This window comes from Psammomys obesus, unplaced genomic scaffold (assembly GCF_907164565.1).
Source record: "Psammomys obesus unplaced genomic scaffold, mPsaObe1.curated_primary_1811, whole genome shotgun sequence".
Taxonomy (NCBI): domain Eukaryota; kingdom Metazoa; phylum Chordata; class Mammalia; order Rodentia; family Muridae; genus Psammomys; species Psammomys obesus.
In genome coordinates this window covers 509,928-578,532 of record NW_026596176.1, presented here as the reverse complement: position 1 = coordinate 578,532, position 68,605 = coordinate 509,928, and the positions used below count along the sequence as shown (strand labels likewise).

The window sequence follows — 68,605 nt, the reverse complement described above, 5'->3', positions numbered from 1 at the left end:
GGTTGGCTGGGCACCCTTTGCCAAGGTTGAGGTTGTCAAGAAGAAAGCAATGCACGCTGGGTGCTGTCCCAGGTGCTGAGAGGATTCTCCCACAGGGTCCCCAGATTTCCTCAGGGCAGAAGCCTCAAGGCACCCAGTAAAAGTCTCTCTCAGTCCCCTCGCTTGTCTCTACCTCTCTCTCCATCTCTTACTCTCTCATCCACCTCCAGCACTTTTTTTGAAACAGTGCCTCTTGTAGCCCAGCCTTGCTCAGACTTTGTAGCTGAGGGATGACCCTGAACTCCTGATTCTCCTGCCCGCACCCCAAGGTCTAGAATTATGAGCTTACACCACCACACTTGGTTTGTACAGTGCTGGGGCTCCTGACTGAGCATCCCAAGGGAGGGAAACTTACCTATTTCACACAGTGCTGGGAATCAGAGTCAGGGCTTCATTCACACCTGCTACACTAGAACTCTACCAACTGAGCTACCTCCTCAGCCCCCAGAGTGGCCCTTGTTTGAAGCTACTGGATAATGGAGTCACAGGTCAGGGCCATAGCAAGTAAAAACAAGTATTCTGTTCATCAGTACACCTTGTTAGAATATGAGCAAACTCTGTCAGGCCCTGAAGGCCCTATGTTGACACTCCAGCCCCTTTCCCCTCACCACCATGGCCAAACTCAGTCTCCCACTATGGCCTGCATCTTGATAGCTGGGAAAGGCAGTTTCTAAAGAGAAAGCATCCTTGTCTGAACAAACAATTCCAGGAATTTCACACTTGCATGTAGCTCCCTGAAGCTTCATTAGCTTTTCCAACTCTCCTATATAAACTGCGAGTACCCCTTCCCCTTTTGGCAGACACTCCTTCCCTGCTGTGTTGACCCTCGCTGTTTTAAAATAAACAGTCCATACTGCTGAGGTCAGTCTCCGGTGTCTTTTCTGCCTCCCATCCCCTTCAGCTGCCTCAGAAGTTGAACATACCACACCCCATGCAGCCCACTCATATTCCAGTAACCAGAGAAAAGAAAGGGGAAAAGAGATGGAGGGACAGAGGCTGGGTGTGACAGGAGTGACAATGGAAAGAAGAAAGTAACAAAAGGAGAGTTGGTGATGGTGCCTGCCAGGACTGCAGAACCTGGGCAAAGACAGGCTGGGGGAAACCCTGAGGAGGGCAGAGGAGGCCTCTCCAGTGAGGCGAAGTACCCGGCCAGGAAGGGAGCTCCCAAATGTGAGAAGAGCTGGGCAAAAGGGATGCCTCTGAGGTGGGGAGGAGGGAGCAGCCTGATTTTGAGGTGAGGTTGCAAAATGGAAAAGATAAGGCTGTAGTCCTAGGAAAAGAACCAATTGTGGCTTAAAGGCCAGACTGTAAAGCTTGCCTGTGGCTCAGAGGGTACTGGGGAGCCAGGGAGGAGTTTTCAGCAATGAAAGGGCATAAGTAAGATGGTTGTTTTCATGAAAGGGGAGGTGTTTGTTCATTTCATTTCTGAGGGTTCACTTTGTTTTTTGTTTGTTTTGGTGTGAGGTGTGTGTGTGTGTGTGTGTGTGTGTGTGTGTGTGTGGTTTTGTTGTCACTGCTGTTTTCTGGCTCAGATTTAGAATATGGACTGAAGAGGGGCAAAAGAGCAGCTCTAGCGTCAGGTACTTCTCCATATGTCTAGCTGCACACCGGTATCCACTCCGCCCCTTGTTCATGGTACTGGGGCTGGCACCAGAGCAGTCCCCACCCATCTTCTTTCTTCCTCCTGGCTGGAAGACAGTTGTGGTGGCAGCCACTGGCACAACCATCTGGATTCCCAAGCTGGAAGCTATGCATTAGTCCATTGCTTACCCACGGATTTTCACGGTTTCAGATACACAATGTCAACTTTGGTTCAAAATATTAAATGGTAAATACATTGTAAGTTTTGAGTTGTGTCATTCTGAGTAGCATGATAAAATCTGGAGCCTTCTGAATGTGACTGTGCTGTGTCTGCTACCAGCATTGAGCTCCAGGACAGACACTCTGGGCTGTTTTGTTCATATCTCTATCCTGGAACATACCACAATACCTGGAATTTTAAAAAAAAGGGTGGGGCTTAATAAGCATTTTGTGAGGAAACATCTTGAATGAATAGCCAGAAAAAGTTCAGAGCAGATATGGAAACACAGAATGTATCTCTCAACTCTCAACAGAGAAGCTTCTATTTACAGTAGATGGGGATTCAAGGTACAGAGACTGAAAACCTGTCAAGGTGCAAAGAATAAGAGATTACAGAGTACTCAGTCCAAACCTGAATATCTACGTACACAACTCAGGGATCATTGTGGAAGAGGGGTGAGAAGAGTGTAAGACCCAGCGGCTGTCAGTGACCACAAAGATCAGTGTCTTCCGGACAGGGATGCTGAGTGTGTGAACTCACTGTGACTATGAGTGCATGAGCATGACCCGTGCAAGTTCAAGCTAGACCAAATACCACCATGAGGAGAATGGGTGGATGTAAAGTCTACTAGCGAGGAACTATTGGCTATTGATAGGTGGGGCAAAGACAGTCAGGCAGCCGCAGTCCAGTGGAAGGCCACACATCCAAGAATACCTGGTAGCGTAAAGTTGACTTGATAGGTGGGGGTGTTCTGCCCAGTTCACGAACCCCCAAAGACCAGGAATAAGCAGACTCCGCTGTAAATACATGAGGGTCTTTTTATTGTAAATTACAAGCTGCAGCTTGGGCCCACACACCCCCACTGCCGAAGTGGTGGGAGCCGAGCGCACCGTGCCCAGGTTAGTTGGGTGATTTAAAGATTCTGGTCCATCCCAGCATGCCCAAGGCAGGGGCGATTCCTGCCTGGCAAGCATCTATTGGTCAAAACTCTGCATTTTGAATCTATTGGCTATAGGAAGGTTTCCAGACCATTAATGACCAGGTGTCCCTCCCTAGGGGGATGGTCCAGTTTCCTAGCAACTGTATCTCTAGTGGGTGGGGAAAGAACGCAGTGAGGTGGCTCTTCCCCTCAGTGAATTACTAAACTTCTTTATGGTACCTACTTTAGGTCTTAATAATAGCTGCTAATTTATCTTTTGGTCTCTCAGGGGAAGAGAGGACACAAAGGTGGCTGGGTAGGGAAGGGTGGGTGGGTCTAGAAGGAATTGGTGGGGAGGTATATATGATCAAAACACGTATAAGATTATCAAAGAATTAATTTTAAAGGTTCTCAAAAGAAGTTCAGATCGAGTCTAGGATTCTAAAGTACCTCTCTGGCATGTGTGAGGTCCTAGGTGTGATTACCAGCGCTGTACAAGCCAGGCTTGGTAGGGTACCCGTGCGATTCAAGTGCCCAGACATAGAAATAGGAGGATCACAAGCTCAGTGTCATTCTCAGCTACACAGCAAATCTGAGGTCAATCTGGGCTTGAGACTCTGTCTCCCAAAAATTAAAGTAAGAAAGAAGAAAGACAGGAGGAAAAGGTGGGAAGGAAAGGGAAGGGAAACTGAGGCTGGAGCTATTAAAGCAGGTACAGGAATGAAGCAGTACCTATCCACAGAGCCTACCCATTTGTGTCACTTCATGTCATCTTGGTTCCTGAACTGTTTGTTCATTCCTCGGTTGGGCTCTTTGTCATTGGCTGACCCAGCACTTGCTTAACCACAGTCCAAGCTGTTGATCTGTCTTATCAATCACACAGGGAGGCCCTGCTAGCAGCTGTAGAGGCAGGTACTAGAAATTACACCCATTTTAGAGAGGAAGAAACTGAAAGCCAGGAGCTCAAAAAGAGAAGCTCACCCTTGCTGCAACCCACACCCACACTGGGGTCTGGCCACCCCAACTGCTACCGGCCTCCTTGAAAGGCCAACTCTTCCAGTTTCAGTCAGTGGCTGCTGGGACAGCCTCACCTTCTGTCCCTCCCACATAACAAACAGTCCCTGCCACCAACCTGCTCCTCCGCCTCCCTCTGCCAGCCAGGCCAGTTCTGGAGCTCCAGTCAAGCCTCCAGGGTGCAGCCCCCTCTCAGGCTGCTCCTGTCAGGAGCTAACTCTGGGGAATCCTGCTTGTCCTCAAAGCTTAATGGGGTACCCAGGCACCACACCCGGTTCGCTCTGTGGCCCAGACTGGCCTAGAACTCATTGTGCACCTGAGACTGTCCAGGCCTTGAGCATGCCCTGGGCCTCCTGCCTCTGCCTCCTCACACTATCACCTGGGCCTGCCTGCCTCTGCCTCCTCACGCTATCACCCGGGCCTGCCTGGTGCAAACAAGAGGTCCCACAACATGCACATGTGCTCAGCCGTAACTGAACTCCAGGGTTATTAACAATAAAGTAAGAAGACTTGAAGTCAGGAAGGAGACAAGTTGGCGGGTCTTGGGCAGAGTTGGAGGGATGGAGGGGCATGAATAAGATCAAAATAGAGCCAAGCATGGCAGTGGCCAACGTATGCATTCCAGAACACCCAAAGCAACTTAGTAAGAATTTATTTGAAAAATAAATAAAAGTATGCGTACACACATGAAATTCTCAAAGAATAGATAAAAATACTATTTTAGAAAAGAAGTCTTGCTGGGCCATAGTGGCACTAGCACTTGGGAGGCAGAGGTGGACAGACTGCCAAGGTCCAGGCCAGCCAAGTCTACAGAGTGAGTCCCAGAACAGCAAGAGCTCCACAGAGAAGCCCTGGAGAGAGAGAGAAAAAAAGAGAGAGAGAGAGGAAGTCTTTCCTTGTTTAGTACTAGCAATAGAACCCAGAGCCCTCCACGTGCAGGCAGACTTCTAAAGCTGAGCCTGTCTCACTGGTGGACTCTAAGCAGATGTTCAACCACTTCAGCACGGCCCCAGCCCCCGCTGTTAAGAGTCCAGACCAGTGTTTTATCACTGAACCAAACTCTCAGCCCCCAATTGAGCTACGTCCCCAGCCACAGGGGCCAAACCCACTTGAGCCCCTCAGTCACAGCTTGAGCACCCATCTTGACTGCCTTCGGCCACAGCTCCCTACTCATCCACTACTCACCCATCTCTCACAGCCATGGCCACGCCTCTTCGGATTTCATCCACCAGCCTCCTTAGGGACTGCCTTCCCCAGCTCGAAATCTCTGCACATTCCTCAAAATCCAGGTCAACACTGGGACACCACCCTGGGGAGCCTTTCCTATCCACCCCAGACAAACAACTGGCTCTGCTGCCTCTCTTCACACCATCACTTCACCGCTTCCCTGAGAGCTTTCCTTCAGCGTGGAGCTGTGTGCTCCGATGTGTGGTTTGCCGTTTAGTTTCTTAGTTTAATATCACTATGGATGTTTGTTTCTCACCAGGTTGTTGCTTTATTGTGTGTGTGCCTGTGTGCATGTGCATGCATACATGTGTGTGTGCTTGCAGGAGTGCCTGTGTGTATGTGTGGTTGTGTGTGCGCATGTCTGAATGAGTGCTTGTGTATGTGCTATGTATGTGGGTGTGGGTGTGCACTTGGGTGAGTGCCACACTGCGCATGTGAAGGTCAGAGCACAACTTTCAGAGATTGCTCCTCTCCTACTACCATGTTTTCTGGGGATCTGACTCAGGTCGCCAGTGTTGCGGCAGGCGCCTTGGCCCACTGAGCCATCTCACCAGGTCAGTTAACTTGTTAACTGTGCACAACTACATCTGTGTAGAAGCCAAAGGACTCTTTTCAGGAGTCAGTTCCCTCCTGCCACTGTGAGGACCCCAAGGACTAGACTCATGTGATCAGGCTTGGCAGCAGCTACCTTTACCCACTGGTCTCATGAAGCCCAGGCTGGCAGCAAACTTGGATATGAAGCTAAAGATGACTTTATATTTTTGATACACCTGCCTCTGCATTCTGTGATTACAGGTATGCTCACCATGCCTGGGTTAGGCAGTGCTGGGAATTGAACCTGGGGCTTTGTGAATGCTAGGCAAGTAATTGGCCAGCTAAGCTATAGCCTAGCTCCTGTTCTTCCTCTTCTTCTTTTCCTTCTCCTTCCCCTTCCCCTTCTTCTTCTTCTTCTTCTTCTTCTTCTTCTTCTTCTTCTTCTTCTTCTTCTTCTTCTTCTTCTTCTTCTCCTTCTTCTTCATCTTCTTCTTCTTCCTCTGCTGCTGCTGCTGTTGATGGTGATGAGTCAGGGACTCTCTAAGTAGCTCATACTGGCCTTCAATGTATGGCAATCTTCCTGTCTCAACCTCCAGTGCTGGGATGACAGACATGGACCACCAAGCACAACCTCAATTTAAAGTCCTACTACCACAAGCATCCTCTAGAGCATGTGAGCTGTCCTCGTATGCCCTCTACCCAGCCCGATGACCTGAGTTCAATGCTTGGAACCCACATAATGGAAAGACAGAACTCACTCTCACAAATTGTCCTCTGACCTTCACATGCATGCTGTGGTATTCATACCAGGACACACTCGCATGCTGGCACACGTGTGTACACACAAATAAGTAAGTAAAATATTTTAAAATGTTTGGTGTTTATCTTTTTTTCAAGATTCTTTTAAAGATCTGTCTATGCATGTGTTTGCATATGGGTTTGTACATGTGAAGGCAGAGCCCACTCTGGGCCTGACTTCACGTTCCTGCCATGACTCTCCTCATAGAAGGAGCTGTTTTGGGGATTTGCCATAGAACAGAAGAAAGCTAGAACAGAAAGCCATTCGGTTGATCAGAGAAGACATTTGATCCTCACATAAACCCCTCAAGCATCCATTAAGTGCTTTTTCTGGGGACAGACACGATGTCCCTGTCACCCACACTCATGCACACACACAGACTAAGACTATGTATGTAGATGGGGTGCATTTGTCAATAAAACCTTCCTGCTGAGGGAAAGGGTAAGGCAAAAATTAGCAGTCCGAACTGAGAATAGAGCCCAGGAGCTGGAGAGATGGCTCGGAGGTTAAGGGCATGTGAAAAGCTCTTCACAAGAACCAGAGTTCAGGTACTGAGAGACAGTTCAGTAGTTAAGAGCACTGGCTGCTCTTCCAGGGGTTCTAAGTACAATTCCCAGCACCCACATGGTGTTTCACAACCATCTATACTGGGCTCTGATGCCCTCTTCTGGCATGCAAATGACCAACAGATAGAGCACACATATATGTAAAATAAATAAGTAAATAAATAATTCTTTTTTAAATGTTTTGTTTAAAAAAAAAAGAAGAAGAAGAAGAAGAAGCCAGAGTTCAATTCCTAACATCCACTTTGGGAAATCTGATGGCTCTGGCTTCCTTGAGTGCCTGCACACACTCACACAGAGACACCAACACACACACATGATTAAAAGTAATGAAAATTAATCTTTTTAAAAGAGCCCAGTCCAGCATGCCTGTAATCCCAGGACTCAGGGAGGCAGAGTCAGGTGGATCTCTGTGTGCTCAAGGCCAGCCTGGTCTACAAAACAAGTCCAAGACAGTCAAGAATGCACAGAGAGAGAGATGTGTCACACACCTTTAATCCCAGCACTGAGGAGGTAGAGGTAGGTGAATCTCTGAATTCAAGGTCAGCCTAGTCTACAGAGCAAGTTCTGTGACCAGAGCTACACAGAGAGGCCCTTTCTTAAACACACACACACACACACACACACACACACACACACACACGAAAGAGAGAGAGAGAGAGAGAGAGAGAGAGAGAGAGAGAGAGAGAGAAAATAGAACCCAGGTCCCCCCAGCAGGCTCTACCACTGAACCACACTCCGATCCCTCACTGGGGGGTTCTAGGCAGGTGCTCTACCACTGAGCCACAACCCTAGTCGCTTACTGGGGAATTCTAGGAAAGTGCTCTTCTGCTAAATAATGCCCCTAACAACCCTTTTATATTTTATCTTAAGATAAGTTTTACTAAGTTGTCCAGGCTCTTGGCAGACATTGAATTTTCAGTCCCGCTGCCTCAGCCTCAGGATTTCAGGCCTAAGGCCAACTGGGAGCTAGTTTTCTGTGAGCTAAGTTTTCTGTGTCCAAGCAGACATATGCTTCTGATAAGCAGTCCCTGTTTCATGACTCCACCCACCCTGATAACCAGCCATAGTTCTCCTTACCTGTGAGTTTGATTTTTTTCTCCCATGGCAGGATTTCCTCATGAAGGGGGTATGAGGTAAGAGTGGAGAGGGTAGAGATAATGCAAGTTCAAGAGTCAATACACCAAGGCCTTACATTTGGTACTTGGAATGAATTCCAGTGCAAAAGGAAAATTCCACCTCTTGAACTACAGTGAACCAGGGTGGACATGAGGCAAGACACAGAGAGGGAGATTATCAGCTTCACCAGAGGCCTTCCTCGGCTGGATGAGCAGGCATGGGGGTGAAAAGGCTTCTTCAAGGAGAGACTCCTCTGGTGAGTTTCCCAGAGAGACATTTACAACCTCCACCCTGGACTGTCTGAGTCAGGCTAGCCATGGGTGGAAGCCTCACTTGAATTTGGGAGCCAAAGTTATAGTTTAGAGAGAGGGAAGGGTTTCCTTGCTGCCAAGAAAGAAGAAAAAAACTCTTTGCTCTGGAATGAGGGTGGGGAGTCAGGTTTCAGTGTTACGCATACTGCACACAATCAGAAGCAGTAGTGGGTAGAAGGAATGGAGGGTGGGGTGGACTGTGGGAAGGACTTCTCTGCTCCTCAAAGAGAAGCAAGGCTCAGCCCTCCACCCTCAGACACTGGAGTGCAGGCCCCAGTCCTCCTCCCTCAGACCTGGAGTCCAGACCCCAGCCTTCTCCCTCAGACCCTGGAATGCAGACCCCAGTCCTCCTCCCTCAGACCAGAAGTCCAGACCCCAGCCTCCTCCCTCAGACCAGAAGTCCAGACCCCAGTCCTCCTCCCTAAGACCCAGAGTCCAGACCCAGCCTCCTCCCTCAGACCCTGAGTCTAGACCCTAGTCTTCCTCCCTCAGACCCAGAGTCCAGACCCCAGCCTCCTCCCTCAGACCCTGAGTCCAGACCCTAGTCTTCCTCTCTCAGACCCAGAGTCCAGACCCCAGCCTCCTCCCTCAAACCCTGAGTCCAGACCCCAGCCTCCTCCCTTAGACCCAAGAGCACAGACCTCAGACCCTGGAATCAGAGTCCCTGGATCAAAACCAATAGCTTTCTCAGACAGTTTTGATCCCTACACATAAGAAAGGAGCCTGGGCTGAGCCAGGTCTGTGTTTGTGTCCCATGCTGGGTTCCTGAGCCCTTCTGATCTGGCCTGTCACTCTAAGCCTGGGTTGTTTCCTACACCCATGTGGTTCATACCTGTCTACATCTTCCTTCACACCCTTACACATACAAAAGAGCTCAGAAAAAAAAAAAAAGTGAGCTGATAAGAACACTAACAGGAACAAAAATAAATTAAAAAGAGCCATATGAGACCACCTATTCCTGTCTGTAGCATGAGACCCTTACAGCTGAGACTGCGTTCTGCCCTGAAGCTTTGCCCCCAGATCCTCTTCAGCCCCTATTCTGTGCTCCTAGCCACTCTGACCATCAAACTGGCCATCCAGGTGACTTACCCCCTCTTCTCACAGGAAGTCTACAGTGGCCAGGGTCCCCTTTGAAAAACACCCATAGAAAAACAGTCAGCGATCTTAGCACCCAGTCCTTGGCATGCCAAAGCTCACATTGTGAGGAGGAGAGACACAAAGTAAACCCAATGAACAGATAACAGCATTAAGGGGAGATGTCTCAGTGGGTAAAGTACTTATTGTGCAAGCATGAGGACCCGAGTTCGAATCCCCAGCACCCATGTAAAGTTGGGTGGGTATGATATCGTGATTCCAGAATCTCAGTGTTTCTGCAGTAAGATGGGAGACAGAGACAAGAGAATTCCCTGCAGGTTGTAGGCCAGCTACCCTGGTATACACAGTGGTGAACAACAAAAGAGACCCTGTCTCAAACAAGATGGAGGGAAGGGCGATACCTGAGGTTGTCCTCTGACCTCCATTTACACAGCGCGACAAATGTGCACTCCCATTTACAAGTGTGCATATAAGTGTGCCCATGAATGTGTGAACACATACAAGCAAGTAAATGCAAAAACCTTTTTATACAATCTCTAGTCTCAGTCATTTTTTCTACAAGAGACATGGTATCATCTCTCTGCTTTGTGGCTGAATAGCACTCCATTGTGTTCACATCCACATTTTCTTTATTCATTCAATCACTGACAGGAGCTTAAGCCAATGGCACAACTTGGTTTTCATAAATGGCGTTGGGCAAATATCTGAACACACCAGGCTTCGGTTTCCTCATCTTGGTAAAGACCAACACTCACCATGGGTTTGGAGAAGAAATGATACATGCAGGTTAGTCACAGAGGACCACGCTCCGGAGAAGTGTTTCAACAGGGCACCTCAGAAAGGTGTTTGTGCTCATTTATGCATGTGTCAGCTGTGCCGCACTTTCTGTGTGGGATTGGATTTTGTCGTCATTATCACTGTTGCTTGAGCTCATTGTAGCCCAGGCTGGTCTCAAACTCACTGTGTGTCTGGGGATGCCCTTGAACTCATGGTCCTCCTGCCTCCACCTTCTTAGTTCTGGGGTCACAGGTGTGTGCAGGCATGACCAGTTTATGTGGTGTGGGGACTGAACATGAACGGCCTTCACGTTTGCTAGGCAAGAGTGTGGCGGCTGCACTACATCTTAGGACAAGGTCTCACGCGTAGCCCAGGCTGGCCTTGAACTTACTTCATAGCTCATGCTGGCCTCAAACTCACTCACAGGAGTGAGCCAGCACATCCAGCTTTGTCAGAGGTTCTGAACCTGTAGGTCATGACCCCTTTGGGGATCACATTTCAGATATTCTGCATATCAGATACTTAGTCTGCAATTCATAACCATAGCAAAATTACAGTTATGAAGTAGCAACAAAATAATTTTATGTTGAGGTCACCCCAACATGAGGAACTGTATTAAAGAGTTTCAGCATTAAAGGCTGAGAACCACTGTGCTAGGTATTTAATGAGACAAGTCTTTTTTTTTCTCATTAACTTATTTATTTAATCATTTTATAGCCTAATCACAGCCCCCTTCTTTCTTCTCCCCCAGCCCTACGCTCACACCCCTCCCCAATTCCCCTCTCCCGTCTCTGAGAAGAGGGGCCCCCTGTGTACCAACCCGCCCTAGCGCATCCTAAGCACATTCCCTCCCACCGAGGCCAGAGACAAGTCTTAACCCTCAGGTCCACGGGGGATGATGGAGGCAAAGCTTCCAAAGGAGATGGAAAAGAGTAGACAGAGTCTAGAGCCAGGGAGAAGGCAATTGTGGATAGGCGTCCCAGGAGGCAGGATGCATGCCGGCCCTGGAGACACAGTCCGTGTTTCTTCTCTTTTTCCACACACACTTTTTTGGTGACCTACCTGTAAGAACAAGTGGCCCAACCACTCCACACCTTAACTTCCTCACCAGTCAAGAGGAAATCCACCCTGTGCCCCCACCCCCAGCGCGGAGGAGGACTCAAAAACGTTGTAAGGAGGAGCTTTTCACTCAGATGCCTGAACAAGTGTGACTGCAAGTTGTTGTTATGCTGTTGTTACAACAGACACACAGAATTTCCGGGATCCCCTACAGCCGACCCGCCCCCGCACTTGAGTCTGTGTGCCAGCCCCACCCCTGGGCCAGCCCCGCCCCCGAGCCACCTCAGCCCTGCAGTGCCAGGTGAGCGCTCAGGTATGCAGGAGCCGCAGGGCCTGGGAGGCCAGAGCACAAGGGAGGGCGAGCTGAAGGCTGACAGCCAGACAGAGCCAGCTGGCAGGTGAGGAGGCTGGAACGCCAGGAGGGGCCAGACCCCTGTGTGAGGGAGGGGAGAGCTGGGGCAATGATTTCAGGGAGGAAAGCTGGAGCCTGGACCCTTGGGTCTGAGGGAGGAGGGCTGAGGTCTAAACTCTTAGATATGAGACAAGGTGCCCCCTGAACCCCTGGGTCTGAGAAGGAGCGGAGGTCTAGACTCTAGATCTGAGAGATGAGGTCCACCCTGGACCTCTGGGTCTGAACAAGGAGGGCTACGGTCTAGACTTTTGGATCTGAGGAATAAACTTCTCACTGGCTCCTTGGGTCTGAGAAAAGAGGCTGGGACTTGGAAATCTGGGTGTGAGAAAGGACGACTGAAGTCTGGACGTCAGGGTCTGAAAGAGGTCTGGAGCCTGGACTCCTGAGTCTAAGGGAGGGGCGCTGGGGTCTAAGGGAAGGGCGCTGGGGTCTGGACCCCTAGGTCTGAGTTCTGGGTCTGAAGAAGGGATCCCTGTGGCTAAAGAAGCGGGGGTGCGGGGTGGGGGGCGGATACTTGGTTTGAGAGAAGAAGGTTGGATTAGGGTCATGTGCCTGAAGCCAAGTCAGTCACTCAAGTCTTTGCCGGCTCTCAAGGCATCTCCAAGTGGATAGAGCACCTCATTCTGCCACCATGAGCACCGCCACAGGGTAAGTGCCCCCTGCCCTGCCGCCCTAGCCCCTCCTCCCTTCCCCCACACCTGCAGATCCTGTTTCCACAGTCCAATCTCTAGAGCTTCGGGAGGAATGCTCCCCTGCCTGCCCAGCCTGCGCTTGGGCGCTTGGGCACGGACAAAGCAGTTCCGTTGTAAATGTGGATACTCTACCGTGCTGTGGCTCTGACAGGGGCATGCCACCTCCTGGAACCCAGCCTCTCCTCTCGATAAACGGGAAGGGGGACATGTTTTGAGAGTCGACAGAATCATTCAGGACTCGGCCAACTGTCCCGTAGCAGGCACTCCATCTTTAGGAAGCCACTGTTCTGGCCTTTACCTTAGTGTTAAATATCGACCTTCTGCTAGAAAAGCAAGGCCAAGGACAGTGAAGACTCAAATCTCCTGGAGGGAGCAGGTGGAAAGCCAAACAAAGAAGTAGTGAGCTCTCCAGCTCAACCGTGATAAAACGTAGGGATATTCGACAAGCAGGATCAGGATAAAAAACAAGAGTCTAACTAGACTTGACCGCCTAGCTCTGACCCGCTGTTTTTCTGGTAGAAAGGGGGATTTTAAAAAGCTACAGGGAGTGGGGATGTAGCTCAGCTAGTAGAGCTTGCCTACCATGTATGAAACACTAGGGTCTAATCCACAGCACAAGGGCACATTAAAGCCAGCACTCAGGAAACAGAGACGTGCTGGAGAAATGGCTCCGTGGTGAAGAGTGCTAGCTGCTGTTCCAGAGGACCCGGGTTCAATCTCCAGCATCCACATGACAGCTCTCAACTGTCTGTAAATCTAGTTCTAAGGGATATGAGACCTCACAGAGAGGTCTATACATACATATAGGCAAAACATCTATGCACAAAAAATAAATAAATCTTTTTAGAAAAGAAAACTGGCAGAGACACTGTTTCAAAAAACATATAAATAATAATTTGTTATTTCTTAAATTAATACTTTATTAAATATATGATAATGATTATACCTGTATTCCCAGTACTTGGAATGTAAAGGCAGGAGGATCAAGAGTTTAAAGTCATCCTCAGCTTTGGGGCTAGCCTGGGCTATATGTGCCTCTATCTCAACAACAACAACAACAAAGAATTATTGCAAGTGGTAATTTTGAGAGGAAACTGAGAACAGGAAGAGACCAGGAATGACTGCCTGGGATGATCTGAACCATAGTGGGAGGGGAAGGAGGTAATTCCATGCCTACTCTAGCTCCTGAAAGTTGTATCAGTTCCCATTGATTGAGCAACCACTGTGTGCTAAGCTCTGTGCAGCAACGTAATTAGAATGATACCTATTACTGAGACTGAAAAACACTTCACCTACTGTGTTGAATTTGTACAGCAGCCACACCAGGTAGATGTTGTGATATGTTACAGGAAGGGAAACTGAGGTAGGAAAGATTAGGTCCCCTTACCAGAGTCTGGTAGGGTCGTTTGTTTGTTGCAGGTTTATTTATGTGTGTGTCTGACTTTGGGTCTGTGCACATGTGTGCAGTGCCTGCAGAAGTCAGAAGAAAGTGTTGGATCTCCTGGGGCTGGAGTTCCAGGCGGCTGTGAACTGCCTGGCGGGGCTGTTGGGAGCTGCTCTTGAATCCTTTCAAAGAGTAGTGCTTGTGTGTAACTGCTCAGCCAGCCCTTCAGCCCGAGATTTTATTTGTCTGTGTTTTTTGTTTGTTGCTTGGTTGGTTTTTGTTTTGCTATTGTTTTGTTTACAGTGTCTTGCTCTTGTTTTCTGTTGTTTTGTGTTTTTTGTTTTGTTTTGTTTTTTGAGACAGGGTTTCACTATGTAGCCCTGGCTAGCCTCACACTTCTCTGTCTCCTGAGTTTTGGGATGATATGTGTGTACCAATCACTCCATTCTCTACCCTTCATCTTTGTATTACCCAGGATTACCCAAAGGAACAGAACTGATAAAATGAATATACACACTCACACAACTTATTAGAATGGCTTGCATGCTGTGGTCTGAGAGAAAAGTCGAAAACCTGGTATTTGTTTAGTACACCAGACTGGGCATGTGAGCAGTCCCAGTCTGGTGCTGGAGTCTCCAGGAATCACTAGAGAGCTGCTGGCCTTGGATCTACATTAGAATTCTGAAGAAATATCTTCTAACATGAGCAAAGGGTGCCTCAGATGAACAGAACAGATGAACTGGCCAGCGAGAGTGAGCGCAGGCAGGCAAAAAGGCATCTCCTTCTTCCATGTCCTTCTATGTGGCTGCCACCTCAAGTGTGGTCCAGACTTAGGATGGTTCTTCCCACATCAAACGTTCCAACCTAGAAAGTCCCTCATAGATGTGCGCAACACATTGAATTTTAGTTGATTCCAGATGTAGTCACATTGACAACCAAGCTTAGCCATCAGTCTTTTTAAAGTCATAAATGTATCTCTCTCTCTGATGTGTGTTGGGGAAGGGTGCTTCATAGGCTAAAAAGAAGGCATTGGTCTCCTGAAGCTGGATTTACAGGTAGTTGTGAGCAGCTTGGCCTGACTGCCCAGAACTAACCACTAAGCCAACTCTCCAGTGTCATCTGCTCCATGAATTTGAACCCAGAGCTGGATATTGTGGTGCATTCCTGTATTCCCAGCACACTGGCAGCAGAGGCAGTGAGAACAGAAGTTCAAGACCATCCTCAGCTACATAGTGATCTCAAGATCCTATCTCAAAAATGCAAAAAAGCATTTTTATTAAGAGGGAGAGAGAAAGAGAGATTCATAGTAGTACATGCCCTTAATTCAAGCAGAAGCAGGAGGATCTCTATGAGTCTGAGGCCTGGTCTACATAGTGATTTTCCAAACAGCCAGAGCTACATTGGGAGACCTCATTCAAGGTGAGAGGAAGAGAGAGAAATGAAGAGGCAGAGACAGAGAGAGGCAGACAAAATATTTGCATCCAGGTCTATGTGATATGGAGGTCTCTGCCCCACACATTATCACATCATACCATCTATTTACTTTATTTGGTTTTGGTTTTTTGAGACAAAGTTTCTCTGTGTAGCCTTAGCTGTCCTAGAACTCCCTTTGTAGACCAGGCTGGCCTCAGTACAGAACTCACAAAGATCCGCCTGCCTCTGCCTCCCAAGTGCTGGGATTACAGGCGTGCCTTATCAGGCCTGGCAGGCCTGGCTTCATACCATTCTCTTAAACACCAGCATTGCCCTGCTCTCACCTGACCAAACCTTCCATGGCTCTCCATTACACTCCCTGATGCTTTGCCTGTCATTCCTGCAGCATCTCTCACCAGCCTCAACATCCTGCTAACCCCTTGGTTTTTTTTTTTTTTTTCTTTGCTAGGCCTGAAGCTGCACCCAAACCAAATGCAAAGTCTATCTATGGTAAGCTTGTGGGTGAAGGAGACCAAGAATAAGGGTCTTGGGAGAAGAGAGAATATAGCCTGTGCTCTTGGGTCTGATGGAGGGGGGTATTGAATCTAGACTTTTGGATCTTAGGAAGAAGGGCTAGGGTCTGTATTCCTGAATCTGAGGGAGGAGGCTAGGGTCTGTGCTTTTGGGTCTAAGGGAGGAGGCTGGGGTTTAGACTCCTGGGTCTGAGAAAGGAGGGCTGGGGTCAGGATCTAAGGAACAAGACTAAAGTCTGACTCCTGTGTACACTTTGCTCTCCCCTCCCTTAGAACAGAGAAAACGTTACTCCACTGTGGTTATGGCCGACGTGTCCCAGTACCATGTCAATGTGAGTTTGGGGTCTGTGTTTCCCTAAGGTGTCTCTTGGGGAGAAGTGAGCCTGAAATGACAGGGCCTTTGAAAACAGATGGCCCATCAAGCAGAAAAGACTCTAGGAAAACTCAGACCTTCTCTCCCCACTGACATTGCCCTCATTGCCTGAGACCTCAGTTCCATCAGATCTTCCGCTGAGCCATCCCCAGTGCTGGACACGGGGCCAAACAATCTGGAGTCCTGTGTCTGAGGGACCAAGGAAAGCAACCTTGGGGAAGCAAGGCGAGGCTGAACTGCGAGTCTGCCTCGGGATTCCCTTAGCCACGCGGCACGAGCCTGGCGTTGCCTGGGACTCACTGCTTTCCTATCTCACTCCTGCTAGCACCTGGTCACCTTCTGCTTGGGGGAGGAAGATGGCGTACACACCGTGGAAGACGCTTCCAGAAAGCTGGCCGTCATGGACAGCCAGGGGCGCGTCTGGGCCCAGGAGATGCTACTGAGGGTGTCACCTGGCCATATCACTCTGCTAGATCCTGTCTCCAAGGTGCCAGGGAGTACGGGGGTGGAAAGAGCAACGGGGCTGGAATCAGAGCACGAATCTTGGCTCCTAAGCCTCCTTCCCTTGTGAACCTTGGCAAGCTGTCTTTAAGCAGGGTGTTATTTTAAACAAGCTGGCTTAAAACAGGCCCCTAAACTCTTGCAGTTGCCTTGCCCTAGCTCCCGCACAACTGTAGTGGTATCAGGAGTCCGTTTACCCTGCCGTCCTGTCCTGCAGGAGGAACTGGAGTCATATCCCCTTGACGCCATAGTACGCTGCGATGCGGTGATGCTCCGAGGCCGGAGCCGCTCGCTGCTGCTCCTGGTGTGCCAAGAGCCAGAGCGAGCACAGCCAGATGTCCATTTCTTCCAGGGCCTGCTCCTCGGGGTGAGTGGGCGTGGCTCCAGGTGGCCTTTGGTGGGGGGAGTCAAAGGCGTGGCTTCTGTTGGGGGCGGGGCCTATGACAAACAGGGTCTGGGAGGGAGCCGGGTTTGAGGGCATTTTGAAATCTGGACAAAGACTGAACGTAACGATAGGAAGAAGACTCAGGCGAAAGGCTAAGATACTCTCAGACCTTGTAAAACAGAAGAATGGTCTGAGGAACAGGCAGAACCAAGATGAGGGCCCATGGGTTTCGTCCAAGACAGCCACAGCCGGAGGCGGGGCGCTGAGAACAAGAGTGGCGGGAGCGGGCAAGGATGGGGCTTAAGAGGGGAGACCTTAAAGTATGATTGACAGGCGGAGCTGATCCGTGAGGACATCCAAGGGGCTCTGCAGAATTACCGCTCCGGACGCGGGGAACGCAGGGCGGCCGCGCTCAGGTGAGGAGAAGGAGAAAGCAGGTGCCGAGCGCTCTGGAAAACATTCTCCCGTCTATGGGTCTCCTTCTCCTCAGCTAAGAAATTGGCTTGATAGAGCAGCCTAGAGAGTTGAATGTGGTCACAAGTACCTGTAGCTCCTAGACCAGGTGACCTTCTCCAATCCTCTACTTTAGCCTGTCTTGGTTTTCTGTTTTCTCCATCTTCGTGTCCAATTTCTCACTACAGTATGCCCAGCCTACAGTTGACCCCCTGTCTCTGTCCCTGGCCCCATCGGTTGCCCCAGCCTCAGTTTCCCTCTTCTTACTCAGGGCGACGCAGGAGGAGTTGCAACGTGGCGCCTCCCCTGCTACGGAGACCCCGCCCTTACAGCGTCGCCCGTCAGTCCGCGCGGTGATCAGCTCGGTAGAGCCATCCGCCGGCCGCGGGCGACCCCAGGTGGAGCCAATTCCAGAGACCGAAGACGCGAGGAGACCCGACCCAGCTCGCACGAGAAGCGCGGAGCCTACCTCCCCGGACCTGGGCCCACGCGGTCCTGAGCTGGCGGGTCTGCAAGCGGAGCGGGACGTGGTAAGCTTGCGTGAGAGGCACCAGCTTGGGGGAAGGGATTCCCACGACAATCAAGTCGGAATAGGGTTGGGGGCGAAATTCAGGAACGTGCCTCCTCTAGGTGTGACATTCTGACAAGGCGCCGGCCTCGGGGCTGGGGTCTTTGGTATAGATCAGCCGCGGCTCCGGTTATGGGCGTGGCCTGACGTAGCGGGTGTGTCCAGTTAGGAGACCTGGACTTGACTGGACTTGACCAGTCTGAGACTCAGGGGCACCACTCTTGTCCGTCGTACCGCAGGATATCCTGAACCACGTGTTTGACGACGTGGAGAGTTTTGTATCCAGACTGCAAAAGTCAGCAGAGGCTGCCCGGGTTTTGGAGCACCGCGAGCGCGGCCGCAGGACACGACGCCGAGCTCCTGGAGGTAAAGGGCCTCCATGTAGAACCAGAACACACCTTCCTGGATGAGGTCCAGATATTCCCTCTCCCGGGGTCTCCCACCACTCACCAGGTCTGACTTCCTAAGGCCATATGTTTGAGCGTTTGCTCCTTTGGAGCTATTATCTAATGCTGTCCGGGTGTCCCCACCTACTCACCTGCTCCCCAACCACAGAGGGCTTGCTGACGCTGAGGGCCAAGCCTCCCACCGAGGCTGAATACACCGACGTGCTTCAGAAAATCAAATACGCCTTCAGTCTGCTGGTGAGGACACAACCATTTCTAGGCATCAATGGCATGTGGGCACTGTGACTCTGACCCGTCCATCTGTGCAATGACCTCCTTCCACTCCAGGCCCGGTTGAGAGGCAACATCGCCAATCCCTCCTCTGCAGAGCTGTTGCACTTTCTGTTCGGGCCTCTGCAGATGGTGAGACCCGTTCCCAGCCCTCGGATCCCCCACCCCTGCTTTGGAAGGCTTAGGATTAGACTTCAAGGTCTTGTTGGCATGCTCACTCCCGTTTGCCTGGCAGATCGTGAATACTTCAGGAGGCCCTGAGTTCGCGAGCAGCGTGCGACGACCACATCTGACATTGGAGGCTGTGGCGCTGCTCCGCGACAATGTCACTCCTCGTGAAAACACCTTGTGGACGTCGCTTGGGGACTCCTGGACCCGCCCAGGGTGAGAGGGGAAGCTTGAGGTAGAGGCCAGACTTGGCGTGCGGGATGCTGCTAAATAAATTGAGGAGGGATGTGATTTAAGGGAAATGCCAGGATTCATTTGGAGAAAAAGCCGGAAAGTAGCGTGAATGGAAGGTTTAAGATCTAATCAGAGTCAGATTGAAGCAAAAAGCAGAGGCCTCGAGAATTTAGAGACTACAAGGCAAGGAGGAGTGTCTAGGTGAGTATGGGACCCAGCCACATGGAAAAGGCAGGATGTATGGCCTGTGTCTCCTAAAGGCTTGGAGTGGAAGGGCGTCTGTGCTAGGAGGCCCTCTTCAGGGCAGAGTCGAGCCCAAGACTGGGAGTGTGTCGAAGGGCAAGATGGATTGATATAACTATTTAAAAAGTAGCTGGGGGATGGGAGGCTGGAGAGATGGCTCAGAAGTTAAGAGCACTGGGTGCTCTTCCAAACATCCTGAGTTCAATTCCCAGCAACCACATGGCTGTTCACAACCATCTATAATGAGGTCTGGTGTCCTCTTCTGATGGGAAGGCACACATGCAGACAGGAAAATAATTTTTTTTTAAAACAGTATGTTTTTTTTTTAACAATGTATTTATTTTTATTTTATGTACACTGGTATTTTGACTGCATGAATGTCTGTGTGAGGGTGTCGGATTCCCTGGAACTGGAGATACAGACAATTGTGAACTGCCATATGGGTGCTGGGAATTGAACCCAGGCCCTCTAGAACAGCAGTCAGTGCCATCTCTCCAACCCCAGGAAAATAAATCTTAAAAAAAAAAAAAAAAAGTAGCTTAGGCACTTGGGCTTAGTGGCACACACCTGTAATCCCAGCTCTTGGGAAGTGGGGAAGGACTGTCAGAAGTTGAAAATCACCTTTCAGTAGAGGAGACCCTGTCTGGAACTTACATAAATGTGAACACAGAGATTTGCCTCTACAAAATTCTCCTCTGACTCACATGTGCTCACCCACACCGTCACAATAATAAGTAAGTAGATAAATATTTTATGTAATCAAGTACTTAAGAAATAGTCAGGAGGATGTCTGGTAGTCAAGGGCAGCTACTCTAAATAAGCTAGTTTAGGCCAGCCAGGGTTGTCCATCAGGACTGCTCCAACCCTGTACCCTCTAAAACAGAAAAAGCTTTGGCCTCAGAGATTGGACGAGGCATAATAGGGCAATCAGTGTGGTTAGAAATATAATTAATGGGTGGTTAGGGCACATTCTGCGCTTCCAGAGGATCTGGGTTGAATTCCCAGCACCCACAGGGGGCTCACGACTGCTCATAACTCCAATTTCAGGGACTGTGATGCCCTCTTCTGCCCTCCATGAGCAGCGGGCACACACGAGGCACACATTTACGCGCATGCAAGCAGAGCATCATACACACAAGTGCTTTATTTATCTGTGTCTATTTGTAGGGTTATTTATATTTATCTATCTGTGTTTATTTATTTTTAATTTTTTCCTAGACAGGGTTTTTCTGTGTAGCCATGGCTGTCCCAGAACTCTGTTAACTAGACTAGCCTCAGAAATCCACCGCCTGCCTCTGCCTCTGCCTCAGAGCGCTGGGATTAAAGACGTACACCACCACCACCCGGGTTAATTTTTTAATAAAGAAATATAATGTCCTGAGTAGGGTTTAGAGGGTAGAAGCAGATAAAGAGAGATGAAGTTAAGAATTGTGAGGATAGCTTTTGGATCACTTTCCCCTAACTGGGCTGCCTTAGCTGGCCTCAGTGCAAGAGGCTGCACTTAGTCCTCATGCCACTTGATGTGGGTTTATGGCTCAAAGAAAGGCTCGCCTTATCTGAGAAGGGGAGGAGCGAAGGGGAAAAAGGGTTGGTAGGGTGGGACCAGGTGGAGAGAAGGGAGCAGCCTGCGATGGGGATGTAAAAGAGAGAGAGAGAGAGAGAGAGAGAGAGAGAGAGAGAGAAAGAAAGAAAGAAAGAAAGAAAGAAAGAAAGAAAGAAAGAAAGAAAGAAAGAAAGAAAGAAAGAAAGAAAGAAAAAGAAAAGGAAAGGAAAAGGAGGAAAAAAAGAATTGTGAGGATAGAGCCAGGTTTGCAGGAAAAGAGAATTTTTGTGAACTAGTGCCCGGCCTTCGTTTGACCTAACCTTCGAGTGTGTCCCTGACCACAGGGTGGAGCTGCCTCCGGAAGAAGGGTCTCAATACAATCCGGAATTCTACAGCGGCTGGGAGCCCCCGGCCACTGACCCGCAGGGCCGCGCCTGGGAGGACCCAGTGGAAAAACAGCTACAGCATGAGAAGCGGCGCAGGCAGGTGAGGCGGAGCTGCCAGGGAAGCACTAGGCTTCCCCTATCCGCACAACTGCGGTGAGCCAGGAACTCTGAGGTCTAACCTGCCTGACCCCAAACTCTCTTCCCACAGCAAAGCGCCCCCCAGGTCGCTGTCAATGGGTGAGTGTCCGCCTCAGGGCGGCCAGGGGCGGGGTTGGGAGGGCTGAGTCCCGGGGTCACCCCGGCGCTGACTCCGACCCTTCCCTTTTTTCTTGTCTTTTTTTTCTCCCCCTCTGCCTTCCCGGCTCTTTGCAGGTGGGTGAGGTGGTGAGGAGGCGGGGCCGGGGCGGGGTAGGGGGAGGAGGAAGGAGGGAGGGGGAGGAGCCCAGATCTCCGGGTCTAAGGGAAGAGGGAACGGAAGCTGTAAGAGTGGGTGTGTCTAAGGGCTTGAAGTCTGGTATTCTCAAAAGACTGAAAAAGTGCAGTTTGGTGTTCTGGAACCTAGGAAGGCACCACGCTGGGTCCCGAGAGCACAGAGCACTGGATATTAGGGAAAAGATGGAAACCTAAACACAGGGTTGGTACTTCTAGAGGCTGGGGAGCTTGAGGAAACGTTAGAGACCGCTGGCATCTCAGGGCTGCTAACGGAGGTGGGACTTTTGGCTTCTGAATGCTCTAAGGAACAGCGCCTACTGGGAGCAAACGGGAACGCTAGCGGGGTTGAAAGGACCCAGGGACTTGAAGGTTAAGACCTGGACTCCTGCCTACTTGGCTGGGAAGAAAAGAACTAGGGACCTAAATTTATGGTTCTACCAAAATGTGGAATCCAAAATGTAGGTCCAGGGGAGGAAGATGATGTAGAGGAGTCACAACTCTAGGGTTGCAGATAAGGGTCAGGAGTGGAGGAAGTGGATGATAGAGCTGGGGAAGATGAATGGGGTCTAAGTGGGGGCCCCAGCAGAGGGTCTCAGCAAGGACGGCACACTGGGACCTGTCAGCCCCACACAGGGGGTGCTGTGGCCCTGAAGAGCCCCCCTCTCCCTTGCACAGGTAGGCCTGATCCGGGATGAGGTCTCTCTTGTTGGGGGGCCAGAGCCAACTGTCCCCCAAGTTGCCTGGTGTTGCAGGACCCTCGCCTCTGTCTGCCTGCTTCTGAACCTTGGGCTCGGCACCTCCAGCTTTTTACTTACCTTCTCTGACTATAATTTCTTTGCCTGGAAATATGAGAACCTCTGATGTTGTGGCTCAGCTTGAGTTCAAACCCAGATGCATGCAGAGCAGTTTAGAGTGATGCAGAACAAGGACTGCCAGGAGCCAGCTAAGTCACACCCATAAAGCAGCTCACAACCATCTATAAATCCAATCCCAGGAGATCCAACACTCTCCTTAGTCTCTGTAGGCACCAGGCACAAGACTTAAATCCTGACAAACACATCTATATACATAAAATAGATGTAGTTCAGTGGCAGAGCATTTGCCTAGAATCCACCAGTAAAGGGTTGGGGGCACAGCTCAGGAGTAGAGTAACTGCCTGAGAATACAGAGGGGTTGGGAGTAGGGCTTAATGGTAGAATCATTGCCTAGAATCCAACCAATGAAGGGCTGTGGCCATGGTTGTAGAACCCTTTCCCAGGATCCATCATTGAAGGGCTGAACTGTGGCTCAGAAGAACACTTGCCTAGAATCTACCAGTGAGGGGCTGGGATATGGGTCCTAGGTACAGTGTCTGCCTAGCATGCATGAGGTACTGGGTCCAATCCCTCATACCACACAAAGGGTGGAAGGGGGATAATAGTGAGATCTCTGGAGAAGGAACTAAACAGGACCCAGATTTATGGGTAGCTCCAGGAGAACTGAACCTGAACATGACTGGCATGCAACGCAGCAGAAGCGTCAGCTATTGATTGGCAGTACAAGCGTAAGTGTTAGCTACTGTTTGAACCCTGCTCATTATCCTAGTGGATGATCCTATAGATCTTCTCCTTCTAGCTATCTGCTCTGAGTCCCACTGTCCTCACTTATCAAATGCAAGTGAGGGGCTGGAGAGATGGCTCAGAGGTTAAGAATACTCTCTGCTTTTGCAGAGGACCCAGGTTCAGTCCCCAGCACAACATGATGGCCCACGACTGTGTGTAACACCAAGCTCTAGGACAGTCTCTTCCAGACTGTGTCTACTGCACACAGGTGGTGCTCATGCATGCATGCAGGCAAAATACACACGAATGGTTAAGAACAATAAAAAATGCAAGTGAGGGACTGGGAGTGTAGCTCAGAAGTAAAGCACTTCCCTTGCATGTACAAGGCCCTGAGTTCAATCCCAGAATCCAATAAAGAATTGAAGAGTAACCAAAATACATCATGTTTACTGCATGGTGCCAGGCAAGGAAATGAGCTAACTATATTGAAGCTATGACTCCTAAGTCAAGTCTGCATTAACATATTAACCTAGGCCCCTGCTTGGCTCTAACCCCACTTCACATTAGCACCTTAGAATCCAGATCAGCAAGGCTGGCTACCTCCTTATCTCCTACCGGTTTCCTTCTCCCCAGTCATCAAGATCCAGGACTGGAAGCTGAGCCCCAGCTAGAAGAGAGAACCAGAAAGTGGGTTCTGTGTAATTATGACTTCCAGGCCCGAAACAGCAGTGAGCTGTCTGTCAAGCACCGAGACGTGTTGGAGGTTAGAGGGGTGGGAGCCACAGACCCTAGAATTGGCTAGTCCAGCCTAGACTAGGCATAGAACCAGGGCACGAATTTTCTGCTTATACTCCACCCAGGTCCTGGATGACAGGCGCAAATGGTGGAAGGTTCGAGACCATCAGGGACAGGAGGGCTATGTACCCTATAATATCCTGACACCCCACCCTGGACCGCAGGGGCAGTGCAGCCAAAGCCCTGAAAGAAGCCTTGTAAGTCAGAATATTCTTGCTACTTCAGGGAAAAGTGGGGGCAAGGTCCTAGGTCCTGGGGATGAGGGCAGAGAAAATCAGGTGTGAAAGGTACTGCTAGGAAGGAGAGTGTTTAGATGTTTAACCTTATCCCTTTCTCTTCGTCCCTCCAGGAGACTAGCACTCCGGCTCCCCCAGCTGAGCCAGCGCCAGCCCCTACTCAAGTGAGGCCACAGTGGGACAGCTGCGACACTCTCAACAGTTTGGACCCCATCGAGAAGGGTGAGTGGCGGAGAGTCATTCTGGGAAGTGATCCTTGTCTTCGCTTTTTAGGCTCCACACTGGGCACGCTAGAGGCTCCCGAACCCCTGGCCCCAGCACCCTGAGTGCACACTCCCTTCACGGTTTCCCTCCTGCAGAGAAATTCTCCCAGATGCTCTGTGTCAATGAGGAGCTGCAGGCGCGCCTGGCGCAGGGCCGTTCGGGTCCCTGCCGGGTAGTCCCGGGGCCCCGTGCTCCGGAGCCCCAACTCAGCCCGCGCTCTGAGGCCTCGGCGGTCCGTGCCTGGCTCCAGACCAAGGGCTTTAGCCCTGGGTGAGTGGGGTCTAGCTGCTAGTCTGCAGAGACAGATACCAGAGCTGGAAGTCGAGGCTCAGATTGGTCCAGGGTCGGGGAGGAGGAAACTATGGGCCAAGTTGCAACACCCCTGACAGTCTCCGATTGGAGACCACAGGGAAGTCCCATCCCCCTTCTGAACCCCAAGTCTCTGGAGCCTGAGCCCCTCAGCCCTAACTTCCTTGCCTGAGAGCTCTCTGATTGGATCAGCAGCTGGGTGGGTGTGACATGATGGTGCGGGGAGGGCTGAGGGAGCTTGAGCTAAAATGGCTCCTGCTGCCTTGCTCAGGACCGTGGACGCACTCGGCGTGCTGACCGGGGCACAGCTCTTCTCACTGCAAAAGGAAGAGTTGCGGGCAGTGTGCCCCGACGAAGGGGCGCGAGTGTACAGCCAAGTCACCGTGCAGCGCGCGCTGCTGGAGGTGAGACAATTGCTCTAATCGTAAGAGGCAGCGGAAGTCGCCCAGGATTCACTTGCTCAGGTCTTGATTTCCACCCCGCCCTCAGGACAGAGAAAAAGTGTCAGAGCTGGAGGCCGTGATGGAGAAGCAAAAGAAAAAAGTGGAAGGCGAGACGAAAACAGAAGTCATTTGACACTTCCTGGCTCGCTCACAGAAAGTGATTAGACGGCGGGGTTCCCAGCGCCCATAGGACAACAGTAGCCAGACTCCTCCCCATCGCCAGTGGCAGTAGATGCCCTAAAGGACTTCCTTTCCTGGTCTCCCTGCTACCTACCCTGGCAGGCAGACTGCACTGACACTGCTGACCGGAACCCTCCCAGAGGGACTGGGGAATGGAAGGGGGGGGGGGGGGGCGGAGTATAGAGACACTACCAGAGGGGCACGCCCAAGAGGCACAGTGAGGGATCCGTTGGGTTGTGATGTGCCATAAACAGCCTCCTTTTAGGCCATGTCCACCTGCTGTCCCCCTCTCTTGCTGGCTACCACCGAGCCAGGAATCTGGGAGATGCCACACATTTTCTCTCCGTAAGTCTGGAGAGAATACAGGTTTCTCCTAATCACCAGGCTATCTTCCCGCTAGCCCCACCTGCAACCTCTTTTTTTCAAAACCCTTCCCTGGCTCCTAGCTGTTCTCAGTCCGGTCATCTGGCTTATGAGGTTTTTCATTCAAACAAGGAGGGTGTCACTGCCCACCGTCCATTCTGGGCCAGCCCCTTCCATCACACACATTTCGCACTTCCTGCTTCTGCTAGTTGGAGCAGCCTTTATCATCCTGGCTCAACTCACCTACACACTGTTGATGCCTGCACCAGCCTCTGAGGATCCAGCTATGGAGATCTGGATGCTCCCTGGGCATGCTTACAGGCCCTTGGGTCTTCCTGTCCCCTCAAGAACAATCTCCCTGCCAGGTCCTGAAACTTGTCCCAGTTATCCAAGTGGCTTAAAAGATCTGGTTTTCTCACTCAGACTAGAACTCTCTAAGGTCTTTCTTTTCCTGCCATGGCGCTTCTCCCTGCATCCCTGAAACACTTCCAGAAGTCGCACCGGTAGATGGTCATTCTCCACTCCTGGAGCAGCTCAGTCTTTAGCTGGGCCACCAGGTGGCGCCCCTCAAATCCAACCCAAAGAGCCAGCCCTGGGCTGACCGCTTCACTAGAATACCTTCCCCCTAGGACACAGCCTCTACAGAGCCCCAATACCCATTCCCTGACTACCTCAAGCATGCCCCTTTGCTTCTCCTAGCACATGAGATAAAACCTAATTCCAGTGTAACAGCTGATGGCCTACGACCACTCCAAGCTTAGTGCTTTCTCCCTCTTCGGGACTCCAGGCATTGGTTCATGCTGGTGGTTCTGCCAGGAATATCCTCCTGTCCTTGTGGAGTCTAATCGCAGCCTGGGCCATCACTCCTTATGCCAGGGTTGGTTGATTTTGTTGGACACAGTCTGCATATAGCCTCAAATGATCCAATCTCCTGTTTCAGTTTCCTGAACCCAGGGATTACTGGCAGATAGATGCCCTGCTGCCACCCTCTTCTAATAGTGAAACCAAAACTACAAGCAGTTCCCCAAACTGGATTTCATGGGCTGCTGACTGAAATGCAGCAGGAACTGCCTGTAGCTCCCTGTGGTCTGGAATCGATCCTGACTCCACCCTTTGCTGATCACAGGGGGACCTGTTACAACTCAAGTCAGATGGTAATCTGGTGGCCAGACCTCCACCCTCAGAGCTTAAGTCCTTAGCAGAGCCATGTCTCTGCACCTCAGCAGGCCAGACCTACGCTACCCCACGACCTTTGCATTCATGGTTCTCGTCATGCAATGTGCTTCCTTCAGATGTATGGCTCACTCTGCCACCTGTTAGTATCTGTCTGTGCTGCCTGTCTCGGGGACTACTTTGACTATCATGACCACCACACATGCACCAGAAACACCCACATCAGCCATACCATGCACCACACACCACATATCCAAAGTCCACCAAAACACCACACTGCCCTCTCCCCTGTGGAGAAAGTGCTGTGCTTTCTCCACAGCACTAAAGCTGAAATCCACGCATTGGCTGCCTCCCTCCTACAGTGCATGGGCTCCTGGCCCCAGCTGTTCATTCCTGTGACACCAGTAAGCAGAACAGACAGAGCTGAGCTGGCAGTCACTCCCAGTGACTGGGAGTATAGGTTACAGGATGGAGGCATGATGCCTCTCAAGACTAGTTCCTGCCCTGTCCCAGCCAATGTAGCCACGAAGATCTGCAGGACTTCGTGCCATCACATATTCCTTTCCCAGAGATGAAAAACTTGCAGTTTTTTTATGTGAACCATTCCACATTATCAATGCTAGTTACCAACCCCACTCCTTTCAGAGGAACTGAGGGCAAATCTGAGTGCCCCAACACTGTATCATCTGGGATTCTTTGCTCACTTTAGTTAAGTACCCTCCCTACACCTGTGAGCCACCTCCTAGCCACCCACTGTACCCCATCACAATGGGCCTGAACACACAAGCAAGAAACAGCATCCTCCACCCAGCAGGAGACTAAGTGGCAATGTCACGACTTTATTTGTGGTGCCTGTGCTTTGTCTCAAAAATACCTTCTCCTCCTCCCCTGACAATGGGTGGAGAGGAGGCAGCAAAAATAGAAGACACCCTCCCTATTGCACATGGACCCCGTATACAGGCCCACCTGGCAGGGGCCAGTGGGACTCTTGGCACATTCCTGGATCCCTGCTGGGGAGGATAGGGGTGCTGGGTAGCATCACACGTGAGGTGAGACCCCGGGGCAACCACTCTGCTCCTGGATACTGATCATTGCATTTCTTGGTCCTTGCTTCCTTCTTGGTCCCATTTCTGGTGCCTGTCCACTCTCAGCAATGTCTCCCTACCTGGCTCAGCCTCCCACCTCCATCCTGGCCTCAGAGGGCCCCTCTTGGTTCCTGGGGACTCTGTGCTTTCCTCCCGGATCTGAGATCCTGAGAGGTTATGGCTTCTCAGCAACTTCCCCCGGAGCCCTGTCACTCATGTTCACTCGGGGGAAGGGGTGCGTGTGTCAGAAGCAGCTGTATAAATATGGTGCAGGAACTCCTCCAGAGTCACTTGGATAGTTTGCTAATGACGCGGATCAACGCTGCATTCTCGTCTTTGAGCCGCTGGTTGTCAGCCCGCAGGTCAGACAGGGCCTAGGACACAGGGTGGAGTCAGCTGGCTAGTGCTAGGCAGGCTGGGCTCTACCCACTGCCCATCACAAGCCCCAATCACCTTCAGCTCCTCCTCCAGCTCTGCTGCCTTGCGCTCCAGGGCCCTGCGCTCCTGCAAGGCATGGGGCAGGTTCAGAGCAGGGTAACTACAGGGGGCAGAGGAAGTCTGGGACATAGTGGGCCTACCCCAGCAGCCCAACTCACAAATCTCTCCAGCTCCAGGAGCGCGGGCCTCTCAGCAAAGCGTTCCTGCCGCTGATGAGGACAGAGAAGACCTGGGGTCAGGAGCTACCTCCTTACTCCACTAGTCCAGCCAGAGTTTTATCACTAGGGGAAGGAGCCCTCCAACCTCCCAGGCAGACCCAGGCCCGGAGCCACCGGAGCTCTGCCCTCACTATTCCCAACACAGCTGGGCTCTGGGTGTCTGCCTCTGTACCTGTGTGGCCCGCTCCAGCTCCACCTTGAGCTGTGCCAGCCGCAGGGTGGTCTCTGTCAGGGCCTCTCGAAGCCGTTCATTCTCTCTGCGAAGCTCCATGTACAGCTGGGAACACAGAAGAGGCAGGCAGGCTCAGAAGGGGCAGTAAAGGGGCAACCAGAACAGGGTAGTGTGGGGCACGGGCTGGGATGCTGCACCTTCCGGAAGCCTCCATCAGGCTCTTCTTGTTCCTGCTTGGGTTCTAGGTTGAGGTCTCTCTGTGAGCGCTGCCTGTGGACGGTGGAGCCAGCATCCATAGTGCTGGACCAAAGGACAGGCCTTAGGGACCCCGCTCTGCCCAGAGATGTGATCCAAGCCCCATGCATGACCCAGCCTACCTGCATTCTGGACTTCCTTCTGCAGGCCCCGCCTCCTCCCCCTGCAGAAGATCCCCAAGAGTTTAATCTCTACCCAGTGTCCAGGCCTGCCCTCCCTCCAGCCCACCTACCCTCCACACAGTATCCTCACCTCTGCTGGGCCCCTCCGCTCATGGCCGACTTTTCGGTGTTCCCTGGCTGCCTGGGGTCCTTGGCCCTGCCCGTCGGGCGCCTCTGCTGGGGAATTGGCGGGAATCAGCCCAGACACTACTACAGGAGCCCTTGTCTACTGTACAGGGAACCCAATTTAGTCTTCCAGTTAACAAAAAGACCTTATAGGAGAAATAGGATGGCTCCCTGGGGAACTATTTCCCAGAAAGCAGGCCTCACCTCTCTGGGCAGGGCCCTCAGCATTCTCCACTCCAGGGACACGAGGTCTCCGAGAAGGGTCCTGCCAGGAAGGAGCACACCAAGTCAGAAACAGGGAAATAGGTTCCATCCACCCCACTTTACCTGACCTTGCTCACCAGGCTAGGCAGGGCAGGCTGTTCTGGCTCTGGAGCCTTCCCTGCCACCTTCTCTGCTTCCTTCAAGTCTGTCAAAGTTACACCCTAGCAGAGAGAACATAGTCAGGGGAAAAGGCCTAGACTCTGATGGGATTCAAGTTTGGGTCCCTAATCCTCTTCCCTTAGACCCAAGAGCACAGACCCCAGCCTTCTCCCTGAGACCCAAGAGCACAGGCCTAGCCCTCCTCCACCATACCCAGGAGCACAGACTCAGCCCTCCTCCACCATACCCAGGAGCACAGGCCCAGCCCATCCCCACACCTGTGTGGACCTCCGAGACTGTCGCATAAGGCGGGAGCGAGCCTTCCGCTGAGACTCAGACTCCTCATCACGCACAGGCATCTGGTAGGACCTGAGTGGAGAACCACAAACTGAGAGTGCGCTGTCCCCTGGGTGCTGTCACACCTGTGTATGACACTTTAGAAGGATACACTTTCTGGCAGAGAACATTTCAATTCTCGTAGACCTTGGACACACAGTACACCAGAAGCCTACCCAGAATCCCGAAGATCCCCAAACACTACTGTGTAAGTACTACTTTCCCTAGCCTCTTTACCTCCGGCGATCCCTCGAGTCGGCCAGGGGTGCTGCAGAGGCTGTGAGGACATTTGGCTCCCTCCTGGAGGGTGGAGCCGAGTGATCCAAAGAAGGAGGCGTGGTAGCCTCACACCTGCATGGATTCATTCATCAGCAAATATTCCTCAAGCCTGCATTCTGTGCCAGGCATGGGAGAGACCAGAGAATAAACTAGTCATAACTTCTGAACAGAGTCATTTCTGGGCAAAACAAACAGTAGCCAAAACGGCAAGTCTGAAGCATGGAGAGAAAAGTGCTTGTAGAAAACTGAGAACAAGACAGGGACATGTTCTGTGTCAATGTCAGTAAGGCAGTCCTGGGAGGCCCCACGGAGAAGGTGGCATATAAGCAGACACCAAGAGGTAGGAAGAGCCCAAGCCAACCCTATGGTTTCCACAGGAAGTGCAAAGGCCCAGGGCAGACAGACCACAGTGGCCTGGGAATTTTACAGTGAGCATTTATTTGATGCATCCTAAGGATTTTCTCGGGATCTCAAGTGCCAGGATAGAACCAGACCTGCCCCCTTACCCTACCCCTGGTACTTACAAGGTAAAGGGCTCTGGCACTTTCTGGGCAGGGGTAGGGGTTACTCTGGCAAGACGGGGCTCCCTGGCCTGGAGAGACAGGAGAGAAACAGGAGGTACTCTCTGTCCCAAGGGAAAAGCCTGCCCTGACCCCCTTCATGACACCTACCTGAGTGGAGGCCTTTTCAAGGACAGAGGAGGAGGCTGAGCGCTGCAGACCAAGAACTCCCTCTGTAACCCTCCTTTCTGAGGGACCAAGAGCAGTAGAGCTCCCTGTCTTCTGAAGACCAAAGCGCCTGGAAAAGGGAGCCTCTTCTGGCAGCTGGGAGAAGAGGAAGGTCTCCATTACTGAGCAAAGCAATGATCCCTCTCCCCACAGCCTCAGAATGCAACTCCAGGAGAACCACAGTAAATCACAGCCATGGCAGGTCCCACCAAACAAAATCATTCTTTATCCACAAGGACCTAGGAACCAGGTCAAGAGGCCACCTTCCTGACCACCGTGTAAGTATTTACAACATCCCACCCACTGCCCCAAACCTCACATCAGCTCAGGGTTGTGAGACTCACCACAGGACTCTTGGGGCTGGAGGACACAGGGGAAGACACACCATTGAGGGCTCTTGGTTCCATAGATGGGTGCTCTGTGGCACAGGAACAGAAAGAGATGGTCATGGGAGATGCCAGCTTTCTCTGATATTGAGTCCCAGGAATCTAGGCCCACCACTCCTTCCCAGATCCAGAGTCTAGTATCCCTACCAGCTGGGGCTTCCTCTCCCTCATCCTCATCCCGAATAGGGAGAGCCCCTGCCCCACCAGGCCGGCGCTCCTTCGATAGATCCTGCAGAGAGATCTTCTCACGGCTGCTCAAACGACACACGGAGCTCCTAGGGAAAGGACAGGATGTCAATGTCCAAGGCTGGTAGTGAGTCCAGGCTACCCGAAGCTTAGGCATTTCTCACCTTCTGTGCTTGCTGTTTGAGGGCACCTGTGGCTCCTGGCCTCGGCTCTGAGTGGCTTCCTTTTGGTTCCGAAGCTACAAGGATGAAAGGGGGCAACTGGGGAGGGCCAGAGAACACAGTCCCTCCTGGATCTCCTGGCTGCCCCCTCTCGGTGCCACCTCCCCACCTCGGTGGCCATCACACGTAACTGGGCCACCCGCACTTTATGGAGCATTCTGAAAACACTGGGAACTCAGGATCCTGGCAGCACACCATATCTGGGGCTTATCAAACTCTCTCAGGCGTGGCCTGATCCAATTTGTCACTGGCCGCCTAGAGGGATTCCTCTACTCCCCAAGGCAAGCAAGCTGCTCAACCTCCTCCCTACCCTTCGGTCCATCTAGGATGCTGGTCAGCTGCTAGCAGCGCAGGCCAAGCGGCTCTTTGTTGCCTTTCCGGTCATCACAGAGAAGCTCTCAGCTCAATGACAGTTCCATCGTCCCAGACTAAATAAGGTCTGTTGTCATAAGCCACATCTTGCCACGGCAGCACTCCACTAGAAATGCCCATGCCCTCCTTATACCTCAGTGTGCCAGGGACTCCTCTCTGGACAATGTTCCCAATGGTTCTTCCTAGAGAGTTCCCACAATGCCTGGGCCATCTCACTGCATACTAAATTCCAGCCCATGCCATCTGCCTGGAGCCCGCTTCTCTCTCTATTTTTCCAGCAAAAGTGCTAGCTAGAGACACTGGAGGAGGATGGGTCCAACCTGTGTCACTGCCGTCTCCCCATCAAGCAGGCAGGAAACTCTGGGCACAGCCTCACCTCCTCTATGTAAGCAGAGGGGACCCTTTCACAGACTTTCACCCGAGGTAGGCCACCAGGTGGGGACAGCAGGTCCCAGGGCTGAGGGTGTCATGGGACAAAGGAAGTCAGCCTTCCCAGTTACTGTTACCTCCTCAGAGATGCCAAGTAAAGAGGCAAACTAGAGTCGAGACTCACGTCCTCCTGTTTCTGGGCTAGTTCCTCCAAAAGGTTCATCACTTCCTCATCAGCCAGGTCACAGGGACGCTGCCCCTGAGTGGGGCAAGGAGGTAGATGATGATGGTGTATGGGCTTCTCTCCCTACCCTGCCCCACCACCCGAAAGGGCCCTCACCGCGTGGGTCAGCGAATCCATGCCCCCACCATGCTCAGCCAGCAGACGGCATGCGTCCTCCACGCCCCAGTGGGCTGCTGCATGTAAGGGTGTCCAGCCATCTCCATCCCGGAGCTCTGTGTCGTAGCCAGCTTGGAGTAGCAGCCTAAGGGATAGGGAGGCTAGGGTCAAGGGTCAAGCTAGGCCAATGGCTGATTTAAAATTCTATTCTGTGGCCACAGTACTACCAATCAACAGAAACACTACTGGATTTGCTGGCAACCAGCCCTCCCCAAACTCCTCTGCACAACTGAGCCCTCCCTTCAACAAGGAGATACAAATCAAAACTACAAGAGGTTCCTCATACCACAGGGATCCTACTCTTCAAGCCCAGGTTAAAAGACTTAGAGCAGTGGTAAGAGGTGATGAGTTAGAGACAGGACTCTCCCACTAAGCCAAGACTATTAAGAGGAACCAATTCTGGAACCAAGCTGTTTTAGAATACTGGTTCTCAACAGTGTGACGCACCAGATACATACAGACAGACAGGCATACATACATACAGAAAACAAACAGATAGACATATACACACACAGTGTCAAGCACTTCATCTATACATCCATACAGACAGACACATACACAGTGTCAAGCACCACATACTGACAGACAGACACACACACAACTGCACACATCATCACTGGAGTCCGAACTTAGAGGTAAACAGGTAGCATCAGTGGGTGGGGCTGAGAGGTTGCTCAACCTCCAACACACAGGACAGCCCCACCACAGAATGGCCAGATCTAAAACATCAGAATGCTGGATATGAAAGAGCCTGGCTCAGCCAATGACCTTCCAGAAAGTAACAATCAGGGAGCTCTCCAAATCCAGCATGGGGCAAGGCATTTTGTTTTGTTTTGGATGGAGGGAGGTTCCGAGCTAGTTTCTCTGTGGAGCCCTGGCTGTCCTGGAACTTGCTCTGTAGACCAGGCTGGCCTCACACTCAGAGAGGTCTACCTGCCTCTCCCTGAGTGTTGGGATTGAAGGCATGCAACACCACAGCCCAGCTTCGAGCCCTCTTTGAAAGAAGTGAAGTGAGCTCCTGTGTCAGTGAGCAATGTGTCAAGCACGGGGAGGCAAAGACACTTACACACTGCAGGGCACTAGGTCCTGTCTAGCTCTGAGACCCCCGCGTTTCCCAAGAGTCCCTTGCTCCCCTGCCCCAAGGAATGCTGGGCTTCTTGCTATATTCCCCCATGCTGGGCCACTAGCTCTGCTCTCCTCCTGGTGAGTATCCTAGGAGCCTGCAGCATGTCACCCAGTCAGGGCCCCTAATTCGCCAGCACTTCCTCAGCCAGAAGTTTCTTTGCTATCCAGTCTGCCAGAAGGCCCTCCCTATTATACGCTATTTATATCCTCCCAAGGCCAAGATCTTCTTTTTATAAACTTAAAGTTTTATTTACTCTGACTGTGTGTGCATGCAACATGTGTGAATGTGAGCACGCATGCCATAGCACCATGACGATCACAAGACAGTATTCAGGGACTGGTCTTGTCCTTCCACCACCGGTGCCAGCACCTAATGCATGTCACCAGGCTCTTGTGTGGCAAGCACTTTTATCCACTGAGCCATCTCACTGGTCTAGAAGCCAAGGTTTTCAACTGGACCCTGCCATACCCCCAGAGGACTATGACAATGTCCAAGGTCATCTCACAACTAGGTCAAGGGAGCTCTGGCACCAGGTGGGCTTTCAATGGACAGGACAGCCATCAGAACAGAATGACTGGGCCCACCACGTCTCCACCATTGCCTATGGTGGTACATATCTGAAATGCCAGGAAGGCATGCCACAATGGCAGTCTGAGCCCAGCCCAGGCTAGCAGACATCAAGTGAACAGTTACCTCTACTCAATGAGGAGAGTCACAGTAAGACTTTTAATAAGTCAAAAATAATAAATAACAGCAAATGCAGTAACAGGTGAGTACAAATACAAACCACACAAGGAGGCTGAGACAGGAGAGTAGTGAGTTCAAGGCCAGGTACACGACATATCAAGTATCAAGCTAGTCAGTACTACACAGCAAGATCTCATCTTGATTTAAAAAGAAGAAACTACAGAGAGGGAGGCAAGCACATTGGCTCTCACCTCCAACCCCAGAGGGAGGTGAAGGAAGAAAGATCAGAAATTCAAGACTAATGAATAGGAGGCTATCCTTGACCAACATGAGGTATTGACTGAAAAGACCAAATAAACACAAAAGTTATAATCAGCGAACTTTTCCCCAGGGCTGGGATTGGAACCCAGACCACATGCTAGGCAAGTGCTCTTTCACTAGGTCACCCCAGCCTCTCACAAGCAGACTCCAGGTAAGCATCTGACGAGATGACCTGCGCCCAGCTCAACAGATATTCCAAAGTCCCGGTGCTTCAGTTCCATGACAAGAGAATGAAGCTGTCCACAGTATCGACACTTTCTCCACTTAACAGTCCCCAGGAACTGTGGAGACAGCTCAGTGGGTAAAGCATTTAAACATGAAGACAGATGTTCTGATCGCCAGCATCCACTGAAAGACTAAGTGGACACAGCAGCACCTCTATCATCCCAGTGAGTAGAAGGCAGAGATAGGAAAACCTCAGAGGGAGATGGCTAGCTAAACATGCCAAAAAGGCAAGCTCAGGGTTCAGCCAGAGACCCTGTCTCAACATGCAAGGTGGAGAACAACTAGAGAAGATTCGCCATCAACCTGCGGCCTCCACACACACAAATGTGCACCCACACATACAAGTGCCCACACACATGCACATCATACAACCATTAACCACATACATGGCTGTGTAAAAACAAACCAAGTTTTCCTTGTCACTAGGAATGCTCAATGATGAGAACTGGGTAAATGGAACACAGGCAATAAGCACTGCATAAACTTCTGGAATGTTCTTCTGAAAAGGAACAGACCTTGCTCCCTTGCCTCTGCTTCTCGCTGACCTCGGATGTAGATGCAATGACAGGTGAGACAAGCCACAGTGGATCACATCCACACGTGGGAAGCATGCTGGAGAAGGGTGTAGCCTCTGCACTCTGCTTAGGGCATTCTGTCCCCCAAAAGGGATGGGCTCAGAGCTTAACCTTAGACCTGGCACTCATACTGAAAGCAGAGGCTAAAGCCTCTCTGTCAGGAGCAGAACTATGCAGACATGCTATGCATCTGAGGGTGGCACAAGGTCTTAAATACTGCCTGAGAAAACCTACCTACAACCTCACCAGTATGAAATGCAGAAAGGCACAGAGGTTCATCTTAACTCCATTTGGGGTTTCTACGATAGAATCCCAGAGGCACTAGTCTCAAACTCAGCATGTAGACAAGTCTGTCCTTGAAATTCCAGTAATTCTGCCATGTCTTCTCAAGTGTTGTGATCATAGTACTGTATACCATCATATAGGGCTTTTTCTTTTCTTTCTTTCTTTTTTTGAGACAAGGTCTTGCTATATATAGCCTGGGCTAGCCTAGAACTCACAGCAATCCTTCCTCAACCTCCCAAGTGCTGAAATTAAAGGCATGTACCACCATGCCTGGTTTAATGACATTTTTTAAAGATTGATTTTACTTTTATGTATATGAATGTTTTTCATACACGTAAATTTGCACACATACATACATATACAGACAAATAAATGTAGTTTTGAACCCTTTGAGCACAACTAGAGAGAGAGAAACCCTTGAGTTTAGGTGTATAAACAAGAAAAGGATAAGAACCCCAAGAAGCTTCAAGGCAAAGCAATCCCTCTGCCTAGCTCACCTCATCACCTCGATGTAGCCCTTGGCAGCAGCCACATGCAGGGCAGAGGCCCCAGTGCGGGGGTGCCGGGCCTCCGGCATGGCACCCCCATTCAGCCAGCACCTTGTGTCATGAAGCAGCAGTTCTTCTTCAGCCCGCTTGGCTGCCTCGACATCCACACCTGGGAGAATGAGAAGGTGACAGGTGCGCTCATCCAAGATTTTCTAGAAGGGTTCACAGCTTAACCCCATGATTCGTCAAGTCTATCTCATCCAGTTCCCTGCTTGGACTCTGGAGAACTGCTCTGACACCGGGTTTCCGTGGTCTCTGCAGACCTGGGTATCACTGAGGGTCTTTAAGACACACACTGGGAATGACCCATATCAGTTAATAACCTGTTTATTATAGAGTTTTGTCTCTTAAATATAAAACCTTACGTTCCCCAAGCAAACCCAGCACCTGATTCCATCTAAGTTTTCCTATCCCTCCCACTATAATCCATAATCCAGCACCTTCACACTGTGACTACTTACTGGTTTCTTTCCCTCCTAACTGTGATAAACGAAGCAAAATTTCACTGTGTAGTTGTATGTGGTGGCTCCTACCTCTAATTCCAGCACTCGGCAACGCAGGATGGTTGTGATGAACCTGAGAACAGCCTGTCTACAATGGTGAGTTTCCTTTCTTTAATGTATGAGTATTTATTTTCACATGCATAGCTCCAACTTAAATGCAATGTTTACAGCACACATATGATGATCAAGATTTAAATGTTTAATGAATTCTTTCCCCTTTTTTATATTTCTTCCATCTATTTATTTATTTATTTGGGAAGAAATAGATATTTATATATAAGAAATATATAGATAATATATATATAGTATACATCCTACATAGAGAATATATATAAGATGTGTACATATTTTTTTTTCTTTCTTTCTTTTTTTATTTTTACATCCTGACCGCAGTTTCCCCTCCCTCCTCTCACAGTGAGTTTCAAGCCAACCTGGACTATACAGTCAGATTCTGTCATTAAAACCAATAACAACAACAACAACAAAACCCCAGCAGGCTGGAGAGACCGCTCAGCGGTTAAGAGTACTGGCTGCTCCTCCAGAAGTCCAGATTCAATTCCAGCATCTACATGGCAGCTCACCACTGTGGGTAACTCAGGGGGTCCATGGCACCGGGATGCATTCAGTGCACATAATCTGTTCACGCAGGCAAACGACCCATTCATATAAAATAAAATAACTAAATCTTAAAAAACAAACCAAAATATCCCAGTCCTTGGGAGGCTGAGGCAAGTGAATATCTGAGTTCAGGGCCAGCCTAGTCTATATTGAGCTGCCCAACAATTTTCCCACCTCGCTTTAGAAACTGGGAGTACAAATGTGTACCAGTGCCACCAGCTTTCTACAAAGATGGAAATCTGGCTCATAATATTCGTGTACCTAACATTTTACTGCCTGAGCCATCTCCTCAGTTGCCCTTAATGTTTTAATTGCACTCAACTTGAGTATTGGTTGTTGTTTGGTTTGTGTGAGACGGAGGGAGGGAGGGAGACAGAGGGAGAGAGAGAGAGAGAGAGAGAGAGACATATCCCAGATGGGCCTGAAAGCCACTACATGGCCAAGGATGAGCACCTGGTCTTCCTGCCTCCACCCCCAGGTGCTGGAATTGCAGGCTTATACCACCACATCTAGCTTGGGTGCGGCTGAGGGTCGAGCTAAGGGCCATGCTTAACAGGTAAGCGCTCTACCAACTAAGCCATATGCCAAGCCTACAACTTGGAAATTTCAAACTACATTTGTGGCTCACCATGGATTTCACTGACAAACACCTTCAGGTACCATCTGGCTTAAAAAAAACAAAGGAAATGAAGATGACTCAGCCATTAAAGGCTAGACTCAAAAGGAAAAAGACAAAAATCAGCACAAGGAGGTAAAATGCACAGACTCATTAGTTCAAGGTCAACTGGGACTAACAAAGCAAGATCCTGTCTCAAAACACTAGCCATCAGGGTTTGGTCCAGTGGCAGTATGCGTGCCTGGAATGTAAGGCCTCAAGTTCGACCCCCTACACACAATGGGCTAGTTTTCAGTCCCACTACACTCCCTCATAACCAAGGTAACCAACTGCTCCCTCAACACTTCCACCATAAAACTATAAATGAGATCCAAGAAACAACCTTGAAAGTTTGTAGGGATGTTCTCTCTCATCCCAGACCAAGGCCAACTCCATCAAGACATCAGCTGAGCTTCGTACTACCTGGTAGCAGCCAGGTCCATGTTCGTGTCTCCTGACCAACCAGAGCTTCCCTTGCAGTGGCAGAGCTACAGAAATGTGTGGCTAAAGTCCCTCTGCAGCACAGTCATGGAGAACAGGGCAGGGAAGGCCAGGACCGCCCTCTTCCTCCAGATTCTTGCTTCCTTAAAGGGAGTCACCCACAGTTCTACCCTACTGTGGCAGGGAAGGGGAAGGGCGGAGTTCCCTTGCTTTTCTTCAACCACCAGACAGTATTCCTGTGCATGCGCAAGGGTGTCCTGCACTTTCCACACAGCCAGGACCTGCTTGTGTTGTTCCAAGTTTTTCTTGCACAGGCTGTTTTGGGCTGGCTGGTTAATTGGGAGTTTTATGTGTACCTGTGTGTTGCTCATATATATGTCTATGTATATGTGTGTCTGGTGCCACAGAAGGCCCAAAGAGGGAGTCAGATTCCTCTGGAACTGGAGTTACAGGTGCCATGTGGCTGCTAGGAACTGAACCCAGAGGACCAGCAAGTGCTCTTAACCACTGAGCCATCCACCCCTCCACCTTGTCTTGAGAGTGGATCACTCATTGCTTCAGCTAGACTGACTGGCCTGCATTTCCCAGGGATCCTTCTATATCTGCTTCCCACACCTGCTGGGACTACAGGTGCTGGCTGGCCTTGTCTATGTGGGTGCTGGAGATCCAAACTCAGGACCTTAGTTTGTGCAAGTCCTTCTACTGACTTAGCCACATTCCCAGTCCTGAAAATGAAGGTGTGTGTGTGTGTGTGTACTGAATTTGCAGTAAGAAAAATGTTTATTATACTTATTCTATTGTGTGAATGTAGTGAATGTGCACTCAGGCACATACATGAAGTCAGGGGACAGCTTGCAGGAGTCAGTTCTCCCCTTCCAACAAGGGACCCATGGACTAAAATCAGGGGTCAGGCTTGGTAGTGAGTGCCTTCACCCATGGAGCCATCTCACCAGCCTGAAAATAAAGCTTCAGTGGCACCCAGCCACATCTGTTTTTTTCTCATCTTATCCCTGGCTCATTTCTCTGTATAGCAGCTGGTAAAGTCATAACAGGGACTGTATGCCCTGTAAGGCATGAAAAATGTACTGGAAAAGTCAGCTGACCCCTGCTGGGACCACTTGCTTATAAATCAGGTGGTCATCCGCTGTCTGGTGGAAGTGCCAACCTTTCAGTCTCACCAACAGTCGACACTGTGCAACAATCCTATGCACTCACACACCTAGGGGCACATACACCAGAAGAGGAGTTCAGGTAGGGAGCATCGACCACATTCAGCTCCTGCCTGGGCATTCCCTCCAGGCACAGCCTTCCTGTTACTCTGGCTTCTGCCTGTAACTATGACAGTCCTCTGTGCCTGTCTTTGCATGGTGCACTCCTCATCTATCCTTCCTGACCTGCAGCCTGGCCCACAACAGAACTGCTAGGACCCGGCAGCACCCACTCTTCCTCCTTCAGTAACCACATCCTGACTTTCCTCGCCCACTTGAGTTCCGAGTGACTCTGCTCAAAGCTTAGTCACAGGGTGACAAGCCCTCCAGCCCAGTGATGGGCTCTGGGTCTGACATGAGGTCACGTGCCAGAGCATCACACAGAGCACTGTGGCTCATGGAATAGGGCTACGGTGACCCAGTTGGGCATTGGCCTGGCAAGGTGCCAGGAGCCTTGCTAAGCACCTCAATGAGAGAAAGCACCTCATGTGAGGCCAAAGCAGCTGGTGACATTAGGAATCCATCTCCAAAGACCAAAATGCTAGGCCTTGGAAACATGGCTCAGTTGGCAACATGCTCACCACACACACATGAAAATTACCAGCACCAATGTAAAATGCTAGACATGGTGGTACACCTGTAAGCCCAGCACTGAGGAGGGGAGGACAGGAGGATCCTTGGATTCACTGGCAGCCAAACTAGCCCAATCATCAAGCCCTAAGCTACTGAGAGACCTGTCTCAATAATCCAGGTGTGCTTCTTAGGAACATTCCAGATTGACCTCTGGCCTCGAAACATGCATACATGTACATACACAGGCATATGAAGAACTAAATTCTGCACACATTAAACAGTAACTCTATCCTCCCACATTTTTATTATATTCATTTATTTGTATGTGTGGAAATCCCATGACAATTTGTGGGATCAGCTCTCTGCTTCCACCACGTGGGTCCAAGAGACCAAATGCAGTTGTCCAGCTTGGCACCAAGTGCCTTGACCTACTGAGCCATTTAGCCAGGTCCCTACCCCCTTTTGTTTAGTTTCTTGAGTCAGGGTTTCTCTGTGTAGCGCTGGCTGTCCTAGAACTCACTATGTAGATCAGGCTGGCCTCAAACTCAAGAGATTCACCTGCCTCTGCCTCCCAAGAGCTGGGTTTAAAGAGATGTGGTAGAATTAAAACCACCACACCCGGCTCTACTCCCAGGGTTGTCAGCACCTGGAAAGCACATTTGATGCTCTACCCCTATGAATTTGGGAGCTCTACTATTTTCTTTACTCTCAGCATCTCTCGAAAGTATAAACTGCACACTTGTCTTTGTGTGTCTGCCTTACTTCATTTAAGTCCTTAAGGTTCAACCATGTTGTTAGGTGTGTCAGTTTCCTTCCTTTTAAAGGATGAACAGTATATTTGATCCGTATGGACCACATTTTGCTTATCCATCCACCGATGGACTTCCTACCTCCCTGGTACTGAGGATGGAATTCATACACTAGGCCAAGAGTCGAGGGCTGGACTTCTAAGCCACGCCCAAGCCCTAAGCTATTGTAAATATGCCTGCAGGTGGCTTTCTCATTGCCCAACACCACAAAATCAGAGAACCAGGCATGGAGGCTTACTACTGCAATCCCAGCACTCAAGAAGCTGAGGCAGGAGGATCTCAAGAGCACACTGGACTACACAGCAAGTTTTACAGCAGCCCAAGCAGACTAAGTAATTAATAAACAACAGATACCGTGGGTCTACCTCTTGGGACGCTTGTTTTGCCGTGTTGTAGTGCCAGGCACTGAACCTGGGGCCTAGACCATGCCTAGCAAGTGCTCTATCACTGAGGAACAGCCAGTCCCCTCCGTATATTTTATTCTTTTTATATTTTATACTTTATAAAATATTATAAAATATTTTTATAATTTATAAAAATATTATAAAAATATTTTATATTTTTATTCTTTTTAATTGTGTGTGCATGTGTATCTGTGCGGGGGCAGATGCTGGAACCAGAAAAGCTCGGAGGTATGAGACTCCCCCAGGTGCTGGAGCTACAGTGAGCCCAAATACTGCTGCTGTGAACTGAACCTGATCCTCTGGCAAAGCAAAAAGTGCTCTCAGGGACTGAGCCATCTCTCCAGCTTTTTTCTTTTTTAACTTTTTGAACAGTTACCCAAGTTGCCCAAGTTAGCTCACACTGCAGTTCAGACAGGCCTTGAACTCACAATTCATCAGGCCTGGCAGAATGGTATCTGAGAAATGCTGTATCAGCACTGGCAAGGGGAAAGCAGGGCGATGACCTCACCCTCATTGAAGCCTCTAAGTGGGAAAAGCTCAGGCCACAGCAACAAGCTACACTGTGGCTCTGGTAAAAGCCCCAGGCTGCCCCACCTCATTGTTAGAGAGGGTAAAGCAGCAGGGCCTGATGAGGGAGGTGCTTCCCTACGATCTAGGCAGAGTCTACATCAGCAACATAGTCTCAAAGGGCTGAGGCGTGGACTGCAGACAGGCTGCAGAGGGAAAAAGGAGAAGGGCACTGACATACCTATGTGCATGGAAGGGAGGAGCGCAGAACAAAACAGTAGCTGCAGTGCTGGCACACATGTATAATCCAAGTTCTCAAGAGGCCGGGGCAGGACTGCTCCAAATTCAAGGACAGCCTGATTATGTAGGAAGTACTAGACCAGCCAGGACTACACAGCAAGACACTGTCTCAAAAATGTAAACGGGGCTAATGAGGTGGGTCAGTGGTTAAGCACAGTGGATGCTCATCCAGAAGACCCAGATTCTATTCCCAGCACCAGGGTGGGTCACAGCCATCTGTAACTACAACTGCAAGAGATCCAATGGCATCTTCTGGCCTCCACAGGTACCAGACCTGTATGTGAAATACACACATACATGCAGACAAAACACCCACACACATAATTTAACAAACTCTATGATAAAGCCCAGAAGAGAATCTTTGGTGGTTGTCGTAGTACTGAGTCAACTTTTCTGAGTTTGAAGTTTCACCAAAATAAAATCAGGATCTCAGCTCTACCACTGTTACTCTCTGCTCCACTCTAACCCAGGGAGGCTTCTAACCTCTGACCTCCACCTCGCATCCCCAAGTGACTCACGGCCACCTGAAATTCAATATGCCAAGATGCTGAACCCATGTCTTTCCATCCTGGGTGGTAACCTGCAGGGACAGGGGAGCCTGAACTACGCCTCCCATGACCCATCTGTGCTCTGTCCCCTCTTACTTCCTAACTGGAAGCTCCCTGGCGTAGAGCTGAATCCAGGGTCCACTGGCATCTTATGTTCCTGGAGAGCCTGCTACACTGCAGAGCATCCCCAATCCAGCCTGCTTCCCGATCCCTTTCCTTCCAAGCCCTGCACTAGAGAGCTGAGAGCACACAGCTATGAGCCAATTTGTTTGTGTGCTCTAGATACATGTGCTGACAGGGTCTCATGCAGCCCAGGCTGGCCTTGAACTTACTATGTGGGGGAGCAGGGCCCTGAATTCCTGATCCTCCAGCTCCCATCATCTCCCAAGGCTAGGACTACAGGCATGTGCCACCACACCCTGCCTGGATACTAGCTTTTCAAGCAGGCAGAAAGGGATCTCAAGCCTCTTTAAGAACTTGCTATTAGGAAGATACATACCCCTTCCAGGAAAATCAATAGGGCCAGACATGGAGATTAAAGCTCCTAGCTCTCACTGAAAGAAACCAGGACACCATGGTGCTGGGAGCTCAGGGCAGAATCTCCATGCCCCAGTCCCTCCTACCATGTGATGGGATCCAGTCATCCTTATCCCTGGACAAGGCCTTGCTTGCTACCTCCATGCCTCAGTTCCTCAGGGCTGAAGTGACAAATAAACTCACAGAAGCTGTGTTCTTATTTTGTGTCTGGCAGTGTCTCACTAGACCCTTGACAACCCTGGGGACACATATTTGCACTCCCACTTTACAGGGGAGGAAACTGAGGCACAAGAGACCTAGAGTCCAAGGAAATGGTTTGGGCCTTTGAGCCCAGACTTCCAGATTCCAAACGCTCTCAATCCCATAGGCCCACCTCGACGGGTTATCTCTGCTTTCAGCAGCCCTTCCATGGCATCCGACTCAGCCAGGTCCAAAGGCAGGTCCCCGTCACTGTTGACAGCAGCGATGTTGGCCCCATGGCTCAGGAGGTACCTAGGGGCAGGGGACTGTCAGAGCTGCCAGGCCTGGACCCAACATCTAACCCAAGCCCTGCCCTTCAACCTTTGCCTCACCTGGCAATGTCCAGGTACCCACAGGAGGCGGCCACATGCAGAGGCGTCCAGCCCTCGTTGTCTGCCTGGTTCACAGTAGCGCCCTGCTCCACCAGGAAGCGCACAACTTCCAGATTCTCATCTATGCAGGCCTAAGGATGGGGACAGGCCCATCAGGTCTCACCTCAGCCAGCCAGGCCCAACAAGGAGACCAGGGGCGCAGGGCCAGTGAGGGGTGTAAATAACCCCTCCAGCATAGGCCCCAGGGGTCCTCCAGCCACCAGCTGCTTAAAACACCCCCAAGTTATCCCATGTGTAGGTCACTACAAGAAAAGTGCAAGAAAAGCTCATGAAGACTAGGAATAAGCTCCAGAAGGCAGACTGAAAACAGCGGCCATGGAAGAAGCAGGGCTGCGATCCCTGCATGTGACTGCTGAACATATTCTAGGAGATGGCGCCCAGAGCCCAGCATGTTCTCCGAAGGGACAGGGCACCTTGGGCAGACACACCCCAGGAATCATCTCCTGGGAAGAACCCAGGACCACAGAGGCATACTATCCATATCCAGGTGGTCGTGGCAAAATGCTCACCTACAGGTTTCCTCAGAACATCTTCTCCAAACACCCATACCCCACTATACTCCCACTCCCTTGCCCTTAGAACTGAAAACTTGGGAGAGGAAAGCCTCACCTAGGGACAGAGGAGAGAGCTGGTCCCAATCCCTGATGACCCTGGCTAGACCCTGGAACCACTCAGTCTAGGGAGGGGGTTGGGTATGGGATTCCTGGGTCCCCATGAAAATTAACCCCCTTCTTCAAACTCAACCATCTGGAGAAAGAAGAAAGGAGGCTACGAGGGCCAAGAGCATGAAGTCATGGAAATTCAGGCTGCAAAAGGGGGGCCACACGTGCCCTGGGAACAGGATGAACTCTGGGCTTCACTCTGGGCTCAGTTTATTTCTACCCTGTTGTCATGGTGATGGGAGGGGGGGCAAGGAGGCAGATGGGCTTTTCCCTTTCAAGGACCTGGCTGGGCACCGGCATCCATGTGAAAGATGCCTGAAGCTGGGCATGAGGGACCCAAGAATCCAGACCCACCTCCTCCTCCCTCAGACACAGAACTCTAGCCAATCTTCCTTCCTTACACCTAAGGGTACAGACTTGTCCCTCCGCCCTCAGACCCATGTGTTTGAGCTCCCAATCTCTCCCCTGTTCAAACCTAGGATTCTTAATTCCCAGCCGTGCCCCACTCCAGACCCAACTCATAGCCATTATTGGACAGGCAGATTACTGGATGAGGGGGAGAGAAAGGAGTGTCCCGGCCTTGTTGAGATAGAGGCAGGAAGCTGATGTCCCAAGGAGGTTTAGAACTGAAAATACATTCCCAGGTGTAGAAATCAGGAGACACTAGAAGTCACCAGACAGTGACCAAATGCCTCTGTCTTCCTGGGACTGAAACTAGCTCAGGGAACTTTCACTGCTAAAGCTAGAGCAGAAACTGGTAGTGGCACGACACTCACACCACAGCACACTGCAAACCCCAGCTCCCTCACACCAGCCCTATAAACCAACTGCTCTCTTTGAATCTGCTCTCCCAATCTTCAAGGCCCCTGCAAAGCCCTGAAGAGTGAATTCACCAAGGCATCTCCATAGTGGGAGGACAGTCCCACCTAGAAGGCTAACTGACAGGCCAGGCCTGAGGTTCCTGTCAGAGGTGGTGCTCTAGTGGTATCCTACAGATTCCGAAAAAGGGGGTGCAGTCAAAAGGAGGGCCAGGGACTTGGGTAATGTGTAAGTCTGAGCTGTTCTCCTGGACTGGTCAAAGATGCAGGGAACTAGTGCCCTGCTGTATGTTGAGGAAAATGACCAGACAGCAGTAGGAGCAAATTCCCAGGGTACACCTGCAGCTCATGCAGGCCCTAAGAAGGGCCCACATGACAACTCCCACCATAGAGTCCTTCTAGGGACATGGTGACCACTGGTCCCCATTCCACAGGTAAGAAAATTGAAGGACACAGAGAAAAGACACTCAAGATACAAGAGACAAGGAATGGACAGCCAAACTAACATTAGGTCAGTACTGACTGACTTGTTTTGGTTTTTTGTGACTAGGTCTCATGTGGCCTAGGATGACCTCAAGCTCACTGTGTAGCTGAACTTGACATTGAATTTCCAATCCTTCTGCTTCCACTTTCCAAGCACCTGATTTCCTGCATTCTAGGCAAAGACTCTGTGACCTAAGCTACATCCCAGCCCAGGACGGACAGATTCTGGCTGTTTTTCCTCTACTTGGATGTGTGAAAACTGAAGGTGTCAAACATCCTCCCTTTGTTTCCCATCTCCACAGGAAGCCAGGCTTCCCCTTCCAGGATCCCCTGTTTCCACAGGTGACTGAACCACGGAGATCCTAGCAAGAAGAGAGGACAACCCAGGAGATGGTGGCTGCCATGAAAGTACGCTACCCACCAGAAGACTGGCATTGGACCAACACTGAGACCAGATGGGGGAAGAACTGGGATGGCGGCTTTTGTGTGGCTAATCATGTCTCTGCTCGTGCCAACTGTGAATAAAAGCATCCTGCATCCATAAGGATGCAGGCATCACAAGGTGGTCCTCATTCTCAGGCACAGATCACTAGAAAAAAATAATCATGATGCCCAGGGTTTTAGTGGATGGTTTCTAGAATTCTCTGAAAGGTGATAGGGAAAAAAATCTAAGAGAGAGGGCATACGTTTTGAAGAAGGACACTGACCAAATAAAGTCTAAGAGATGATACAAGGACAGGCAACGCGGCCATGCCTGTAATTCCAGAAATGAGGGGAACAGAGACAATAGGACCGGCATCTGAGGCTGGTCTGGGCTACGTAGCAAGACCTTGTCTCAGGAAAAACAAGAGTTCGAGGCTAGCCCAGTCTACAAGGCGAGTTCCTGGACAGCCAAAGCTACACAGAGAAACCCTGTCTTGACAAACCAACCAGGAAAAAAAAGAGAGAGAGAGAGAGATAAGTAGCCTAGTTCAAGAGTTAATGCTTAGAAATTTCCAGAAAGGCAAATAATGTGGACAAAGAAAAAGTGAGTTGAGGAGAAACCTCTCTATGAGGTGGCAAGATCCCCAAAAGCGGGATTAAGAGAGAACTGAGTTAAGAGGACATTGGAGTTGAGAGTAGGAGAAAAGATAAAGATAGCATAGGATGACCCAACAGAAGAAGCGCCTCTCAAGGGAGCTAAGTGGTACACTGTCTAGAAGGGAAAAAGACCATCCTGAGACCGAAACAGATAGGACAGGTCATGGGGAGAAGAGAATGGCACAAGGTGGACCCTCAAAGAAGTGATAGAAGGACCTGGACCTAGAGAAAGAGGAGGGTCAAATCAGATTGCAAGAGAATGACCCTCAAGAACGACTGCAGCGCAGCCCAACAAGTACCAGCCAAGAAAGGAGAAACCTGGCCAGCGTAGGAACGGAAGTAAGCAATGCTGCAAAAGATGCACGGGAGAGAGATGACAGCACAGATGACAGAGAAGGGGCGGCCACAGAGCAGGCGGGCTTCTCAGCGAGGTCCCTCGGGACCAAGGATGGAGGATGCCTGGGTGGCGAAGACACAGAGCAGGGACGCTGACCTGGTGCAGGGCGCTGATGCCATCCGCGTTGGTGGAGTCGAGCACGGAGCGGGCAGACGGCGGGACTGCAGAGTCCGACGCAGGGCCGGAATCGGAGTCCGGGCCGGGGCCGGGGTCGGCCGCGCGAAGCATCAGGCGAGCCTCGTCCAGATCGCCGCCCGCACAGGCCGCCAGGAACTCGGCGGCTCGCTCGAAGCGGACAGTGCGGGCGCGCCGCTCCCCGGGGCCCGGCTCAGCGCCTGCCCGCGCCCCCCACTGCCGCAGCTGCTCCTGCCGCCGCTCACGGGCCGCCGCAGCGGCCGCCGACGGCCCCGGTCCCGCTGCCGGGCCATCCTCGCCGGACATCACGCCGGCCGCCCGCCCGCCCACCAACCGAGCGAGCGAGCGAGCGCCGGGCGAGGAACAGCCGCCACCCGCCCGCCCCGGGGGCCGCCGGGAACGGCGGAGGGCCTAGCACCGCCCAAAGGTTCGCCCGGCCTCCGCCCGGTATGTGACATCATGGCGCTGACCCAAAGTCCTCTGGGAAATGGAGTCCTGATGGAGACTTGCGTAACCATCGCTGAGGGTTGAGGGCGAGGAAGGAAGCCCCGTAGGGAAAGCTGTGAAGTGGAGTCCCCATTGAGGAGACTCCCATAACTGGCGCAGATAGGGTAGGGAATGAGGCAGCAGGCAGGCCGCCAGGAGTGCTGGGAAATGGATTCTATATAGATTCGCTATACCTTGAGACACATTTAGAAATCCAGGCTAGAAGGACGCTAACTGCCAAAGGCACACCTTTAATCCCCTCACTTGGGAAGCAGGGGCAGGCAAATCTCTGAGCTGGAAGTCAGCCTGGTCTACAGAGTGAGTCCCAAGACATCCAGAATTACACAGAGAAACCCTGTCTGGAAAAGCCAAGAAACAAAAAGAAAATTGCCTAAATGAGTGTGTGTCCCCAGGGAATGCTGGGAATCTGGGTATAGTGGATGGACAGGCTATACTGGAGCATGCTGGGAAATGAGTACTTTGTAAAGTGATTAAAGTGATTAAACGGTGGCGCATGGTCGATGATGGCGGATAGCGGATCCTGAAAGATACAGAAACACGTGTTGCATACATTTTGTGATTTGTTTTGAGATAGGTTGGCCCTCGAATTCACTGTTTTAACTAAGAATGTTGTTAAATTTCTGATCTTCCTGCCTCCATCTCCTAATTGCTGGAATTACAGGAGTTTGTTTTGGGTTTTGCGGGGTTTTATGTTTGTTTTGTTTTGAGACAGTGTTTCACTGTGTAGCCCTGCCCGGCATGAAACACCCTATGTAGACCAGGATGGCCACGAACTCACAGAAATCCGCCTCCTTTTGCCTCTCCAGTAATGGAATTAAGGGGTACCGGCAAGCCAGGGTTGTTTTGGTTTTAAAGAACTATAGATAAGCTCGACTAGGAAAAAAATTTGTCTTCTTTGAGCACCCTTAATCCCAATGATTAGAACAGCCTGAGAGTAGGCAATAAAAAAAAAATTTCGAATGAATGAATGGGCTCCCTAAGGCATCGGAGAGACCAACGGCCCACGGGAAATTGAGTTCTCTAACAAGATTAAAGGCTCACCGCCAATCATCTGGGTAACCACTCTTAACACGGCCATAAAGTTCCTACGCAAAGTTCAAGAAAATCAGATAACATAGGGCAAGCTGGGAAATGTAGTCTTCAGGGCCACGCCTCCAGCTTTGATTGTGCCTCAGAACGCAAGGTACCCAGGAAGTCAGTTTCCAGATCAAGAAAAAGCCTACGGTTTGTTATGGTAAGAATTCCCGTGAGCACACCAGGAAGAGGACTCCCAAACATGACCAAAAAGACCACACACTTTTCTTCAGCCCACCTGGCGCTGCAGGGCACTAGGAAATATAATTAAGATTGTATCCTGCTCTCCTGGCATGCTGAGATTGTATAAGTCCAAACGTCATGCTCCATTAGGTTTGAAAGTTTTATAGTAGATCCAAAAGATAAGAACACCTTGATATTTCGCATTATCTTCCCCAAAAATCCAATTTGAGAAGGATAAAAACCATTTTGAGACAGGAACACCGACCTACCAACGTCAAACAGAAATTTGTGTAGGAAAAACAAACGTTTAGCTAAGGGGCACTAAAGTAGCCCATTTGCTCCCTAGTCCTTGGATTTGTGCAGAGAAATAAACACAAAACTTTCAAGGCCTGGGGAATGATGACCATAAATCCAGAAGGATAATCCTGTAGTTTTTGAGATGTGAGATGCCTGACCCCACAACCATACACACACAAACAGCACACACACACATCAGTCCTCTCCAAGGCATGAAGTCGGATATTTCCACCCTTGGGACCCACAAGGAAAGAGAGCACTGACTCCAAAACCTGTCTTCTAATTTCCACCCCTTGACCATGGCATGTATGCACACCTTACTAAGACACATAATAGCGCTTTAAAAAACTACACCACTTTATAAAATTATCCACAAAACAGGGGCTACGCCAGTGCACAGGCAGGGGTAAGACTACTGAGAGGCAGTTTCGGTCTGGCTATTGTCCCCATCTCTCAAGTTCTGGGGTTATATGCCCCCACACACCCAGCCCTCTGATGTGTTGTTTAAAACTGTTCTTAAAAGGGTTAATTCTCTTACACAAACATTTTAAATTAGGCAATTAGTTTTACAGGGACACCTATGGCTGGCCTGTCTGTGACTACCATTACACCGACACTGGGTCTCCAAACACCCATTGACAAGAAGCATATCTTGAGATTATTAGTCTCCTGAAAGGTTGTGTCCTCTGAAATGATACCTCCAACTAAGGAACAAAAAGAAACCCGTTCTCCAGACACTGCAATCATTAGTGAGAGCTCAGTCCCAACCTCTAAAATCACATTACTTTTTTAAAGATTTATTATGAATTTCGTGCAGGTGCACAGGTACACCATCAAAGGGCATTGGCTCTCCTGTAGGTGGAGGTACAACCTATTGTGGGGCCATCTGACATGGATGCTGGGAATTGAACTTGAGTCCTCTAGAAGAGCAGCTAGAACTTTTAACCCTCGAGAGCCATCTCTCCTGCTCCAGAACCACATCTCTTTTGTTAATTATTATATTCATTTGTACATTTATGATCATGTACGCCAACACACGGAGAGGTCAAAGGACAACTTACAGGCATGATTTCTCTCCTTCCACCGTGTGGGTCCTGGGGATCCAGTTCAACCCAGCTCACAAAGATTGGTGAAACACACTGCTGGGCCCTAGAATCATAACTTATATGTTCATTTATGTACCAGTCCTCTTCCTGCCACTGGCTTCTCATTCTCCCCCTTTCCTAGCATACTTGCTTATTGTCATTCATTTATTTTTTTATTTGCTTGCTTGGTTTGGTTTTTGTTTTTTGTTTTGTATTGGTTTGGTTTTGTTTGTTTTTGTTTTTGTTTTCAGGACAGAGTTTCTCTACCTATTCCTGGCTGTCCTGGAGTCACTCTGTAAGTAGGCTGGCCTCACACTCAGAGATGCACATACCGCCATCTCCCCAGTGCTGGGATTAAAGGCATGTGCCACCACCCTTAGGTTGTCATTATTTTTTGAGACAGGGTCTCATGTAGCCCAGGATGGTCTGGAACTCACTGTGTAGCCAAGGATGACCTTGAAATCCTGATCCTCCTGTCTCCACCTCCAAAATGCTGGGATAACAGTCAGTCACCATATCTAGTTTAAGCAGAACTGGAGATTTAACCCAGGGTCTCTTGAGTGCTGACAAGCTATGCTTCTAGCCGTGAACTTGAAATTTCTTTAATGGCAGTAGACTATTCTCCCAGACAACAACGTGGAGATGTCAGTCAACCCACACAGCCAACCACTCACAATAACAACCCTGAAGAACTCAAGCCGATGCCTGGGAGCCTTTATTTTTAGTCACAGATGGGACACGCTCCAGTGGCTCCTGGGCTCCATACAGTGGGACATGTCCAGGTAGTCTCACTTCCAGCGGCCTCCAACTCGACCCTTCCCAGCCCCCTTTCGGCTGTGGGAGAAGAAGGTGGAGTCAGGAAGAGGCTCTGTGCCTCCAAGATAAGCTTAACACAGTGCCTTTAAAATTCAGGAAGTCTACCAAATACTCACCCCCACCCAAAGGAAGACGAGAGCAAGGGCAGCAGGGCTGTGTCATTTTTTGCAGTACTGAACACTGAGTCAGGCCCTCACATATGCTAAGTAAGTATTCTACCACTGAGCCCACCCCTAGCTTCTCCCTGGGGGATTCTAGGCAGGGGTTCTACCACTGGGCCATGCCCCTGTTGTGTGCCCTTTCAGATAATGCCCAGTAAGTGGTTGGGGCCAGGTAGGAGTTGACTTTCTTGAGTTAGTTCAGAGAGCTCATGCAAACTTATGAGTAAAGAACTTGAGGGTGAAGGAAGGGGAACCTGAAGGTGGTGACATGCAGCAGGACTTGAGGACTAGAACAGCACAGAAAAGACTAGGAAAAGAAAGAGGCTGAGCAGGAAGCTGCGAGAAGCCTGGGCATGATGGGACACACAGAAATCTCAGCCCTGAGGAGGACAGAGCAGGATCACCCAGGGTTTGAGGATGACCTGGGATTTGCAGCAAGGATATCTTAAAAAAAAAAAAAAAAAAGGCCAGGCATGATGATTCTGTAGTCTGTGTACTTGAAAGGTGGAAGCCGGCAAATGTCAGAAGTTCAAAGACAGCCTCAACAAAAATGAAATTCTACGTCATTTTGGCTTACCAGAGATCTTGTCTTAATAATAAGAAATAAAGAGGAGGAAAACAGGCAGGAGCGAGAGGAACAAAGAGATAGGAAAAAGGAGGGCCGGTGAGATGGCTCAACAAGTAAAGGTGCTTGCAGCCAAACCTAAGGACTGAGTTTCATCTCTGGGACCCACATGATAGAAAGAGAAAACCAAGTCTTCCAAGTCGGCCTCTGTGCACACTCGCCATGCTGGATGATGCACAACCACCTGTAGCTCAGCCCCAGTAGGTCCAAACCTTCTGGTTTCCGTGGGCACACACACATATACCACACTCACACACACTCACTCACACACCTAAATACACACATACTCAAACACACACGCACACGCAACCATATACACATATACTCACACATATACATACACACATAATACACACACACACACTCAAAACACACACACCCATATACACACATATACATACACACAGAATACACACACACACACACTCAAAACACACACACCCATATACACACATATACATACACACATAATACACACACTCACACACTCACTCACAGGAGCATACACAAAGATACACACATGCATGCGTCCACACACAAATATGATGCAAAAATGTGTAAAAAAAATATACTCCCCAAAAGAAAGAGGTGGAGGGAAGGAGAGATGGAGGGAGACTGAAACCTAAGAGCTGATAAGGAAGAACAAGAGATTTGTAGGATAGGCCAATAAGCCCAGCACTCAGGAGGCTAAAGCCAGAGGATCAGGAGTTCAAGGCCAGCCTCAGCTACCTAGTGAGTCTGGGCTCTGTGAAACCTTGCCATAAAAATAAACAGATCAACAAAAATGTCAGGAGTGGTAAGCTATGTCAATCATCCCAGCATTGCACTGACTTGAGATTTACATGTTCAAAGCCAGCCTGGGCTACATAGTGAGTTCCAGGCCAGCCTGGACTACAAAGTAAGGCTTTGTCTCGAAACAATAAATAAATTAAACAAAGAAATACACATAAATAAGCCCACAAGAACAAATACAAAAAGGACGTCTCAGGGAGCAAAGGACAAAGACAGAAGATGCCGAAAGGGCAGCTGTGTGCAGAAGCCCCAGAAGGTGGGACAGAGTGGGGGCGGGGAGGGAGGAACGGAGTGGGGGAGAGGAGGGCTGGCAGATGGAGCAGAAGGGCCTTATGTGGAGGCGGGGCACTTACAATTTCTGGGCATGGCTAATGCGGTTGTAGAGCACATTGATCTGTGGAGCAGGGAGCCAGGTTGGAGTGGATGCCCAGCCGCAGCCCTGCCTGGCCCCGTCACCCAGCCTGGGCCCCAGAAGACGCATGGCCCACCTCGTATTTCTGTTGCTTCAATTTCTCCATCAGGTCAAATTTCTCTGATTCCAGCTGGTGAATCCATTCTGACAGCTCCTGGGCCTTCTCGCTGGCAGGAAGAGAAGGACTGAGATGCAGTGAGATCCAGAAAGGTTGAGTACCTGCCCCCAGCCATGCAGCAAGTCCCTTTGGGTTTGGTGTAGTTGATACACTCTTGTTAAGATAGGAGCCTGAGTCAGGCGTGGTAGTGCATTCCTGTAATCCTGGCACTCAGGGAGGCAGAGCCAGGCAGATCTCTGGGAGTCTGAGGCCAGCCTGGTCTGCAAAGCAAGTCCAGGACAGCCAGGGCTACACAGAGAAACCCTGTCTCAAACAAACAAACAAACAAAAGATAGGAGGCTGCATTTCTTTCTGGAGTGGAGGACTCCCTAAGGAGAGAAGAAAGTGATGGCTGAGAGCCCTAGAGTGAAGCTGTTTGGTTTTTAGTGTGTGTGTGTGTGTGTGTGTGTGTGTGTGTGTGTGTGTGTGTGTATTTAGTTTTGGTTTCTGAGACAGGATCTCCTATAACCCAAGTGTGGCCTCCAACTCAATACACAGCAGAGGATGACCTTGGACTTCTGATGTACCTGCCTCCACCTCCTGAATGCTACAATTCCCCCTAAATGCACCATGGATGCCAGATGTACAGGCCATGCCAGCCACAGAACAGCTTGCATCTGAGTGACATTTTGAACAGAGAAAGCCACAGTGGCCCAGAAAAGAAGTGCCAGTTGCCTGAAGTAACCCAGCACCAAGGCTCAGATCCAGAGTATTGTCCTCGGCACCTACCGAAGCTGATCCTCCCCAAGGTAGTCGATGTTCAGGGGCTTCTTCCTCTCAGACAGGATCCTGAGCTTCATCTCCCGACCAGTTTGCCGCTTCCCACGCTTCTGTTCTGCCTGGAGGGGGAGGAATCCCAAACCAGTGCTGGAACCTGGGGGCTAAATCCACTCAGGGCCCCTCAGTCAAGGGCAGTGCTTCCACCAGATGCAAGGAGTCCAGCCTCAGGCCTCCTGCCTTATACCCAGGTGTCCAACCCCCAGCCCTCATCCCTCAGACGCAGGGGTCGCAAGGATCGCAGGGATCCATCCTGCAGCCCTCCTCCCTCAGACACAAGAGTACAGGCCCCAGTCTTCTACCCGTACACCCAGACACCACCAGAAGGCTTTATGGACAGAAGAGGAATAGAGTCAACCAGCACATGGCCTCCCTCACCTACTCAACAAGTTATCTAAAGTGACAGCGGCCCCTGAATGGGGTCCAGGCTCAGTCCTCCTCCTCAGGACCAGCACTCTGAAGTCTCCCTTCCCTCCTAGTAAACGCAGACCCCAGTCTTCCACAGGCTAAACTCACCTTGACCAGGTAACCCCCAAAATGAGCCCCCATGTTGGACAGAACCTTCTTCTTTTTGGCGTCATCCTCTGCTCGCTTCTTCGCTTCCTCCTCCTCCTTCCGCATCTTCTCTTCCTGTGAGAACAAAGGGGTTCGCCCCATGTGGCCCTACAGACCGTAGCCTGGGCAGTTGACTGCTCAGAGCCAAGATGAGTTACTGTTGTGGCCACCGCGGAGGGATCCACTCTTTAACTTCATATATAGCCTCAAATTCACAGAAATCCTCCTGCCTCCGCTTCTCGAGCACTGTGATCATAACAGTAGACTTTATTTATATATCCCTCCAATAGAAAAATCCCTATACTATACACAACAGGGACTTTCTGAGAGCTGCAGGAATGTCACACATGGGAAATGAAGAATTCTTCTATAGACACCCACCGCCAGCTTGGCCTGGCGCTCTCGCTCCTTTTCCGTTCTGAAGCGCTGCTGCTCAGCTCTCTCTGCGCGACGCCTCTCCTAGGGTAGAAGGGAGGACGATTGGGAGAGGGGTTCGGAGGCTAGCCCCTCCCCCAGTAGGCAGCAAGCAAAATAAGTATGGTTTGTTTCATTTTATTCCTTTTTTGTGACGGTCTCATATAGCCCAGGCTGGCCTCGAACTCGTGGCAATCTTCCTGCCTCAGCCTCCATGCCTGGCAGAAATATACATGGGAGTGCAGCCACACAATGTCCCCACTGTTTCTCCCAGAGACCCCAAAGCACTGAACAAAGGGAGGGAAGCGGGGCGTGGGGTGGGGGTTGTACGGGACTGGAAAACCCAGCCTTCCCCGCTCACAATGCGGTCTTTTAGCGCAATGAGCTCCTCCTCCTCCTTTTTCCTCTGTTCAAAGTGTACATCGATGAGCGTCTGCAGCTCCAGTAAGTCTTTCTCCATGCGCTTCCGGTGGATGTCCTGAAGAGGGAGCCCATGAGGCCACCGGACCGGGCCCTAGAGGCGCCCCTCCCAGCCCCAGGTGATGATTGACAGCCAGCTGGGATGGCTTCCAGCAGAAGTCAGCAAAGCATTCCTTGCTGACAACAGGGCACTGGCATAAATCCAGGCTTTTAAAGAAGGGAGCAAAGAGGGGCACCTGTTGGAATGAGCTCAAGGCGCCAAGGATCCTGCAGCTGCGTCTGGGGTAGGACACCTGTCACTTACATCAAAATCCACACGCTCCCCTTCTGGAATCTTCGGGGGGATCAAAGGAGGCACCACAGGACGGCTGTGTAGACAGAAATGGATAGAGATCGTCAGCAGGCTGTCCTCCCTCATCTACCTTGCCACATGCTGTTCAAAGTGACAGCTGCCCCCTGAGGCTGTGTGGAGACCAAAGTCAGAGACATACTCAGTCTGAATTTGTTGGTTGAATAAAACATTTAAGACTGTTTTGCCTGTTTTGACAACTAGTAAAAAAATAAAATAAATGGGCAGGGCCTGGTGGCACAAACCTGTCATCCTAGCTGCTTCGGAGTCTGAGGCAAGTTCAAGGCCTGCCTTCCCTAGAGGGACTCTAAAGCCATCCCCAGAAACTTATGAGACCCTGCCTCAAAATAAAAAGTAAAAACAGGACTAGGGTGTGGCTCAGTGATAGAACCCCTGCCTAGAATTCCCCAGTGAGGGGCTGGAAATGTGACTGAAGATGGAGCACTTGTCTCAAACATATAAGGCCATGGGTTGACTTTTCTGCATTAAAAGCAGGCAGGGATAGCTCAGCAAGCAAAGGCCAAGCGCCTAAGCCTGAGGATCTGAGTCCCATTCCCTGGGATCCACGTGGTAGAAAGAGGGAACTGGCCGCTGTAAGTCACCCTCTGAACCCACACTGGCGCCATGCACACACAGCTTTGCGCTCTCACACTCACACACAAAATAAATAAAAACTGTCTTAACATTTAAAAGTAGATACTTTGCTTTCTTTTTAACCCTTTTTCTTTTATTTTCTGTGTATGTATGAGGCTTTGCCTGCTGCCTGTGTAACATGTATATGGCCACGTGCCCACAAAGGCCAGAAAAGGGATAGATCCTTGGAACTGGAGTTACAGAGTTTGTGAGCCATCACGTGGGAACCAGGAACTGAACCCAGGTCTTCTGGAAGAGTAGCCGGTATTCTTAACCACTGAGCCACCTCTCCAGCCCTGAAAGTTTTATTTCAAGGGTAAGGATGGAGCCCAGGGCTCCTGCATGCTGAGTTCCATAAACTTTGGAGATTTATCTTCCCTAAGTAACTTATGTTACGCAGCTGTGTTAGTGCCGTGCTGCTGGCTCTATAAGACAAGGGCCGTGCGCAGGACACCTACCACTGCTGTTAACAGCTGTGACTAAAGATCAGCAAACAGATGCTGCCTTTGGAATGACCACGCCTACTGTACTGAGGGTGCATGACACTGTGCCAGGCTCACACTCTTTCCCGAGACCCAAGGAGACAGAGACTTTCCTGAATTGTTCATATGTCCGGTTCATCCACTTGGAGTCTCGACCTTCCATTTGTTGTCAATCCTGGAAACCCTTGGACACTGCCCTCGAGTCCTTCCTCCCTCCCTTCCCTGGCAGCTCTCTACCCCCCTCACTCTGGTCTGTTAGCCTGGAACCTCTCTGGGAGTGTTTCTTCCTCCTAGGGGCTCTAAGACCTGGCTCCAACATCACTACCCCAGGCCTGCTCTTAGCTCAGTGAGCTTTCACAACCTGCACTGGCCTCTCTGGCTTCGCCATATTCTCACAGTGACCCGGTTCTGCACCCAGACTGGGTTTTATGTAACCACTAACTTTGCGTGTAGGAAATGGCTTTCCTTGCCTACTATGTGCCCAATGCCCTCCCTCAACTAGCAAGGTCTCTATCCATCAGGGTCCAGGTATCACCTTCCTCAGGAAGCCTTCCTTGATTGGCTTTGGGCTAACACACACACGCACACACAACACACACAACACACACACACACACACACACTCGAGCTCCTGACGTGCCATTCTAGAACCTAGGCTCTTATTGTTGAATCTGACCTGTTTCACCATGGAGATCCTGAGCTTTATGCTGTAAGAATTAACCTTGCCTGTTGCAAGCCCTCATTTCTCTGCCTTTTGGGTGCCCTGACTCTCCAGGAGGGGGAGTATGGGAGGACAGGCTTATGACCCGCACCCACCCTGTAGCACCTCACCTGGGCTTGGGGCGCTCTTCTTCTGGTGGCAATGGGGAGATACAAAAAGATAATTAGCAAGAGCTGGGTTCAGAGAGAATTGGCACCCTTAAGAGGAAACCCTGGGAAGACCCGAAAGTCTAGTGCGGGGGTAGGGGTAGGGACATTAGGAGAGGGAAAGGAAGTTGAGGTGGACAAAAGGGAGGAAGAAGATCACTCGCATCAGATATACATTCTGCACTGGTGTGGGGACACCTCCTCCCCAGCTTCTGAAAGCCAAAGAGACCACACTCCTGGACTGCCAACAAGTATATCTTCCTGGCATCCTGCCTTCCCTATCCTACCCAGCAATGAAAGGGACTCCGTTGCTTCTCTTCAGGGACCTCTAGACTCTGTCCCTAGTTCTCTGTTACTTTGGGACACAGATCCTCACTTCTGACTGGTACCCTAAACTTCAAGTTCCTCTTAGCTCATGCCTGTAATCTTAGCCTTTGGAAGGCTGAGGCAGGAGAATTGCTATGAGTTCAAGGCCAACCTAGGATATTATTGAGTTTCAGGCGAGTTTAAACTACAAGTGGAGACTGTCTCAGGGGGAAAAACAAAAAACAAAAAACTGAGCACGGTGGTGAACACCTGTAATCCCAGCACTCGGGAGGCTGAGGCAGGAAGGTTACTGCAAATTTGATGCCAGCTGGGCTAAGTGAGATCCTGTCTCAAAAACAAAACAAAAACATCATGTAAGATTAAAAAGTTCAGGCCCCAACCTTTGAATGTATATAGGGGAGAAATATAGCATACATGGTCAGGGGCCAAAAGGAGAGGAGATGGGGCACCTCTCCACCAACACTCAACTTTTCTAGTAAGCATTCTTCCAAGATTGGACGAAGGCTTGCACGAACCGTTCCCTTTAAGGAAGGGAATAGGATTAAAGATACACAAGACATTTTCCCTTCACGGCCACCAGAGGGCGCAGAGCCCTAGGAGCTTAAAGGATCAGGGTGAGCCGGGCCGGTTATCCAGGATCCAGGGTGATGATGGATTGCGGACCTGATGATATCGGGGTCCCCAGACACCCCGAATCAATCCCGAGAAGCGAAGAAGCTATGGTTACCTCGCTCTGCCACTGGCTCCGGCTCCTCGGGGGCTGGGAGGGGCAGGAGGAGAAGCGAGGATTGGGAGGTGCAGGGAGGGGCAGCCACACAGGAGCACAGAAGGATGGGGAGAGAAGCGAGATGCTGTTAAAAAGTGGACCCAGGATCTTCCAGCCCAAATGTCTTTTCCCCACACCCACCCCAAGGCCTACTAGAACCTGTGGGATTCAAGCCTCACCTTCCTCTTCCTCCACTGCTTCCTCATCTGGAAGGAGTTGGGAAACACACAAAAGACATTAGGACTCTGGAGCATCGAATGTGTACCAGAGACTCAGGGATTAGACCTAGTCCTCCCCATCTCATACCCAGATCAGCCCTCCTCCCTCAGATCTGGAGTTTCAGGCCTCAGCCTTCTCCCTCAGACCTAGGAGTCCAGGCTCCAGTCCTCCTCCCTCAGACCTGGGGTCCAAGCCCTGGTCCTGGGTAGAAGACTGGGTTTAACAAGATGACCCTCCAGCTGTGCTCCAGCTGCAGATGGAACAGGGATTATTTCCACCTGCTGCCTGGGGTTTCCTGGGAACAGCTTCAGAACATCCCACCCGCATCCCTGCCCCTAAGTGGTGCTGAACTGATCCACTTCCCCTCAAGGAGCCAGCTTCCTCCAAGCCAGGTTGGCTCACTCACCACTTACCTTCCACCTGCTCCCTAGAGACAGGGACAAGGAGAGAGGGGGAAGAGAAGACAGTTAGACATCTTGGGATAGGATGATCTCTCCACATTGCAAGTCCCCAACCCTGCCAGATGACATCACTCACTCATATTCTTGTTCTTCAGTGTCTGACATCCTGGAGTGACCTGCAGGCCAGAGAGAGGAGGCTGAGTGCTGTAGGTCGTAGGTCCTGAGGAAGAGGGCTGGTGTGATGGAGTCTGGACCCCTGGGTCAGAGCAGGGAAGGCTGGGATGCAGATGAGACCAGACCATTGAGACAAGGCCCCAGTCCTACACCAAGCCTGCATACCCCGCCCCCACCCCCAGCTGTCTCCTTTTGTCCTGTGACAGGTCCGTGAGAACCTGATCCCAGTAGGGATTAGGAGATATTGGAAAAGGGACAAGATTTAAGACAATAGCTGCCCCACCCCAGTGCTATTTTGGGGGAATGTCACAGACAGAAAAACAGAGGACATTTCCCAATAAGGAACTGGAGAAGTGGGGCTCCCTACCACCACTGCTCCTCTCCTACCATAGCCCCCTTGCTTCCTGGGATTCCTCCCCTCATGTCCCTCTTTTCCCTTTCACCTACATTCCGCAAGGTGTGAGTGTATCAAGAGCAGCTTCACTCTGACCCTTAAAGACCTTAACTACCTCCCCCAAACTCTCCTTCTCCAGGGCTGGAGGTCCCCAGGTTGAGAGCTTCAAAGCTCAGTCCCACGGGTTCTGAGATCTAAACTTTATGCCCCTGTTATGTAAGACCGACCAAGAAATCTTAGTGCCTCCTGGGCTGAGTGCCCAATTCAGACTAGAACATGTATGGATTTTGTGTGTGTGGGAGGAGTGGTTGAAGGGTGGTGTTGAGACAGGGTCTCATAGAACATAAGCTAGCAAGCCTTGAACTATGTAACCAAGGATAACCTTGAAGTCCTGATTCTTCTGCCTCCCAGAGTGTTCAATCACAAGCCTACTGACCCCAGATGGAAGACTGAAAGTATAAAATTCTTAAATAAGACCAGATTCCCAAACTTCGTGGTCCCTTTCACAGTACCCTGCATAACGGTGCCACCATTCCTAATGGTTGTTTATCTCTTTGTTTTCCAAGACAGGGCCTCAGTCTGTTTCTTAGGCTGGCCTTAAGCCTCTAGATTCTGAGTCTCTCTTCAGTTCCTCTTCTGAAATTCCTCCAGCCTCTGAAACTCCTGCAGTTTTGTTGTTTGCTTTGTTTTGAGACAGTATGACTACTTAGCCCTGACTAGCCCAGAACTCTTTGTAAACCAGGCTGGACTTGAACTCATAGAGAGCTACATGCCTTTGCCTTCTGAATACTTCCTCTACAGTGTTAAGAAGAGCACCCCGCAGATTCTGTAAACCACAAATCCTACCCCTTCACCCTTACCACCTCAAGTCCTCCCAAAGGCTCAGTCTTAGCTGGGTTGCTGCTGCCTACAATCTCACACTCAGGAGGCAGAAAGATTGCTGCCAACTCAAGGCCGGCCTGAGTTATAAAATGAGACTCTGTCTCAAAGAAGGAAGAAGAGATGAGGAGGAAGAGGAAGAGGAGAACAAAGAGGAGGAGATTCTGCCCCTATTGTCATACATGGTTCCACTCCTGTCCTGCCCACTCCCCAAAGATATCAGTGTGAAGAGCTCAGAGCCCTGTTACCTAAGGCTGGATCCACAGGTGCTGCAGGAGTCTGGAGCTTCTGAGGACAATGACGCACCCCCTGGGTTTATAGCTGGATGCTGGGCCCCGCCCCAGGCTGGAGGAGGGAGTGAGGATTCCTCTGTGCAGAAACCATCCCCCATGCTCAGAGCCTCCTCTGCCCCCTCTGGCTCCAGTTTTGGGGTCCAACACCTGCCATCTGCTTCAAGATTCCTGTTAGATTCCATCAGCAATACCCTAGAGTCTAGGCTAGGTCAGGACACCCCACAAGCTCTCTTAGAGCATCAACAATAACCTAGTGCCTTGGAGTTCCCAAGACTGGAAACAGTACAGGAAAGGGGGCTTAATGAAAAATGGGGGGGGGCAAGCCTAAGCGAGGCTTCCCGCTTCTACTTCTGTGTGGCTTTTCTCAAACTTCTCCTATAGCCTCTGCCTCTGGCTTCCACCTGCATGGTTTGTGTCCTTTTTTTCTATTTCTCCATCTCTTCCCTCTCTTTGTCCAACTGTCTCCCCCTCCCCACCCCCACTCCTTTGTCTGCCACCAGGATTCCACCATGGTGACAACAGGCTGCTAAAGCTGGGAAACAGGTGTGGGGAGGAGGGAGAGGATGGGGTGTCAGGCTGAAGAGCCTTACCCTCCCAGCCCCTCCTCACTCCACCTGACACAGATCTTTTTTAGTATCCTCCCACCCCCCTTCCCAGCCAAGCCATGACCTTGAACTCTAGGGAAGCCAGCACCCGAAAGTAGGCTTCCTTGCCCCCCTCCCGTGCCTTCTGCTCTCCATTTGTGGATTTGTTTCTGTGGGTGTTCCCAGCTTTCTCTTCTCCTCTTGGGTTTGATCTCTCTGTGTGTGTCTCTCTCTCTCTCATCTGGACTGCTGTGAAATTCTGCATAGTCTTTGTTTTCTTTTGTTGCAGGGGAGGGAGGATAAAATATTTGAAATGAAAGAAGGAATGATAGATGTCCTACATAGCAGGTTCCATGTAGCCCATGCTAGCCTAGAACTCAGGCTGGACTAGCCTAGAACTTCCCGTGCTGGGATTAACATAGCTTCTTCATGTTTTTGTCCTTGTGTGTTTCTGGGGGAATCTTTGTATATTCATCTGTAGTTGTTTCTGTATTATTTTGGCTCTGCCTCTCTGTGTCTAAACTATGTGCTTATCTTTCTTCATCTTCTGAGTCTCTCTCTGCTCCCACCTCTCTTTAGTATTCGGTTTCTGTGGGGGAGGGGTGGGTTGGGTTGTTTTTTTTTTTGTTTTTTGTTTTGTTTTGTTTTATTTCGTTTTGTTAGTTGGTTGGTTGGTTGGTTGGTTGATTGGTTGGTTGGTTGGTTGATTGGTTGGTTGGTTTTGGTTTGAGTTTGGTTCTGAGACAGGGTCTCTGTATCTCTGGCTGTCCTGGAATCTAGTATGTAGACGAGGCTAGCCTCCACCTGCCTCTGCATCCTGAGTGCTGCATTTAAAGCAATGCCCCACTTGGCTTAGTTTTCTGATTCTGTCTCTTACAGGGTCTCCATCATCTGTCTGCCTCACTGTGAATATATCTATATGGGGGGGGGGGGTTCTTGACCCTTTAAAATTTTTATTTTTAATTAAAAAATTTTAATATGCATAGATACTTTGCTTTTCTGAGCAGAGGCCTGAAGAGGGCATAGGATCCCTTAGAACTAGAGTTATATATAGTTGTGAGTTGTCATGTGGGTGCTGGGAGTCAAACCTGGATCCTCTGGAAAAACATCCAGAGCTCTTAACCCCAGAGCCACCTTTGGGGTCCACTAGCATGTTTCTCTGTGGATTTAGCATGTTCTATGCCCTCTGTAGAAGAGACTACTTCATGTTAGAAACTTGCCTATGACTATACCCCCCATATGGCTTTGGGAGACACCCAACCCTCATTTCCCCCATCTTTCTCATGCCTAAGCCCCAGGGTAGCAGACACATAGTCACTTCCAATGTAGAGAGGTTTATTCCTCAGGGACATCCTCAGAGCAAAGTGTGAGAGCCATGTGCTCAGCCCTCAAACTTTTTCTTGCGGCCCTCCATTCCACTTAGTGCATCAATGTTCTTGCGCCAGTCTCCCACCTCCCGGTTTTCCTGGAGGTGAAAGGTCAAAGGTTAAGGACTCTTTCTGGCCTCTCTCCCCTGAATATCCTCTATCTGGCCTCTAGCTTGCTAGACCATTCTATGCTGGAAGCCTATCCAAGAATCTGGTTCTAAAGTGCTTCTCGTCCCCTCAGACAATCTGGCAAACTTTCTGCAAGCACTTCCCATCTCCCCATTCTCCTCCATTCTCCCCATGTACCTCCAGTCACCCCCAGGCACTTCTGTCCCTCCCATGTACTTCCTGCCTCCACATGTACTTCCTGCCTCCACATGTATTCCATCTCCCCATGCACCTCCAGTCTCTTTGCACTTCCTACTCCTTGTACCTACTCTCTCCCTAACGCACTGTCTTCCCTTTGACTTCTTGAGTTCCCTTTATCAGCTGCTTCTCACTAGAACCCCAAGCACATCAGCTCTCTGATAACCTCATGGCGGTGGCTGCTCAGACCATCTTCCTTCCTCACCCTAGCCCACACTCACCTTCTCAATGTCCTCCTTCTTCACTTGTTTGAGGTGGGCCCTCAGGTCCAAGGACTCCTTGGCCCGGGTCCCCAGAAGCGCTTGCATCATGGCATCCGCAGAGATCCTCACTCTTCGCAGGGTGGGACGCTTGAACTTGCCACGCAGGTCATAGATCTTCTGGGTCAGATCTGCGATCTGGGGGTGACCATGGGGAACCCTGCTTCCCTCTGCACCTTTCTAGCACAACAATTCTAACCTACAATTCCCCTCATCCCTGTTTTGCTTTCAGCATCTAAGCTCTGTCCTCTCTTCCAGCTCTGGCTCCAGGTTAACGCCTCCAACCTGCAACTCTTCCCGATATTCCCCAGACTGGCCAATCAAAGCTTCTAACACAACTCGGCACAACAATGTGCAGATGGTGACTCCCTGACCTGGGGTTCAACTCATTTACTGCTACTCAGTGCTCCAATCACACATTCCACCAGCCTATTTATGCTACCCAGTATCTGCCTTGCATGTGTTGTCTCTCTGATGAAACCTTCTTGGCCACTGTCTGCTTTCTGCTCAGAGTTATCTCGAGCACAAACAGCCATAGCCCTCAGCCTGAAGCCACAGTCCTGGGAACCTCAGTCTACTGTGAAGGTGCCTAGACTTTCCCAAGCTTCCCACCTCAGTGATGTTCTTGGTGACTTTTGCTTCCACATCGTATCTCTCTTCATCCACTTTGTCCACCTGAGCATGAAGCTGGCGACATAAGTCCTGATGAAGGAACACATGTATATTGAAAGGGAGGCTGGAGATTGGGTTCCCTGGTCTGAGGGAGGAGGGCTGGGGCCTGGACCTCTGAGTTTGAGAGAGGAGTGCTGGGGTCTGGACTCTGAGAGAGGAGGGGCTGAAAGAACGTGACATTAGAATCTGAACTCCAGGGAACTTAAATGCACCAGGAGCCAAGAATTCTGAAACCTGGCAGATAAAGACTGGAGAAATACACTAAGTTTTGAAACTGTAGGGTTATCTGTATTGTTTGGCATAAGGCTTGCAGGTCAGGAGCAAAATGGGAGATGGTTGGTGCTCGTGCTCCTCACACCCAAGGATGCCAGGCCAGAGATGAGGAACTTCGGGTCCCAGGTTCGGCAGGAATCTGCTTTAAGAGCGGATACCTGAAGCTCTTCAAAGCCCAGCCCATCCAGTTCCAAAGGCTGGCATCGAGTGCTCAGAACGCGCCCCTTCTCTCCACGCCGCTCCTCTGCCTCACGCTCCATTTCCTGCTTTGCAATCTGCAGCATCAGAGTCTGCGGAATGGTCGGAACAGACAACAGCGTTTCCAAAAGCATAAGAAAAAAAAATTCCCTTCATCTTTCAGAGACAGAATATACAAGCACGTGTTTGTGCATTTGTGTGTTTGTGTGTGTCAGGGAATGACACACTCAGAAATAAAACCACGCCTCCAATGCTCCGCCCACCAAGGCTCTACCCCTCCCAGCTCATCCTCACCTTCAGTTGAAGTTTTCTGGAGGCGGAGATTTTAGATTTTTTCTGCGGGGTGATATGGAGAAAGGTCAGTGAGAGGTCCCAAGCGGACATTGGGCGGGGCTGCAGGGCACCACCACCTAGCAGAGTGCATGCCCACTTGGCTCATCCGTTCTTCAACCAGAACGCTGAGTCCACCGGAAGCCAAGTCCCTCGATCCTATCCACCAGTCTTGGGCTCTGACTAGAGCTACATACTGCCTATCCATCCCCGCTCCCCACGCTCCGGCCTAAGCCTGCAGAGGCAGCGGAGTTCCTCCTACAGACAGCCGTCACCAACCCTAACCTGCACCGGATCCGCCGGGCTCCGCCCGTCACCAAAGTGATGCTACCCGTTTCCAAGGCCTTGGTGCCGCCCCTTCCCGAGGTCCCAGAAGATTCTGAACCCAGGAGCCCCGCCCAGCGGTGGCCCCGCCCTTTAGGGTCCCGCTCCACCTTGGCGTGTGGCTCCGTGGCGTAGGCTCGGTAGTTGGCAGAGGAGCGGCGTCGGACAGGGACGGGCGCCGGCTGGGACTCCCCAGCCTGGAAGTGAAGCAGACTACATCACTACCCAGACCCTCCCACCCAGTCCTTCCCGGTACCCTCACCTAGAGCTGCAGGCTTCCCCGCCAGCCGCGCTTCAGTTCCTCCCTTCCGCGCCCACTCTGGGCCGAGGGTTCCCTACCCCACTTCTTAGCTCACAGCGCTCACCGCATCGCTGCTCCTGAAGGGAGAGAAACCGTGCAGAGGCAATGATTTACAGTGATCCCCCTGTTGGGGTTATCAGCTTCCACTCTCTCGGACTCCAGGAGTCTGGTTCCTAAATTCTTACCTTATTTCCACCCGGAAATCCAACCACCCTTGCCGCCTACCTTCTGAGGACGAGTATCCGACCTAGGTGAACCTTCGTATGGATCCCAAAGACTGTTCCTTGTTCCCCATCCAGTCATCCAAGGTTACCAAGATTCACTTACTCCGCCATGCTGCTCTCCAGAGGCAGAGAAGGGGATGGAAGATTCCTGGAGGGTCCTACAGGGGTGTCCCCGGTGACCTTGGAGGTCTCTAGATGTTGGGTCCCCTCTGGGCTGCTCAAGCCTCACTGAGGACACTGAGATAAGGGTTGAGGACAAAGACTAAATATACTGCTGTCTCCTCCCCTGCCCAGGAGGAGAGATAACAGGGTGTGAGGGAGGCGTGTGCAGAGCTCCAGCTGGATCAACCAAGGTGCCCTGGATCCATACCCCTCCTCCTTCCGACTCCCTTCTCCCTCAGACTCAGAAAAATCTGGGAGCCAGGTCCCTCCTCTCTCAAACCTAAGAATCTAGGCTTCAGCTCCCCTTCTTCAAACCCAGAATTCAGGCTCCCTCCTCCCCTCACATCTCAGGATCCTGGCTTGTCACTAAACTGAAGTCTTTCTGAGACCTAGAATTTCCTTTCTCACCTCCATCTTTGGTCAGTTTCAATGCCCCTAGTGTGTTTAGTTTGAAGGTTCCTGTATAGGATCCCAGGTTCTCAGCCTACACCACTGTGAAATCCAGTGGAGTTCACTGGTAAACCCACAACCAAGCTTCTACTGCGCCTCTCCCACCCTTCATCCCCACCCCCACCCCTCACTCCTCCCCCACCATCTTCTGTCACTGGAGACCGACTAAGGACAGAAAACACAGAGATGACCCTGCACTCTTTATTTGAACCATATTCAAGGGAGGATATGTCCTTGTCCCTCCCAAGAGTAGCATGTCAGGAAAGGCCCAAGGCAAAAGAGAGGACCTGGAATCCAGGGTTATACCTCCAGCCTGGGATCAGCATCAGGATAAATCACAGAGAACAATCTAGGACTCCCCCCAAAAGTAGAATTGAGTTCCATGAAAGAAATTTGAAATTCTAGTTATCACTGGGAATAAGAAAGAATGCAGAGTAAAACAGTATTCCAGGGTGGGCTGAAGGTTGGTTATGAGTGTCAGTTCTGGGGCCTGCTTCAGCAATTAAAGGTGGGGTGCTTGGTTGCTAGGGTTCATGTTATACTATGGTTTTAGAGGTGCATTCACCATGGACATTGCCAGATCTTCCTAGGGCGAGCTTTTCACTTCCAGAGGACGGGCCAAGTCAGCCTGGGGTGGGCCCACCGCCTCTAGAGAAGAGGCCTGGTCAGCCTGGGGAGGGACCAGGTCGGCCTGGCGTGGGTTCATTGCTCTTAGAGAAGAGGCCTGGTCAGCCTGGGGTGGGCTCATTGCTTCTAGAGGAGGGGCCTGTTCAGCCTGGGGTGGGTTCATTGCTTCTAGAGGAGGGACCAGGTCGGCCTGGGGTGGGCTCACTGCCTCCAGAGAAGAGGCCTGGTCAGCCTGGGGTGGGCTCATTGCTCTTAGAGAAGAGGCCTGGTCAGCCTGGG

General features: G+C 50.7%; 4 protein-coding genes across 11 annotated transcripts; 1 reads left to right on the top strand and 3 right to left on the bottom strand.

Annotated features, from left to right (window-relative positions):
* The first annotated feature begins 12,300 nt into the window (after window positions 1–12,300).
* Eps8l1 (EPS8 like 1) lies at window positions 12,301–26,207 on the top strand. The gene is made up of 19 exons (XM_055595633.1): window positions 12,301–12,317; window positions 15,628–15,668; window positions 15,965–16,023; window positions 16,390–16,551; window positions 16,783–16,932; window positions 17,284–17,366; window positions 17,675–17,933; window positions 18,211–18,337; window positions 18,527–18,615; window positions 18,706–18,780; window positions 18,884–19,032; window positions 21,181–21,322; window positions 21,431–21,459; window positions 23,829–23,958; window positions 24,056–24,187; window positions 24,340–24,448; window positions 24,586–24,760; window positions 25,071–25,203; window positions 25,289–26,207. The coding sequence occupies exons 1-19, from the start codon at window positions 12,301–12,303 to the stop codon at window positions 25,373–25,375; spliced, it is 2,148 nt and encodes a 715-aa protein (XP_055451608.1). The 3' UTR covers window positions 25,376–26,207.
* Window positions 26,208–27,777: 1,570 nt separating this feature from the next.
* Ppp1r12c (protein phosphatase 1 regulatory subunit 12C) lies at window positions 27,778–48,528 on the bottom strand. Of its 4 annotated transcripts, none has more exons than XM_055595600.1 (22): window positions 48,092–48,528; window positions 44,496–44,626; window positions 44,297–44,415; window positions 36,770–36,929; window positions 32,994–33,138; window positions 32,838–32,912; window positions 31,856–31,929; window positions 31,653–31,780; window positions 31,464–31,537; window positions 31,063–31,215; window positions 30,916–30,983; window positions 30,350–30,463; window positions 30,055–30,145; window positions 29,755–29,838; window positions 29,618–29,678; window positions 29,379–29,464; window positions 29,249–29,289; window positions 29,069–29,171; window positions 28,872–28,976; window positions 28,640–28,690; window positions 28,497–28,547; window positions 27,778–28,417 (listed from the first exon to the last, which is right to left on the bottom strand). In XM_055595600.1, exons 1-22 carry the CDS (start codon window positions 48,434–48,436, stop codon window positions 28,331–28,333), a joined length of 2,346 nt encoding a protein of 781 aa, XP_055451575.1. In that variant the 5' UTR covers window positions 48,437–48,528; the 3' UTR covers window positions 27,778–28,330. The 4 variants fall into 4 exon arrangements, with proteins under 4 accessions (XP_055451575.1, XP_055451577.1, XP_055451576.1 ...); XM_055595602.1 differs by having other exon boundaries at window positions 29,069–29,141; XM_055595601.1 differs by having other exon boundaries at window positions 29,379–29,461.
* Window positions 48,529–52,053: 3,525 nt separating this feature from the next.
* On the bottom strand, window positions 52,054–60,613 carry Tnnt1 (troponin T1, slow skeletal type). Of its 5 annotated transcripts, none has more exons than XM_055595595.1 (13): window positions 60,585–60,613; window positions 60,326–60,342; window positions 60,008–60,034; window positions 59,790–59,822; window positions 58,700–58,721; window positions 56,710–56,773; window positions 56,347–56,463; window positions 55,953–56,030; window positions 55,533–55,646; window positions 54,969–55,078; window positions 54,159–54,249; window positions 54,024–54,064; window positions 52,054–52,110 (listed from the first exon to the last, which is right to left on the bottom strand). In XM_055595595.1, the coding sequence occupies exons 1-13, from the start codon at window positions 60,611–60,613 to the stop codon at window positions 52,065–52,067; spliced, it is 789 nt and encodes a 262-aa protein (XP_055451570.1). In that variant the 3' UTR covers window positions 52,054–52,064. The 5 variants fall into 5 exon arrangements, with proteins under 5 accessions (XP_055451570.1, XP_055451571.1, XP_055451572.1 ...); XM_055595596.1 differs by having other exon boundaries at window positions 58,700–58,718; XM_055595597.1 differs by lacking the exon at window positions 59,790–59,822.
* Window positions 60,614–64,095: 3,482 nt separating this feature from the next.
* On the bottom strand, window positions 64,096–68,573 carry Tnni3 (troponin I3, cardiac type). Its single transcript, XM_055595618.1, has 9 exons — window positions 68,315–68,573; window positions 67,089–67,146; window positions 66,928–66,940; window positions 66,673–66,759; window positions 66,203–66,244; window positions 65,869–66,000; window positions 65,378–65,467; window positions 64,727–64,903; window positions 64,096–64,237 (listed from the first exon to the last, which is right to left on the bottom strand). Exons 1-9 carry the CDS (start codon window positions 68,571–68,573, stop codon window positions 64,154–64,156), a joined length of 942 nt encoding a protein of 313 aa, XP_055451593.1. The 3' UTR covers window positions 64,096–64,153.
* Window positions 68,574–68,605: the final 32 nt, after the last annotated feature.

Bases quoted from the DNA above. Each gene is read 5' to 3' on its own strand.
- Eps8l1 (XM_055595633.1), top strand. The intron at 16,933-17,283 runs GTGAGTGGGCGT...TATGATTGACAG, and splicing joins TCCAGGGCCTGCTCCTCGGG to GCGGAGCTGATCCGTGAGGA. The intron at 25,204-25,288 runs GTGAGACAATTG...CCCCGCCCTCAG, and splicing joins TGCAGCGCGCGCTGCTGGAG to GACAGAGAAAAAGTGTCAGA.
- Ppp1r12c (XM_055595600.1), bottom strand. From the start codon at position 48,436: ATGTCCGGCGAGGATGGCCCGGCAGCGGGACCGGGGCCGTCGGCGGCC. The intron at 28,691-28,871 runs GTACAGAGGCAG...TGTCCTCATCAG, and splicing joins AGCTGGAGCGGGCCACACAG to CGGCAGGAACGCTTTGCTGA. The intron at 28,548-28,639 runs GTGAGTTGGGCT...CATGCCTTGCAG, and splicing joins TCCTGGAGCTGGAGAGATTT to GAGCGCAGGGCCCTGGAGCG.
- Tnnt1 (XM_055595595.1), bottom strand. From the start codon at position 60,613: ATGTCAGACACTGAAGAACAAGAATATGA. The intron at 59,823-60,007 runs GTGAGGCTTGAA...TGCCCCTCCCAG, and splicing joins AGCAGTGGAGGAAGAGGAAG to CCCCCGAGGAGCCGGAGCCA. The intron at 52,111-54,023 runs GTAAGTGCCCCG...CTTCTCCCACAG, and splicing joins ATTAGCCATGCCCAGAAATT to CCGAAAGGGGGCTGGGAAGG.
- Tnni3 (XM_055595618.1), bottom strand. From the start codon at position 68,573: ATGAGCCCACCCCAGGCTGACCAGGCCTCTTCTCTGGAGGCAGTGAGC. The intron at 67,147-68,314 runs GTCCTCTGGAAG...ATGGGGAACAAG, and splicing joins ACCCCAGGCTGACTTGGCCC to GAACAGTCTTTGGGATCCAT. The intron at 66,001-66,202 runs GTGAGGATGAGC...ACCATTCCGCAG, and splicing joins CCAGAAAACTTCAACTGAAG to ACTCTGATGCTGCAGATTGC.